This window comes from Callithrix jacchus, chromosome 5 (genome assembly GCF_049354715.1).
Source record: "Callithrix jacchus isolate 240 chromosome 5, calJac240_pri, whole genome shotgun sequence".
Classification (NCBI taxonomy): Eukaryota; Metazoa; Chordata; class Mammalia; order Primates; family Cebidae; genus Callithrix; species Callithrix jacchus.
Window position 1 is genome coordinate 69,890,552 of NC_133506.1, and position 72,089 is coordinate 69,962,640.

The 72,089-nt window shown below is 45.5% G+C and overlaps 1 long non-coding RNA gene across 1 annotated transcript; it reads left to right on the forward strand.

The window, feature by feature from the left end:
* Positions 1–3,478: 3,478 nt before the first annotated feature.
* Positions 3,479–15,965, forward strand: LOC128932084 (uncharacterized). The gene is made up of 3 exons (XR_008481460.2): positions 3,479–3,655; positions 5,526–5,668; positions 15,305–15,965. It is a non-coding gene; the product is annotated as an uncharacterized LOC128932084 (long non-coding RNA).
* The last annotated feature ends 56,124 nt before the right edge of the window (positions 15,966–72,089 follow it).

The window sequence follows — 72,089 nt, forward strand, 5'->3', positions numbered from 1 at the left end:
GATCACAATGGAATTAAATTAGACATCAATAACAGAAAGGTCTCTGAAAAGTTCCCAAATATTTGTAAACTAAAACACACTTCTAAATAACCCACAGATCAAAGAAAAAATTAAAAGAAACATTAGAAAGTGATTTGACTTGAATTAAAATAGAAATACAGCTGGGCACGGTGGCTTATGCCTATAACCCAGCACTTTGGGAGGATGAGACAGGTGGATCACTTGAAGTCAGGAGTTTGAGACCAGCCTGGTTAGCATAGTGAGACCCCATCTTTACTAAAAATACAAAAATTAGCCAGGCATGGATGGTGGGAGCCTGTAATCCCAGCTACTCAGAAGGCTGAGGCAGGAGAATCACTTGAACTCAGGAGGTGAAGGCTGCGGTTAGCTGAGATTGCACCATTGCACTTCAGGCTGGGCAAAAGAGCAAGTCTCCATCTCACTAAATTAGTAAATAAAATAGAAATACAATGCATTAAAATTTGTGAGGTATCATAAAGTAGTGGCAGTTATTAAGCAGTTATTTCACCAAGGAAGATGTACACGTGGCCAATAAGCACATGAAAAGATGCTCAATATCATTAGTCCAAGGAAATGCAAATTTAAACCACAGTGTAATGGCGCTTCGCATATACTAGGACGATTAAAATTAGAGAGACTGGGCCAGCGTGGTGGCTCATGCCTATAATCCCAGCACTTTGGGAGGCCAAGGCAGGCAGATCACCTGAGGTCAGGAGTTTGTGACCAGCCTGGCCAACGTGATCAAACCCTGTCTCTACAAAAAATACAAAAGTTAGCTGAGGCACAGTGGCAGATGCCTGTAATTCCAGCTACTCCGGAGGCTGAGGCAGGAGAATCACTTGAACCAGGGAGATGGAGGTTGCAGATTGTGCCACTGCACTCCAACCTGGGTGAGAGAGTGAGATTCCATCTCAAAAAATAAAAATAAATTAAAATTAAAGAGACTGACCATGTGTGGAGGATCCGGAACTCTCACACATAGCTGGTAGGGATGAGAAATTAATTGCGCAAACACACTTTAGAAAACATTTGTGTGGCTTCTTACAAAGTTGAAACATATACCTATGAGCTGGCTATTCTACTCCTGGATATGTACCCAAAAGGAAAAAAGGTATGTTTATATAGAGACTTGTACATGGATGTCCTTACAAGCTTCATTTGTAAGAGCCAAAAGGTAGAGCAACCCAAGCTCCATCAACAAATTGTAATACATCCATATAATGCAATACTATTTCTTTTGTTTTTGAGAGGAAGTCTCTCTCTGTAGCCCAGGCTGGAATGCAGTGGCACCATCTCTGCTCACTGCAACCTCCACTTCCTCCACTTCCCAGGTTCAAGTGATTCTCCTGACTCAGCCTCCCTAGTAGCTGGGACTACAGACACACGCCACCACACCCAGCTAATTTTTGTATTTTTAGTAGAGACGGAATGTCACCATGTTGGCCAGGATGGTCTCGATCTCATAACCTCAAGATCCACTGCCTCAGCCTCCCAAAGTCCTGGGATTATAGGAGTGAGCCACCGAGCCCAGCCTTAATGCTTTTTTTTTTTTTGAGACGGAGTTTCGCTCTTGTTACCCAGGTTAGAGTGCAATGGGGTGATCTCGGCTCACCGCAACCTCCGCCTCCTGGGTTCAGGCTATTCTCCTTCCTCAGCCTCCTGAGTAGCTGGGATGACAGGCATGTGCCACCATGCCCAGCTAATTTTTTGTATTTTTAGTAGAGACGGGGTTTCACCACGTTGACCAGGATGGTCTCGATCTCTTGACCTCATGATCCACCTGCCTCGGCCTCCCAAAGTGCTGGGATTACAGGCATGAGCCACTGTGCCTGGCCCTTAATGCTATTTAACAATAAAAAAGGGACAGGCTGCCGGGTATGGTGGTTCATGCCTGTAATCCCAGCACTTTGGGAATCCAGGGGGGATCACGAGGTCAAGAAATGGAGACCATCCTGGTCAACTTGGTGATACTTCATCTCTACTTATACTAAAAAAAAAAAAAAAAAAAAATTAGGCCTGGTGGTGGGTGCCTGTAGTCCCAGCATTTTGGGAGGTTGAGGCAGGAGGATTGCTTGAGCCTGGGAGTTCAAGTTTGCATTTATCTGTGATCACGCCACTGTGTTCAGGCCTGGGTGACAGAGCAAGACCCTGTCTCTAAAGAAAATAAGAAACAGCCAGGTGCAGTGGCTCACACCTGTAATCCCAGCACTTTGGGAGGCTGGGGTGGTGGATCATGAGGTCAGGAGATCGAGACCATCCTGGCTAACACTGTGAAACCCCATCTCTACCAAATATACAAAAAATTAGCTGGGTGTGGTGGCACATGCCTGTAGTCCCAGCTACTCAGGAGGCTGAGACAGGAGAACTGCCTGAACCCGGGAGGTGAAGGTTTCAGTGAGCCGAGATTGCGACACTGCACTGCAGCCTGGGTGACAGAGCCAGACTCAGTCTCTTAAAAAAAAGGAGACATGCAGGTGTGGTTTTAGAAAAAGGGGAACTCATACACTGTAGGTGGAAATGAAAATTAGGATACCCCAGCTCACAGGGCCGTGGGGCTCGGAGGGACCCAGGTCCCGGGCTTCACCATGGCTCAGGGCCTGTGCCCTCCTAGACGCTGGATGCGGGTCAGACACGGGCCCAGCTTTCCCAGCAAGGTTGTGGATGCTGCCACGGCCAGGACCCTACAACCACCCCCACGCAGATGACTGGAGCCCAAATGCCCACAAAGAAGTCAGGACCATAAAGCAGGGAGCTGCGCAGAAGGAGCAGGGAGGTCTGAAGGGTTCCCGGTGGGGTACGAGTCCCCGCCACTTACCGCAAAGACCTGCCTCCTCCTTCACCATCGCGTGGAAGCCAACACGGCTTCTCTGAAGAAACTCGCTCTGACCGCGCCGCTGCCTCTGCTGGCCGCCTCCCTCCGGCGGGACCGCCTGGCCGCTGCTGGCTGACTCCCTCCCACCAGGCTGCCGCCGCTCCCGGCCGACTCCCTCTGGCTGGGCCACTGCCGCTGCTGCCGGCCAACTCCCTCCAGCGGGGCCACTGGCAGTTGCTGGCCGCCTCCCTCTGGCTGGGCCGCCTGGCCGCTGCTGGCTGACTCCCTTTGACCCGGCCGCCGCCGTTGCCGCTGCTGGCCAACACCGTCCTGCCTGGCCATGGCTGCTGCTGCTGCTGGCCGACTCCCTCCTGCCGGGCCACCGCCACCGCTGCTGGCTGACACCATCCTGCCGGGCCGCGGCTGCCTCTTCTGGTCCCTCTGACTGGGCCGTGGCCTCTGCTGGCTGACTCCCGCCAGCCGCACCAACGCCTCTGCTGACTCCCTCCGGCCGCGTGGTCACTCTTCCCAGATCCTCACAGGAAGCGCAGTCTTGGCTTCCATAGGGGCACGCACGCTGGCAGCGTCACTCGCCTCAAGCTGAAGCACCACCCCCTCCTAAAGGGGCCGCAGCTCGGCCTGGCCAGAATAGCTTCCGGTTGGATGAGAACAAGTCTACCTGCTCGGAGCTCGCTTAGAGGAGGAGGAGGAGGAGGAGGAGGAGCCGCCCATTGCCCATGCTGGAGGCTGGAGTCTGCAGTATCAGCTCGCCTCCCTGTTGCGGGTAGTGGTGGTGACAGAGACTACAGTGCAGCTGGAAAGGTAAAAAGATGGTGGGATAGGTTCACCATCCTGGCCTGCACAGCCTGAGTCATGGGGGACGGCTTGGGGGTGACCTGCCGTGGGCAGTGGGCACTATCCAGGGTGTCACTGCTGTCGTTGGGGAGCCTGGTTGGGGGGGTTATTTGAGGCGCCACTGCCTGCAGAGGGTAGAGGGTTGGGGGCCCTTTCCTGGGGTGTGCTGCCCATTGCCAGGGGGTGGGGCCTGTCCCAAGCAGTACTGCCAGCAGCAGTGGGGAATTTTGTGGGCACTATCCAGGGATGTACTGCCCTAGGTGGGGGGTGAGTTAGATGAGCTATGAGGTGCTGCAATGCCCTTGTTGGAGATGGGTTGGTGGCACTATGGGGTGCAACACTGCCGGCGGTGAGGGGTGTGTTGGGGTGCTATCAGGTGTTACATTGCCCCCAGTGGGTGGGGGGTGTGATATACAGGACATCATTGCCGGTGTCTGGGAGCTGGTTGGGAGCACTATCCAAGGCTGCATTGCCTACATGGGGAGTGGGTTGGGGGCACTATCTGGGGCTTCCCTGTGGTGGAGGGGGGGTTAGGGTTACTATAGGGTGCTACACTGCTGGTGGCAGGGAGGGGGTGTTAAAGGTGCTATGGAGACTACACTGAGACAGAGGTTGGGGAGCTTGTTGGGAGAGCTACACAAGATTGGACTGCCTGTGGAGGGTGATAAAGGGTTGCTGGGGGCACTCCTGGGGCCGGATACACAGACTGAGTTGGGCGGGGAGGTGGCAGGTGGGTCGGATGTTCTCAGGGATCTGCATTGCCTGGCAAAGAGTGGGTGAGTGTGCTATTCCGGACTGCATTGGTTGTGGCAGGGGCAGGTTGGGTGCACTATCAGGGGCTACCCGAGGTATCCATGGTGGTACGTCCCAAGGTGGAGAGGGAGTTTAAAGTGCTCTCCATGGCTGCACTGGCCAAGGCAGGGAGTTGGTTGGGGGCACTATCCAGGGCCGCACTGTTCTGGATGGGGAGTGGGCTAGGGCACTCACAGTTCAAGGTTGCAGTGCTTGCAGTAGGGGGTGGCTTGGGTGCCAGATGGGGGCATCACTGCCTAAGGTGGGGGTCTGGTTGGGGACATTATCTGTGGCTACACTGCCCACCACAGGGAGCTGGTTGGGGTGCTAACCTGGGCTGTGCTGCCCATGGCAGGGGGTTGGTTTGCGGATGCCATCGAGTGCTGCAGTGTCTAAGGCAGGGGCAGGTTAGGATGGTGTGTTGGCACTGTCCTGGGCCTACAGTGCTGGTGGCAGAGGGTTAGAGCCTCTGTCAGAACCTGCACTGCCAGTGGCAGGTGATGGGGGTTTCAGTGACAGCAGTGGTCTCTCAGAGAGGATTGGTCCTCCTCTCCCTGGACTCTAAACTCTAAAGGACCATCTTCTCCTGCATGGTGGGCACATGTTTATATAAAAATCCTGATTACAGCAGGGCATCCAGACCCATCATGATTCCCAGGCTTGAGCCCTCACATTCTGGGTTGCAGAGACTGCCAAGGATGCCCAGGCATGCAGTAGCAGACACCACGGGGTGACAGGGCCCTGTGGGTGGAGGTCTCAGGAATGGGAATGAGCACATTGGTGGGGAGGGCTGGCTGGGGCTGAGTTTCTGCTGCTACTGCTTCGTGAGCACAGCCTGGGTGGTCCCAGTGGTTCCTGTGGAGCAGGAAGCCCAGGCACCATGGTGTCTCTAGTCTCCACTCCCTAGCCAGTTTGGGCCAAAAAGAGATGTTGTGGACTTTGGAGGGTGGGTGTGAGTGCCTTCACTGAAACTGGCCCGTGGCACCAAGTGGCCAGCATGACAAGGTGGGGGTCTAACGCTACCACTCTCTATGTCCTGTTCTAGGCTTTTCTGGCTTTGCCTGCCCAGCTGCTCCATGCCAGGAGAAGGAAGAGCCATCTGCTGCATGCTGGAGGCTGGAGCCTGTAACACCATGGCTCGCCTCGCTGCGGTGGGTGGCAGTGATGGAGACTGCAGAGTGCCGAGAGGTAGGAGCATGGCTGGCTGCCACTAGGGCAGGGATGGGGTGCAGAGGTGGCCAGGTGGCAGCCTCTGAGGCAGCCTAGGGCCCTTGGTCCCCTGCTGCTGGTTGCAGCAGGCAGAGATGGGGTTGCCACCACTTCTGCTGTGCCACCGCTTCTGCTGTGCAGGTGGCAGCTGCAGTTGAGCCCATGGCAGAGGGTGGCAGTGCAGGTCCCAGACCTGAGTGAGGCCTGAGGGTTGTAGAATATTCCCCTCCCACCCTGGGATCCGCTCCTCTTTGGTGGCTTCCTGAGTGCTGGGCTGTGGGTCTCTATACTGTGTGGCCACTGGAATGGGGCTGAGTGCCACTTCCCACCCTCCTGTGGCTGGGGCTTTACTGTCTCCATTAGGGCCACAGTGGCATCTGGCCCCTGGTTCTGTGCTTCTGGCCACCACGTGCATGTCCAGCATTGCCACCGCGGCTGCCGTGCACCATCTGTAAGGGGAGGCTGCAGCTAAGCCCATGGCATCAGCTATCAGGGCTAGTCCCAGAAGACCCGAGGGCCTCACTCAGGTCCAGTGGACAGCCCTCCCAGCCTAGGGCCCCTCTTTCTTGGCCAATGCACAGAGCAACGGGTGGTAGTCACTGGGTGCTCTGCAGCTGCTGGATCCTCGAGGCCAACTGGCTGGTTCCTGCTTTCCTGCAGCAGCAGAGCTGACTGCCTGCATGAGGAGCTGTGGAGGCTTCTGGCCCTGGGATCCTCACTGTGTTGGAGTGGGCAGGCAGCATCAGTGGTTGTCACTGTGGCTGCAGCATGGCCGTGTGCAAGTGGCAGCTGCAGCTGAACCCAAGGCAGAGGCTGGCCGTAGACGGCCTGAGAAATTCCCAGTGCACTGCTTAGGGTCCATCTTCCTTGTCCCTGCCCAGAGTGCGGGGTCTGGGTGCCGGGTGCTGTGCAGCCTCAAGGGTGGGGCTGAGCACTGGTTCCCATCCTCCTTCTCTTCCTTTTTGGCCCTGGCCCAGGGTGCTGTTGTGGGCACTGGTTACCCTGCAGCCACTGGGATGGTGCTGGGCGCCAGTTCCAGTCCTTCTTCTGCTGTGAGGCCTGATTTAGGTGCCACAGCAGGGTCTGGCCCTTGGGTCTGTGTTGCTGGTGGAGGCAGGCAGGATCAGGGGTTGTCACCGCTGCTGCCACATGCCATCTATAAGTAGCAGGTGCAGCAGAATGCATGGGAGGCCGCAGGGCTGGTCTCAGAGAGCCTGGGAGTCGCCCAAGGCACCTCCCCCACCCTAAGATCCATGCTTCCTTTACCCAAACCCAGAGCATGGGGTTTCCGTCCCCTTGCAGAACGCCAGTTTCTGTCCCCTTGCAGCTGCACCGCTGACCACCTAAATTAGGCGCCATGGTGACATCCGGCCCTGGGTTTTCTGCTGCTGATGGGGGAGGACAGGGCCAAGGGTTGCCACTGATGTTGACTTGCACCATTTCCAGGTGGCAGCTGTGGCTGAGCCCATGGCAGATTCTGGCAGGGCTGCTCCCTGAGGGCATGAGGATCACGGAGTGTACCGCCATCCCACCCTAGGGTCCACTTTTCCTTGGCCCTGGCCCAGAGCACAGGTTTGCAGGCACTGGGCACTGTTCAGACGCAGAGTTGTGACTGAGCACCTCCTGCCCTCCCGCACTTACGGGCTGACTGTGGCAGTATCTGGTCCTGGATTCCATGCTACTGGGGCCAGTGTCCAGGGTTGCCACTGCTGCTGCCCCATGCATGTACTGCAATATTCTGATAGCTGAGCCAGCTACTGAGTGCCTGGCAGAACTGGTCATGTAGACAGTGTGGATAGGCTACACAAGGGGAGATCGATGGCCCCAGTCAGGGCAGTTGGGATGCTGTAAGATTTCATCACACTCTTTGGAATGACATGTAAGTGAAAACTGAACGTTTTATTTCTGGAATTTTCCACCTGGTGTTTTTGGGATGTACTCAGGGAACTGAAACTGCAGAAAGCTACACTGGGTAATGGGAATGACTGTGCCTCTTAGTTTTTATATTAGTTTTCTATGGTCGCTGTAACTGATTATCACTCACTTAGCCCATTAATATAATAAAAGCTTATTTTCTTTAAATTCTGGAGGTCTGAGTTTGAAATGCATCTTACTAGGATAAAATCAGGATATTGTCAGGGCTACATTCCTTTGGAGATGCTGGGGGAGAATCTGTTTCCTTGCTTTGCCCAACTCCTATAGAGGTTGCCTGCATTCCTTAGCTCATAGCCCCTCTTCCAACTTCAAAGGCAACAGTGTAGCATCTTCAAATCTCTCTCCTGACTCTCCTACCTTCCTCTTCCATTTTTTTCCCTCTTTTCTCCAGGCTGGGGTGTAGTGGCATGATCATGGCTCACTGCAGCCTTGACCTACCTGGGCTCAAATGATCCTCCCACTTTAGCCTCCCATGTAGGTAGAAGTACAGGTGTGTGCTACCACTCCCAGTTAATTATTATTATTATCATTTTGTATGTATCATAGAGACAGGGTTTTGCCATGTTACCCAGGCTGATCTTTTTTAAATTATTTTTTAAATGTTACTTTAAGTTCTGGGGTACATGTGCAGAACATGCAGGTTTTTTATACAGGTATACATGTGCCATGGTGGTTTGCTGCAGGTGTCAACCTGTCATCTAGGTTTTAAGCCCTGCATGCTTTAGGTATTTATCATAATGCTCTCACTCCCCTTTCCCCCTACCCCGACAGGCCTTGGGGTGTAAGGTGTTCCCCTCCTTGTGGTCATGTTTTCATTGTGCAACTCCCACTTAAAATGAGAACATGCAGAGTTTGGTTTTCTGTTCCTGTGTTAGTTTGCTGAGAATAATGATTTCCAGCTTCATCCATGTCCCTGCAAAAACATGAACTCATTCTTTTTTATGGCTGCATAATATTTCCTGTTGTATATGTGCTATATTTTCTGGACGACCAAGGCTGAGAAGGCAGATTCTCACTCAGTTTCCACCTTTTCCACTGCCTTCTCTTCCCTCTGTTATCTTCTCCCTTTCTTCTGTTCTTTGGAGAAAATAGGTCCACAGCAGCCACTGAACTTTGTCTTGCTTTGTGTCCTACTCTTGGTCTCACTTCCTTTCTTTCTCTTTCCACCTTGCCTGGCTGATTTTTCATATCATCCCCTTGAGAAGACTTTTTGACGTCCTTAAAAATCTTCTTGAAAGTGAATTTCTGCTAACAGTTTAAATGGATGCCATTGTTAGCAGGGGTCTGCGATGGCCCACCCATCTCCTACACTCCTTCCCTTTGCTCTCTGGTTCCCACATTTGATTCTGTTTTCTCCCACTTCCCCGGTCTGTCGGGTAGTCCCAGCCTGCCCTGATCTCTACCACGTGAATGGAGGGAAAGCTAAGCAGTCCTTCCTGGCTTTCCAGTGAGCCAGAAGGTGGATCTTCAGACCTTCCTGCCTGTGTGGGCATCCAGAAAACTTTTGGGGTGTGTTGCTGTGGAAATAATGGAGTATTTATTGTACTACCTTCCTTAGACTTTCTGATGCAACCTGCCCTCTTTCTCGGGTTGCTGTGATGCTGCAGGGAGGTTTCTTAAATTCATCTTCTCAAAATAGCCTTCTAATCCTTTTGGAGCAGGAATTCCTTTTTAATCTCACAAGACACAAACTGTTCAAGGGAAGAATTAGCAACAAAGACAACCCAGGGGGACTGGAGAGAACTTGGAGAGCATTTAGAGAAAAGCAGGGAAATGATTGTTGGGTTGGAAAATAAGAGCATGGATAAGTGGTGAGAGGAATGGAGATTACTTAATTGGGACAGAGAGGCTGATAGGTGACCTAGTAATAGGCTTCCAGTTTGTGGAGGGTTTGCACAGGAAGACTGGCTTCCCATTACCAGGGAAGAAAAGACACTGAAAGTGGGAGGTAGGGGAGCCTGAGGCTGAGGAAGAACTTCTAATCACGGGGTCTTTTAATTATAGCAAGAGAGGATGGATCACAGCTCTTCACTGAGTAGTCTTCCCAGACAAGAGCAGCACTGGGATGGTGGTAGGGCTTTCTGTGAGTCATCCAGTGCAGAGCCTCCTGATCACTTGTCCTTAAATAGTAGCAAGATGGCTGCCTCAGCATCTCCAGGGACACGTGGTAAAAATACAATTTTCTGGGCCCTACCCAGACCTTCCAGTTTAGAATTTCTGGGAGGAAAGTCCAGGTGTCTGTATTCTTATATCCACCCCCTGGAGAAATGTAGAACTAACTCATGGAGAACCAAGAGGCCGGTGATGTGGAGAAAGAGAAAATGCCTCCCCAGATCCCTCTGATGCTCCCTGTAACATCCTGCTAGTGCTTCCACTGCCCATGAGCTGCCCCGGAGCCCAGGCCACACCTGCCCTGGTTACTCTGTCCAGCATCCCTGCTGGGCCACTTGGAATGGACCCTGGGGCATCAAAGCTGCCCTACACCTCTGAAGAACCCCTTTGTTTCTCCTTAATCACAAGGGTGCTGGGAAAAATGCTCATTCCATGTTTTTGTTCTAGACTTCACTGGCAGTCACTGAAGTCTTAGGTGGCTGTTCTGTGGAGTTTTCCAATGCCAAGGGGTCCCTCAGACACAACCACTGTCCCAAAGGGGCTAGAATGGAGCGAGCCTGGGAGTCGGTATCTCCCAGAGATGGTATCTCTCTTGAGCTTCGGCAGGCTATTTTACCACTCCCCATCACAGTTTCTTTCTCTGGAAAAGGAGGCACCCAGACTGGACAATCTCTAAGGTCCTTCCAGCTTTACCTTTCTGTCTCTTCTGGCTATTTGAAGGATTGCAATGCTTGAAAGTATAAAGTCATAGATTCAGTGTAATATTTTGCTGTGAAATATTTTAAATTCAGTGTTTTTTTCTTTATATAACCTATCTTGGGGATTTTGGGAAGGATGAGGGAAAATACACGAATACACCCAACTCCAGTGAGCTCAGCTTGTGTGTGGGCCTGCCGTTCACTGTGCGCGACCATGCACAAGCTCTCTCATCCCTTGGTGGCAACAAACCAAATTACACATGCTGTTCTTTGGCCTCAGAACAGTTTTTTGTATGTTTTAAATGTGTAGCTTGGAATCAATGAATATTGTTCATGGGAATACTGGGAAGGTTGAGGGGCTGGAATCATTATTTCCCACACTTACTTGCTTGTTCCCTGATGAATTCAAGATTGCAGTGATACTCCAAAAAAAAAAAAAGCCCCAAAGTCAATTATCAATTTGGCTTGTAAGCTTTTGGGATTAGCCACACCCTGACACTTAAAAAATACTAATGAAATGTTAGTATAAGAAAAATTGCTAGCTGCCTATCCCAGCCTTCTATCTTAGTAGCTGAACCTAATTCGAGGCACATTGCTACCTACAGTGTAATAGTAGATTTTCCAGTCTCCTGTGTGGCCAGGTAAGTTGTGGACAGTGACAGAGATAAATTACTATAAGCTATCATTTAAGGAAGTCTTTTTTTTAAAAAAAAAAGAAAGAAAATTATTCTTTTTTCCTTTCCCCCTTCCTCCTTTTATTTTTCCTTCCTTGCCTTCTTCCTCCCTCCCTTCTTCCCAGAATGCAGTTGGAATGGCTGGAGTCCCAGCAGCCACTTTAGACCATAACATGAAAATTAAGCATTGAGGATGGCAAAGCAAAAAGCTAAAAGCCTGAGACACAATGACCATAGGGCTGCCATCCCACCCCAGGACTGTCTCCCTTCAGACATTTTTTATGAGAGAAAGAAATAAAGCCACTATTATCTTTTATTTTACTTACACAGCTGAACCAAATTCTAATTAATCCATATAGGCTCATTCTGAGCAGATGATGCTCAGAGCAAGATGGAGCTCAGAGTGATTGAAGCACTGAGAAAGATAAAGTTCAGAGCAGATGGAGCTCTGAGCAGATGGAGGTCTGAGCAAGATAGAGCTCAGAGCAGATGGTGCTCTTAGCAGATTGAGCACTGAGCAAGGTAAAGCTCAGAGCAGATGGAGCTCTTAGCAGATGGAGCTCTGAGCAAGATAAAGCTCAGAGCAGATGGAGCTCTGAGCAACGTAAAGCTCAGAGCAGATGGAGCTCTGAGCAACGTAAAGCTCAGAGCAGATGGAGCTCTGAGCAACGTAAAGCTCAGAGCAGATGGAGCTCTGAGCAGATAGAGCTCTGAGCAGATAGAGCTCTGAGCAAGATAGAGCTCAGAGCAGATGGAGCTCTGAACAGATGGAGCTCAGAGAAGATGGAGCTCTGAGCAGATGGAGCTCTGAGCAAGATGAAGCTCTGAGCAAGATGGAGCTCAGAGCAGATGGAGCTCAGAGCAGATGGAGCTCGGAGCAAGTTAGAGCTCAGAGCAGATGGAGCTTGGAGCAAGTTAGAGCTCAGAGCAGATGGAGCTCGGAGCAAGTTAGAGCTCAGAGCAGATGGAGCTCGGAGCAAGTTAGAGCTCAGAGCAGATGGAGCTTGGAGCAAGTTAGAGCTCAGAGCAGATGGAGCTCGGAGCAAGTTAGAGCTCTGGGCAAGATGGAGCTCAGAGCAGATGGAGCTCTGAGCAAGATGGAGCTCAGAGCAGATGGAGCTCGGAGCAAGTTAGAGCTCAGAGCAGATGGAGCTCGGAGCAAGTTAGAGCTCTGGGCAAGATGGAGCTCAGAGCAGATGGACCTCTGAGCAAGATGGAGCTCAGAGCAGATGGAACTCTGAGCAAGACTGAGCTTAGAGCAGATGGAGCTGTGAGCAAGATAGAGCTAAAAGCAGATGGAGTTCTGAGCTAGATGGGGCTTGAAGTGATAGGAGCTCAGAACAGGCAGTGCTCAGAGCAAGATGAAGCTCAGAGTGATTGGAGCACTGAGCAAGATGAAGCTCAGAGTGCATGGAGTTCTGAGCAAGATACAGCTCAGAGCAGATGGAGCTCTGACCAATAAGGAGCTGTAAGCATGATGGAGCTTGGTGCAGATGTTGCTTGGTTTTAGGTGGAGCTCATAGCAGATGGTCCTTACAGCAGGATGGAGCTCAGAGTGTTTAGAGCTCCCAGCAAGATGGATCTTGGAGCTGAGGGAGCTTTGAGCAACATGGAACTCAGAGCAGATATTCAGAGTAAGAAGGAGTTCCAAGCAAATGGCACTCAGAGCAAGATAGATCTCAGATAAGATGTTGTTCACAGTGAGATGGAGCTATGAGCAGACGGTGCTTAGAGCAAGATGGAACTCTTGGGTAGATGGTGCTCAGAGCAAGATGACCTCAGAATGATCAGAACTCCAAGGAAAATTAAGCTCTGTACAGATGGTGCTTAAAGCAAGATACAGCTCAGAGTGATTGGAGCTCTGAGCAAGATGGCGCCAGGAGGAGATAGAACTTTGAGCAAGAAATACCTCCAAGTAAGATGGAGCTTGCAGAAGTTGTTTCCTGGTGTAAGATGGAGCTCAGAGAAAGATGGAGCTTGGAGTGATTGGAACTGTGAACATTGCTCTGAGCAGTTGGAACTCTGAGCAAGAAGGAGCTCTAAGCAAGATGGAGCTTGGAATAGACATTGCTTGGTTTTAGATGGAGCTCAGATTGGTGCTCCAAGGAAGATGGAGCTCAGAGCAGACAGAGCTCTGAACAAAAAGTAGCTCCAAGCAAAATGGAACTTGGAGCAGATGTTGCTTGTTGTAAGGTGCAGCTCAGGGCAGATGGTGCTCAGAGCAAGATGGAGCTCAGAGAACATGCTGCTCACGGTAGTAAGGTGGAGCTTTGAGCAGATGGTACTTAGAGCAAAGTGGATTTGGAAGTGACTGGGAATCTCAGCAAGGTGGACCTACGAGAAGATGGAGCTCTGAGCAGAGAGTGCTCAGAGCAAGATGGAGTTTAGAGTGACTGGAGCTCTGAGAAAGATGTAGTGAAGTAAATGCAACTCCAAGTAGCTGAAAGTCTGAGCAGATGGTGTTCAGAGCAAAATGGAGCTCAGAGTGATGGGAGCTGTAAGCAAGATGAGCTCAGAGCAGATGGAGCTTCAAGCAGATGGTGCTCAGAGCAAGATGGAGCTTGGAGTAATTGGAGTTTCAAACCAGATGGAGCTCAGAACAGATAGACCTCTGAGCAACAAGGAGCTCCAAGCAAGATGGAGCTTGGAGCAGATGTTGCTGGTGTAAGATGGACCTCAGAGAAGATAGTGTTTAGAGTAAGAGGCAGCTCAAAGTGATTGGCACTCTGAACAATTGGAACTCTGAGCAAGATGCAGCTTGGAGTAGCTAGAGCTCTGAGCAAAAATGAGATCTAAGCAAGATGGAGTTTGAAGGAGAAGTTGCTAGGTTTTGGAGCTCAGAGCAAAATGGCGCCCAAAGTGATTACAGCTCCAAGCAAGGTGAATCTCAGAGCACATGTTGCTCAGAGTAAGATGAGCTCCAACCAGATGGTGCTCAGAGCAAAGTGGAGCTGGGAGTGATTGGATCTTCCAGCACAATGGAGAATAGAGTGATTAGAGCTCCCAGCAAGATGGAGCTTAGAATAAATGGATCTCTGACTAGATGAAGCTCCGAGTAAGATAAATACTATGCAGATGGTGTTTAGAGAAAGATAGTGCTTGGAGTGATTGGAGCTCTGAGCAAGATGGAGCTTGGAGCATGTGGAGCTTGGAATAAATAGAGCTTGAGGCAAGAAGGACCTCCAAGCAAGATGGAACTTGAAGCAGATGTTGCTCGGTGTAAAATGGAGCTCAGAAAAGATGATGCTCACAGCAAGATTGAGCTCAGAGTGATTGGCACTCCAAACGTTGCTCTGAGCCATTGGAATTTGGAGTAGATCATGCTTAGAGCAAGATGGTGCTCAGAGTGATTGGACCTCTGAGCAAGCTGGAGCTTGGAGAAGATGGAGCTCAGAAAAGATGATGCTTAGAGTAAGATGGAGCTCCGAGCAGATGATGCTCAGAGCAAAATGGAGCTCAGAGTGATTGGAGCTCCAAGCCAGCTGGAGCTCAGAGCAGATGGACTTGGAAAAGGAACACATCATTTGTGGTATATTTCATTCATTCATGGTAAACTTTTTAAACAGCACACACATTATTTAGACATCATTTGGGAAAAAAATAAACACTCAGCATTTATCTTTTGCAGTCTTACAGAAGGAAATTCTAGCAGATTTTACTACCAAACTTCTAGTGACAGAACAGACTAGATGTTTATTGACCACATATACTATGATGCCAGTCCTAGAATCACCTTGCAATGGGAAGTTTAATGACAGTTTAGGTCTCAACAGAATACATAATCCAAGAGAAGACTTAAGGGTTCCTACATCAAGCTCATTGTCTTCAAATATCAGAATGGAGAGCTACTTGTCAAAGGTTAGTTACAGTATCTCTTTTCTTTAGTTTTCAGATTTCTAACATAGTTCTTGTATTTTTCTGTTAACAGATCAGAGCAGGTCCAGGAGTACATTAGAGATCTTACAGACTAGGCCTCTCATCTTTGGTAAAGGTATATTAAGAGTTGGCTCTGCTGGGGTGTCACCTGGTCTTCATTCTCATAGCTCTTCCCTTTCCTGGGACCCCTGGCCTCTATCTTCCTTCTCCTTTTTGAGCCTTGCTCTCTGAATCTTCTCAGTTTATTTTCTCCCACCTAGAAACCATCAGACTTCAAATGGTCTTCTGATGGGGATATCAACCTCTTTCTCTCCCTCCAGGACAACCAAGTCCCTATATGTCTCCTCTGGACAGCACGGGTGAAACCTTCTAAGAGGCAATCATCAAAACCTCCTCACCATGACAGCAAGCAAGGAGGAAGGACCCTAAAGACCGTTGATGCCCCTTTTCAGCAGGAAGTAGCTACAGAGAATGATATCTGCCCCATGTCCCAAAAGATTTCTGGGTCTCAACCACTTGAGGGAGAATGTAAGAGGAGTAGACAGTCAGACATGAGCAGGCACAAGGAGGCGGTATCCATGTTGGAGAGAAACCCCCAGAACACCTCTTTGGATGCTCAGTACTCCAGCTTCAAACTGTCAGAATGTTGTTAACTAGATCATGATAAGGAAAAAAGGCAAAGGGGAATTCCTGAGAGCCGAGCAGGCACAATGAGTACAAAATTGACTGCTATACCTTCCCAGGGTGGTGGTAATATGCAGTGCCACCATTAGGTAGGATTCGTGTTGATTAATGTTTCCCATGCATGTGTATTAAGCACGGTAAGGGAGGATCCCCCGAACTTTGGTGAGAACTGGGCAAAGAAATAACTGAGGCAACAGAAGATAACAATGCAGAATGTCGTAAGGATGTTTCCAGCAGGGTCAGCCCCCTCCTCTCTTGGAGTGTGTTTGTACTTTTCCAATAAAACTTTTCTTTATTTACAAATTGGTCTTTTATGTAAATTCTTTCTTCCACGAAGACAACCAAGGATCACCCAGGTAACATCTTCAGTGATTTAACTCATACTAAGAGTCTATTTCTGGGGATCTCAAAGTGAATCCAATAATGACAAGGAGTATCAATTACAGAGTTGGTAAGGAAAAAAATAGTTCAATTATGCTTGACTTATTAAGAAACTTATCTAGAGTTTGACTGTTTTCACAGTCACAAAAGCCAGGTGCAGTAATGCACAGCTGTAGTCCCAGCTACTCCAGAGGCTGACGCAGAAAGATTATTTAAGCCCAGGAGTTCAAGGATGTACTGTGAAATGATGGTGCCAGTGAACAGCCACTGTACCCTATCACTGCAGCCTAGGCAAGAGCATGACTCTGTCTCTTGAAAATATTGTCAATTATAAAACGTTTGTTTTAACAAAAATAATTACATTGTCACTTTTTCGTCTCATTGTTATTTAAGAAATTCAGTCAATGCACTTTAACTTACAGTTTTGATGATGTTTTTATGATCTCCTTAATGCCCAGAAAAGTAGCATAGCCCATGTGAAATGAGGTCTCAAACTTCTTTCTTTACCTGGGTTCATGTACTAGCCCATCATAAAAAAGCAAATCTAATATTTTTAGGAACGGATTGCAGCAGATAACTTAGAACAAATTAAATGTTTGTTCTGATACATAAATTACTCCCTGCTAGGTGATAGAAAATATCTTTGTGTAAACTGCTTTGTGTTATTTCTCTACAAAAATGATGTGATGAGAGTCTCATTGCTCTAGTGTCATGAAATTTTGCCACTGGGTGAAAAAAAAAATTGAAAACTTCTGTAAATTCAGCATGATGAAAAGGTTTTTGCCAGCAAAATCAGGTCGTATGTCATTTTACAAGATGACAATGAAGAGTATACAAATGAAGATTTATAGTTTGCCAGGTCGTGTTAGGCTTAATACATGATTCAGAATTATTCTGTTGAGATAGAAAGGTGTGATTCCATAAGCACTGCAGGGTGCCTTGAAAGAATTTTAATATGGTTGCTGTCTACTAAATTCTTAAGTTACAGAAAGAAGATGCTTTTTAGAGTTGTTAGTAAGTGTAAATAGATTTTAAACAGTGATGAACTTTCTGGATGCTTCTTTCATGTTGGATTTTAATATTTTATTTTCAAGCAGAAGCCATTTTTTCATTCGTCGATGAGCTAAAGGATAGCATAACAACAAGCACTCAATGAAGATATCCAGAGAGTAGTGCATTGATATTATATCTATCCAATGCTATTAGACTGCTTCTTGTAAATGGCATTTGTCATGGCCACCAGAACCAGAAAGATAGAAGAAAAAGCTATTTTCCACCAAAGATTGGCAAAGCTCTGGAGAGGGGAGTGGATACATATGTAAAGGTCATCTACAGAAAACCACTGTGGAGTGTAAAGTGTGTGGGTCCTTTACAGACAAATATGGTTCCATACTATGAAGACCAGAACAGATTGTGTTTGTGTAAACATAATATAATGATAACTTGCTTCTAGAAAACATGGAAACAAATTTCACAATTCAGGTGCTTTGAAAACCTGGTGAATTGCCTCCACACAGATAGTTCTAGGCAACATATTTGAAATAGCTAAATATTTGCCTTATGACTTTAAGCATGTTGGGTTTCAGAAATGAAAAACAAGTCAATATTCTGAGTGAGAGTAGGTGATACAATGAAAATTGAAACCAACTAGTTTTATCATGTTTTCTTCTTGTGGAGAATTCAAAAACTAAAGAGATCCCAGGCACATTTTAATAACAAAGTGTCATGAAAAATTTTTCTGCTTCTTTTGGCCTTGAAGACCAAAATGATTATTTTGTGACAGCTGTCACTTAAAGAACAGTAAGATACTTGGAATACATCTATGCAGGATTTGTCATCTCTGGCGTGACTGGAGCCTTTTTGATGAAAGTGCCTTGCATCACATTTCAGATGTTAGATATAAGTGATACAATCCCACAGAACATGACAGATTTAGCAGAATCCATTATTAAATGTAAAGAGAAGTATGACCCAGGATTCTATATTGATCGTCAGGGAACAATATTCATTTCTGTAATCAGGCATACTTCCTTTGACAAAGTTTATGATAGCAAACCTCACAAGGGCAACTGGAACTCTGCTGTGTTCACCCCTCACACCTCAGACCACTATAGTGTAGTAAAGGTGACAGCCGAGATAGACAAAAACACTTTTTGATGACCAATCTTTGGAACTTAAGACTGAAAATGTACATTTCCTCAGATTATTTTTCTTTTAGCAACTCCAGGTGTAATTTTGACAGTACTTTGTATTGGGCTGGTGACTCAATGGGGAAACAAACTACTGACACTGGACATTGCCACGTTTTTCTGCATGGCATTATCATCTTAACTAGAGACATTCTGTGCTTTCACAGCATGATATTTCTAGTATTTAGAAATGGACCTTATGCATCATATACTTTATAAGAGTTTAGAAAGCTCTCACCTAGGTATTACCAAATGCCAAACATCTCTCTGTGTATGCCATGTTTTCTCACAGCCAGAATTCATTCTGGGTGATATGCTGATCTTGGCCGCTAAGGAAGTGATGTGGAGGTGCCAGGCATCTCTCACTCTCTGTGAGTCTATGGCAAAAAGGAGAACACTGAAAGGCACTAAGTTTACTGCCACCTTTAAAGGAACTTGTCAAAGAAACACTCTAATTCTCCCCATCTGAATGTTGTAGTCCTATGTGGCCAACACCAACCTGGGTTTTTACAGCAATTACTGCATAATGATCACAATCACATTCAAGTTCACATTCTAAATCATAGGTCCTACAGAAACTGATAATGTCCTATAGACCTTTCAGAAGCTAAAATCAATTAGTTTAAAAAATAATTTTAATTTGGCTTGCTCACTTCTTCAACAGAATGCACTGGTGAGTCCTGCTCTGTCCTTGTATTTTATATGTGTGGCTATCCCTCTTGCTGTGTTGGAAGTCAATGTTCCAGAATGTCAACTTCTACAAACACCTATGTATAGAGCAAAGAGAAAACTCTTCAAGTCAAAAGAGTGTATGTTGTTTCATCTGAATCTCTAGGCCTCGGATTTGGAACTCTGTTTACTACACAGAAAGATGGTTATTTTTTATATTTTATTCTTAATTTTGTGGGGACATACTATTTATGGCATACATGACATGTTTTGATATGGAGGCATGCAATATGAAAAAAGCACATCATAGGAAATGGGGTATCCATCCCCTCAATCATTCTTTAAGTTACACAAATTCCAATTATACTCTTTTTTTTTTAAAATTTTTTATTGGATTATAGGTTTTGGGGTACATGAGCAGAGCATGCAAGACAGTTGCGTAGGTACACACATGGCAGTGTGCTTTGCTTTTCTTCTCCCCTTCACCCACATTTGGCATTTCTCCCCAGGCTATCCCTCCCCACCTCCCCCTCCCACTGGCCCTCCCATTTTCCCCCCAATAGACCCCAGTGTTTAGTACTCCCCTTTCTGTGTCCATGTGTTCTCATTTTTCATCACCCACCTATGAGTGAGAATATGCGGTGTTTCATTTTCTGTTCTTGTGTCAGTTTGCTGAGGATGATGTTTTCCAGATTCATCCATGTCCCTACAAACGACACGAACTCATCATTTCTGATTGCTGCATAATATTCCATGGTGTATATGTGCCACATTTTTCCAATCCAGTCTATTATCAATGGGCATTTGGGTTGATTCCAGGTCTTTGCTATTGTAAACAGTGCTGCAATGAACATTCGTGTACATGTGTCCTTATAGTAGAACGATTTATAGTCTTTTGGATATATACCCAATAATGGGATTGCTGGGTCAAATGGAATTTCTATTTCTAAGGCCTTGAGGAATCGCCACACTGTCTTCCACACTGGTTGAACTAATTTACACTCCCACCAACAGTGTAAAAGTGTTCCTTTTTCTCCACATCCTCTCCAGCATCTGTTGTCTCCAGATTTTTTAATGATCGCCATTCTAACTGGCGTGAGATGGTATCTCAATGTGGTTTTGATTTGCATCTCTCTGATGACCAGTGACGATGAGCATTTTTTCATATGATTGTTGGCCTCATATATGTCTTCTTTCGTAAAGTATCTGTTCATATCCTTTGCCCACTTTTGAATGGGCTTGTTTGTTTTTTTCCTGTAAATCTGCTTGAGTTGTTTGTAAATTCTGGATATCAGCCCTTTGTCAGATGGGTAGACTGCGAAAATTTTTTCCCATTCTGTTGGTTGCCGATCCACTCTAGTGACTGTTTCTTTTGCCGTGCAGAAGCTGTGGAGTTTCATTAGGTCCCATTTGTCTATTTTGGCTTTTGTTGCCAATGCTCTTGGTGTTTTGTTCATGAAGTCCTTGCCTACTCCTATGTCCTGGATAGTTTTGCCTAGATTTCCTTCTAGGGTTTTTATCGTGCCAGGTCTTATGTTTAAGTCTTGAATCCATCTGGAGTTAATTTTAGTGTAAGGTGTCAGGAAGGGGTCCAGTTTCTGCTTTCTGAACATGGCTAGCCAGTTTTCCCAACACCATTTGTTAAACATGGAATCCTTTCCCCATTGCTTGTTTTTGTCAGGTTTATCAAAGATTGTATAGTTGTATGTATGTTGTGTTGCCTCCAGTGCCTCTGTTTTGTTCCATTGGTCTATATCTCTGTTTTGGTACCAGTACCATGCTGTTTTGATTACTGTAGCCTTGTAGTCTAGTTTGAAATCCGGTAGTGTGATGCCCCCCGCTGTGTTCTTTTTGCTTAGAATTGACTTGGCTATGCGGGCTCTCTTTTGGTTCCATATGAAGTTCATGGTGGTTTTTTCCAGTTCTGTGAAGAAAGTCGATGGTAGCTTGATGGGGATAGCGTTGATTCTGTAAATTACTTTGGGCAGTATAGCCATTTTCATGATATTAATTCTTCCTAACCATGAACATGGAATGTTTCTCCATCTGTTTGTGTCCTCTCTGATTTCGTTGAGCAGTGGTTTGTAGTTCTCCTTGAAGAGGTCCCTTACGTTCCTTGTGAGTTGTATTCCAAGGTATTTTATTCTTTTTGTAGCAATTGCGAATGGCAGTTCGCTCTTGATTTGGCTTTCTTTAAGTCTGTTATTGGTGTAGACGAATGCTTGTGATTTTTGCACATTGATTTTATATCCTGAGACTTTGCTGAAGTTGTTTATCAGTTTCAGGAGTTTTTGGGCTGAGGCGATGGGGTCTTCTAGGTATACTATCATGTCGTCTGCAAATAGAGACAATTTGGCTTCCACCTTTCCTATTTGAATACCCTTTATTTCTTTTTCTTGCCTGATTGCTCTGGCTAGAACTTCCAGTACTATATTGAATAGGAGTGGTGAGAGAGGGCATCCTTGTCTAGTACCAGATTTCAAAGGGAATGCTTCCAGTTTTTGCCCATTCAGTATGATATTGGCTGTTGGTTTGTCATAAATAGCTTTTATTACTTTGAGATACGTTCCATCGATACCGAGTTTATTGAGGGTTTTTAGCATAAAGGGATGTTGAATTTTGTCAAATGCCTTCTCTGCGTCAATTGAGATAATCATGTGGTTTTTGTTTTTGGTTCTGTTTATGTGGTGAATTACGTTGATAGACTTGCGTATGTTGAACCAGCCTTGCATCCCCGGGATGAATCCTACTTGATCATGATGAATAAGTTTGTTGATTTGCTGTTGCAATCGGCTTGCCAATATTTTATTGAAGATTTTTGCATCTATGTTCATCATGGATATTGGCCTGAAGTTTTCTTTTCTCGTTGGGTCTCTGCCGGGTTTTGGTATCAGGATGATGTTGGTCTCATAAAATGATTTAGGAAGGATTCCCTCTTTTTGGATTGTTTGAAATAGTTTTAGAAGGAATGGTACCAGCTCCTCCTTGTGTGTCTGGTAGAATTCGGCTGTGAACCCATCTGGACCTGGGCTTTTTTTGTGAGGTAGGCTCTTAATTGCTGCCTCAACTTCAGACCTTGTTATTGGTCTATTCATAGTTTCAGCTTCCTCCTGGTTTAGGCTTGGGAGGACACAGGAGTCCAGGAATTTATCCATTTCTTCCAGGTTTACTAGTTTATGTGCATAGAGTGGTTTGTAATATTATTTGATGATGGTTTGAATTTCTGTGGAATCTGTGGTGATTTCCCCTTTATCATTTTTTATTGCATCTATTTGGTTGTTCTCTCTTTTCTTTTTAATCAATCTGGCTAGTGGTCTGTCTATTTTGTTGATCTTTTAAAAAAACCAGCTCTTGGATTTATTGATTTTTTGAAGGGTTTTTCTTGTCTCAATCTCCTTCAGCTCAGCTCTGATCTTAGTAATTTCTTGTCTTCTGCTGGGTTTTGAGTTTTTTTGATCTTGTTCCTCTAGCTCTTTCAATTTTGACGATAGGGTGTCAATTTTGGATCTCTCCATTCTCCTCATATGGGCACTTATTGCTATATACTTTCCTCTAGAGACTGCTTTAAATGTGTCCCAGAGGTTCTGGCACGTTGTGTCTTCGTTCTCATTGGTTTCGAAGAACTTCTTTATTTCTGCCTTCATTTCGTTGTTTACCCAGTCAACATTCAAGAGCCAGTTGTTCAGTTTCCATGAAGCTGTGCGGTTCTGGGTCGGTTTCTGAATTCTGAGTTCTAACTTGATTGCACTATGGTCTGAGAGGCTGTTTGTTATGATTTCAGTTGTTTTGCGTTTGTTGAGCAGTGCTTTACTTCCAATTATGTGGTCAATTTTAGAGTAGGTGTGATGTGGTGCTGAGAAGAATGTGTATTCTGTGGATTTGGGGTGGAGAGTTCTGTAAATGTCCACCAGGTTTGCTTGCTCCAGGTCTGAGTTCAAGCCCTGGGTATCCTTGTTGATTTTCTGTCTGGTTGATCTGTCTAGTATTGACAGTGGAGTGTTAAAGTCTCCCACTATTATTGTGTGGGAGTCTAAGTCCTTCTGTAAGTCATTAAGAACTTGCCTTATGTATCTGGGTGCTCCTGTGTTGGGTCCATATATGTTTAGGATCGTTAGCTCTTCTTGTTGTATCGATCCTTTTACCATTATGTAATGGCCTTCTTTGTCTCTTTTGATCTTTGTTGCTTTAAAGTCTATTTTATCAGAGATGAGAATTGCAACTCCTGCTTTTTTTTGCTTTCCATTAGCTTGGTAAATCTTCCTCCATCCCTATATTTTGAGCCTTTGTGTATCCTTGCATGTGAGATGGGTTTCCTGGATACAGCACACTGATGGGTTTTGGCTTTTTATCCAATTTGCCAGTCTGTGTCTTTTGATTGGTGCATTTAGTCCATTTACATTTAGGGTTAATATTGTTATGTGTGAATTTGATACTGCCATTTTGATGCTAAGTGGCTGTTTTGCCTGTTAGTTGTTGTAGATTCTTCATTATGTTGAAGCTCTTTAGCATTCAGTGTGATTTTTGGAATGGCTGGTACTGATTGATCCTTTCTATGTGTAGTGCCTCTTTTAGGAGCTCTTGTAAAGCAGGCCTGGTGGTGACAAAATCTCTTAGTACTTGCTTGTTCGCAAAGGATTTTATTCTTCCTTCACTTCTGAAGCTCAGTTTCGCTGGATATGAAATTCTGGGTTGAAAGTTCTTTTCTTTAAGAATGTTGAATATTGGCCCCCACTCTCTTCTGGCTTGTAGTGTTTCTGCCGAGAGATCTGCTGTGAGTCTGATGGGCTTCCCTTTGTGGGTGACCCGACCTTTCTCTCTGGCTGCCCTTAATATTCTCTCCTTTATTTCAACCCTGTTGAATCTGACGATTATGTACCTTGGGGTTGCTCTTCTTGCGGAATATCTTTGTGGTGTTCTCTGTATTTCCTGCAATTGAGTGTTGGCTTGTCTTGCTAGGTGGGGGAAATTTTCCTGGATGATGTCCTAAGAGTATTTTCCAGCTTGGATTCATTCTCTTCGTTTCCTTCTGGTACACCTATCAAACGTAGGTTAGGTCTTTTCACATAGTCCCACATTTCTTGGAGACTTTGTTCATTCCTTTTTGAGCTTTTTTCTCTGATCTTGGTTTCCCATTTTATTTCATTGAGTTGGTCTTCGACTTCAGATATTCTTTCTTCTGCTTGGTCAATTCGGCTATTGAAACTTGCGTTTGCTTCGCGAAGTTCTCGTATTGTGTTTTTCAGCTCCTTTAATTCATTCATATTCCTCTCTAAGGTATCCATTCTTGTTATCATTTCCTCGAATCTTTTTTCAAATCTTTTTTCAAGGTTCTTAGTTTCTTTGCATTGATTTAATACATAATCTTTTAGCTCACAAAAGTTTCTCATTATCCATCTTCTGAAGTCTAATTCCGTCATTTCGTCACAGTCATTCTCCGTCCAGCTTTGTTCCCTTGCTGGTGAGGAGTTTTGGTCCTTTCTAGGAGGCGAGGTGTTCTGGTTTCGGGTGTTTTCCTCCTTTTTGCGCTGGTTTCTTCCCATCTTTGTGGATTTGTCCGCTGGTCGTCTGCGTAGTTGCTGACTTTTCGTTTGGGTCTCTGAGTGGACACCCAGAATGTTGATGATGAAGTATTTCTGTTGCTTGGTTTTCCTTCTACCAGTCTAGCCCCTTCGCTGTACGACTGTTGAGGTCCGCTCCAGACCCTGCTTGTCTGGGGTGCACCTCTAGTAGCTGTGGCACAGCGAGGGATGCTACCAGTTTCTTTTTCTGCTCTCTTTGTCCCAGGATGATACCTGCCTAATGACAGTTTTTTGGATATAGAGGGGTCAGGGAGCTGCTTGAGGAGACAGTTTGTACTTTATAGGGGTTTAATTGCTGAGCTGTGCACTCTGTTGTTCATTCAGGGCTGTTAGGCTGCTATGTTTGATTCTGCTGCAACACAGCTCATTAAACAACCCTTTTTTTTTTCTCAAATGCTCTGTGTTGAGGGGTTTGGGCTTTATTTTTGGATGTCCGATCAGGTGTCCTGCCCAGCTCGAAGGCAGACTAGCCACTGTTTGTCTGCCGAGGCTCCGCCCTGCTGTTGTGTGATTCGCGCTGTTCCTGCCGGCTCTGCTGTGGTCTCCGCCACGCCCTGCGGTGGAGTCTCTTCGTTGTAGCGTGTTGCCTCAGCAACGGCAGGCTGCGTCAGCAGTGGGCGTGTATCTCAGTAGGGACAGGTTGCCTCGGCAACGGCTGGCTGCGTCAGCAGTGGGCGTGTATCTCAGTTGGGGCGGGTTGCCTCGGCAACGGCTGGCTGCCTCAGCAGTGGGCGTGTATATCAGTTGGGGCAGGTTGCCTCCGTAGTGGTGGACGCCCCTCCCCCACAGAGCGTCTCGGACCGTCTGCCCGGGATAGTTTGAAATCGCGGTTTTGTTCGTCCCACTGGGTATCCCAAACGATCTGTCCCTGCAATCCCCTGGGCTGGGCTACTGTGCAAGTCTCGTTCAGTCTCAAGTCCAGCCCTCTCAAGTCTCAGGTTGCTGGTTCAACAAGGCACCCGGACAAGCGCGCCCTATGGGGATTGCTGGGTAGGGCCGGCTGCCGCCGCCCCGGCTGCCGGCTTCGCCAGGCAGACCTACTGCCTGGCGTCCCGTGTCTTTTTATACTTGGGAGTTTCCCCGTTCTGTGGGCAACAAAGATCAGTCTGGAAATGCAGCACTGACTCACCGTTTGCGGATTCAACGTGGGCTCCAATCCTGGGTTGTTCTCACAGCGCCATCTTGAGTCCCCTCCTCGCCAATTATACTCTTTATGTTATTTTCAAATATATTATTAAGTTTTTATTGATTATGGTCACCAGGGTTTTATTATTTCTATTTTCTGTATCCACTAATAATTCCCACCTGCCACTCACTCTCTCACTACCCTTCCCAGCCTCTGGCTATCATCCTTCCACTGTCTATGTCCATGAGTTTAATTGTTTTGATTCTTAGATCCCAGAAATAAGTGAGAACATGGGACATTTGATCATAAAACCTTTGCTATGGCCTATGCCCAGAATACTATATTCTGGGCTTTTGTCTGCAGTTTTTTAGTTTTAAGTTTTACATTTAGGTCTTTAATCCATATTAAGTTGATTTTTTAATGTGTTAGAAGTTGTACAATTTCAAATTTCTGAATATAGCTAACCAGTTATCATGGTACCATTTATTGAATAGGAATCCATTCCCCATTGCTTCTAATTATAGACTTTGTCAAAGATCAGATGGTTGTAAGAATGCAGCCTACAACCTTCTCTAACCTGTTCCATTGGTTTCGTTTAATTATTTTTTGTGTCAGAACTATGATGTTTTGGTAACTATAACCTTGAAGTAAAGTTTTTGAACCCTTAAAATCTGAGACAGGTCTCAGTTAATTTAGAAAGTTTACTTTGCCAAGGTTGAGTATGCACACCTGTGACACAGCCCCAGGAGGTCCAAATGACTTGCGGCCAAGGTGGCAAGGGCACAGCTTGGTTTTAATATATTAGGGAGACATAAGACATAATTAAATATGTGTGTAAGATTTACATTGGCTTAGTCTGAAATGATGGGATAATTCGAGGTGAAGGTGGGAAAACTTGAAGTGGAGAGGAGGCTTCCAGGTTATAGGTAGACAAGAGAGAAATGATTGCATTCATTTTTCTGATTGGTCTTTCCAAATAAGGCAATCAGATATAAATTTATCTCAGCACAGGGATGACTCTGAATAGAATGGAAGGCAGGTTTGCCCTAAGCAGTTTCCAGCTTGACTTTTTAGCTCAATAATTTTGGTCCCCTAGATTTATCTTTTTTTCACATTTTTCCCTCTTTCTTTTAAAAAAATCTATGGGAAATTCTCACATTTCAGGATGGCTGAATAGGAACAGATCTGGTTTGCAGTTCCCTGTAAGATCAATGGAAAAGGTGGGTGATTTCTGCATTTCCAACTGAGGTACCAAGTTCATCTCTTTGGGACTGGTTGGAGAGTGGGTGCAGCCCACAAAGGGCAAGCCAAAGCAAAGTTGGGAAATCACCTCCCCCGGGAAGCACAAGTAGTACAAGGATTTCTCTCCCCAAGCCAGAGAAGCCATGAGAGACTGTACCAGGAAGAATGGTGCATTCCAGTCCAGATACTATGGTTTTCCCATGGTCTTCACAACCAGAATATTAGGAGATTCCCTCCGGTGACTATGCTACCAGGGCCCTGGGTTTCAAGCACAAAACTAAGGAGCCATTTGAGCAGACATGGAGCTAATGGCAGGAGCTTTTTTTTTTCACACCCCAGGCACATCTGGAAGGCCTGTGAGACAGAACCCTTCACTCCCCTGGAAGGAGGGCTGAAGACAGGGAGCCAAGTGGTCTGGCTCAGCAGGTCCCACCTTCACAGAGCACAGCAAGCTAAGGTCCACTGTCCTGAAATTCTAGCTCATACCAGCACAGCAGTATGAGGTCAATCTGGGATGATAGAGTTTGGTGAAGGTAGGGGTATCCATCATTGCTGAGGCTGGACTAGGCATTTTTTTTCCCTCACAGTGTGACCAAAGTTTCCAGGAAGTTCAAACTGTGTGGGTCCCACTGCATCTCAGAAAGGCTTCTGTGGCCAGATTAGATTCCTCCTCTCCAGGCAGGGCATCTCTGAAAAAGACAGCAGTCCTAGTCAGGAACTTATAAAGAATACCATCTCCCAGGGAAAGAGTACCTGGGATAAGGGGAAACTGTGGACATAGCTTCAGCAAATTTAAAGATCTCTGCCTGAAAGCTCTGAAAGTAGCAGCAGATCTCCCAGCACAGTGTTCAAGCTCTGATAAGGGACAGACTGCCTCACCAATTGGACCCCTGAATCTTGTGTATCCTGACTTGGAGACACTAACAGTAGGGGCTGACAGATATCTCATAATGATCTCTGGCTGGCATCTGGTGGGTGCACCTCTGGAACAAATCTTCCAGAGGAAGGAACAGGCAGCAAGCAATTTTTGCTGTTCTACAGCCTCTGTTCATGATACCAAAGCAAATGGGATCTAGGGTGGACCTCCAGCAGAGCTGGAACAGATGGGCCTGACTGTTAGAAAAAAAACTAACAGAAAGGAATAATATAAACATCAACAAAAAGGATGTCCACTCAGAGAACCCATCCAAAGGTAACCAATGTCAGAGACTCCCACGATGATTGGGGGAACCCAGAGCAAAAAGGCTGAAAATTCCAAAACCCAAAACACCTCTTCTCCCTCAAAAGATCACAGTTTTTCACCAGAAAGGGAACAAAACTGGATGGATAATGAATTTGAAAACTGACAGAAGTAGGCTTTAGAAGTGGATAATAACAAACTCATCTGAGATAAAGGATCATGTTCTAACCCAATAGAAAAATGCTAAGAACCTTGAAAAAAGGCTGGATGAATTGCTGACTAGAATAACCAGTTTAGAGAAGTACATAAATGACCTGATAGAGCTGTAAAACACAGCATGAGAACTTCATGAAGCATACACAAGTATGAATAGCCAAATAGATCAAGCATAAGAATGGATATCAGAGACTGAAGATCAACTCAATGAAATAAAGTGAGAAAACAAGATTAGAGAAAAGTCAAAAGAAAGCCTCCAAAAAAGAATTGGAGAAAAAGGAAAAGAAGCAAACAAAGCCTCCAAGGAATATGGAACTACATGAAAAGACCAAATCTACATTTGATTGGTGTACCTGATAGTGATGGGGAGAATGGAACCAAGTTTGAAAACTCTCTTCAGGATCTTATCCAGGAGAACTCCCCCAACCTAGCAAGGCAGCCCAATATTCGCATTCAGGAAACACAGAGAACACCACAAAGATATTCCTCAAGAAGAGCAACCCCAAGACACAAAATTATCCGATTCACCAAGGTTGAAATGAAGGAAAAAATGCTAAGGGCAGCAAGAGAGAAACATTGGGTCCCCCACAAAGGGAAGCTTATAAGACTAACAGCAGATATCTTTGCAGAAACCCTACCAGCAAGAACAGGGTGCAGGCCAATAGTCAACATTCCTAAAAGAATTTTCAACCCAGAATTTCATATCCAGTCAAACTAAGCTTCACAAGGAGAAATAAAATCCTTTACATACAAGCAAATGCTGAGAGGCTTTGTCACCACCAGGCCTGACTTACAAGAGCTCCTGCAGGAAGCCCTAAACAAGGGAAGGAACAACTGATCTCAGCCATTGCAAAAACATACCAAATTGTAAAGGACATTGATGATATGAAGAAACTGCATCAACTAATGAGAAAAATAACCAGCTAGCATCATAATAACAGGATCAAATTCACACATTGTTATATTACTCTTAAATGTAAATGGCCAATTAAAAAGCACAGACTGGCAAATTAAATAGAGTCAAGACCCATTGGTGTGCTGTATTCAGCAGACGCATCTAGTGCAAAAACACACATAGGCTCAAAATAAAGGGATGGAGGAATATTTACCAAGCAAATGGAAAGGAAAAAAGAAAAAACCACACGGGTTGCAACCCTAGTCACTCATAAAATAGACTTTAAAACAACAAATCCCAAAAAAGAAGAAGAAGAGCTTAACATAATAATACAAGGATCAATGCAACAGGAAATAACTATCCTAAATATATATGCACCCAATACAGGAGCACACAGATTTATAAAGCAAGTTCTTTGAGACCTACAAAGATACTTAGACTCCCACAAAATAACAGTGGGAGACTTTAATAGCCCACTGTCAACATTAGATAGATCAATGAGACAGAAAATTTAAAAGGACCTCCAGTACTTGAACTCAGTTCTGGACCAAGTGGACCTAACAGACATCTACAGAACTCTCCATCCCAAATCCACAGAATATAAATTCTTCTCAGCACCACATCGCACTTATTCTAAAATTGATGATGTAATTGCAAGTAAAACACTCCTCAGCAAATGCAAAAGAATGGAAATTATAACAGTCAGACCACAGTGAAATTAAATTAGGATTAAGAAACTCACTCAAAACTGCGTAACTACATGGAAATTGAAAAAATTAAGGCAGAAATAAAGATGTTCTCTGAAACCAATGAGAACAAAGATAATATACCAGAATGTCTGGGACACTTTTAAAGCAGTGCATAGAGGGAAATTTATAGCACTAAATGCCTACAAGAGAAATCAGGAAAGATCTAAAATTGACACCCTAACATCATAATTGAAAAAACTGAGAAACAAGAACAAATAAATTCAAACACTAGCAGAAAACAAGAAATAACTAAGAATCAGAATGGAGCTAAAGGAGATAGAGGGGGAAAAAAACTTCAAAAATCAATGAATCCAGGAGCTGGCTTCTGGAAAAGATCAACAAAGCAGAAAAAAAGAGAAGAATCAAATAGACACAATAAAAAATGATAAATGGGATATCACCATCAATCCCACAGAAAATACAAACTACCATCAGAGAATACAATAAACACCTCTATGCAAATACAGTAGAATATCTAGTAGAAATGGATAAATTCCTGGATGCAGGAGAAGGCAAATAACTGCTAGGTTTTGTATTTGATTTTTGAGCAACTGTTTTGCACATTTCCCCACTTGTTAGTTCAATAATTGCTTAAGATGGAAAAAGTGTTATATATTTTCATTTGTGAGGTTTTTTCCCAAGGACCTTGGGTATGGAAGAATGTCAAAGTAATCAAAAGAAAAAAAGAAGATAGAATAAGGCTATTGTCTTTGATTAAGACTCAAAGTAATGTGATGCAACTGTTGCTAAAAGATATATGGTGCCTGGGATTAATTAACAGATGTATAAAGTCTAGAACCTAGGAGAAGATATTACTGCTCAGACCACATCTGGACTATTGTGCTCAATTCTCAGCCTGAGACTACTCCAAATTAACTACTATTTAGGGAAGAGCAAAAGGGGTGGTAATAAAATATAAAATTATTTTACATGAGAAACAATCAAAGAATGAAAAGTATTTCTCATTGAGAGATAAAATTCTAGCAGAAGATGGAAAGTCACTTGGAGGGGAATCTGCAAAGGCTTTACAATAGCTTTTTTATCTTCTTCACTTAATAATAATATTGCCAATATCAGTGGTAACAGTAGTAATGATAGCTGTTACCTGTGCCCCTAAGTTTACAACCCTTTTATAAATATCATCTCATTTGATCTACCCAACAGCTTGAGAAGAAATTATCATGAACTATGTTTCACATATGAACAAATGAATTCAAGATGACTCAGTTACATGCTCAGGAAATACAGATAATAAGGGATTCCCAGTTTATTGAGCCCCAAATCATGATGGGTACCTGGACCATATTATCTAAAGTCTTCTTTTCAATATTTAGTTTTTATGATTTTAATAAACATTAAATCTGACGATTATGTGCCTTGGGTGTGCTCTTCTTGAGCAATATCTTTGTAGTATTCCCGGTATTTCCTGGATTTAAATATTGGCCTGCCTTGCTAGGTTGGGGAAGTTCTCCTGGATAGTATCCTGAAGAGTGTTTTCCAGTTTGGATTCACTCTCCCCATCATATTCAGGTACACTGATAAAGTGCAGATTAAGATTTTTCACATAATCCCATTTTCTTGGAGGCTTTGTTCATTTTTTTTTCAATTAATTGTACTTTGAGTTCTGCGGTACATGTGCACATCCTGTATCCCGCATACATTCACACATGCCATGATGGTTTTCTGTTGCATAGGCACATACATGCCATGGTGGTTTTCTGTCTCCTTCCTACCCTTCACTGTCACCTACATCAGGCATTTCTCCCAGTGTTATCCCTCTCCATCCTCCTTGCCTCCCTTCTGTCCCTCCCCTTTCCTCCCCTCCCCCACCTACCCAGTGAGTGTTGTTCTCTTCCCTATGCCCAAGTATTCTCATTGTTCACCACCTGCCTATGAGTGAAAACATGCAATGTTTGATTTTCTGTTCTTGTGTCACTTTCCTGAGAATAATGGTTTCTAGATTCATCCATATTTCTACAAAGGACACAAGCTCATCATTTTTTATGGCTGCATAGTATTTCGTGGTGCATATGTGCCACATTTTTTTGTTCAGTCTATCATTGATGGGAATTTGAGTTGGTTCCAGGTCTTTTCTATCATAAACAGCACCACAATGAACATAAATGTGCATGTGTCTTTATATTAGCGCAATTTATAATCCTTTGGGTAAATACCCAGTAATGGTATTGCGGGGTCAAATGGAATTTCTATTTTCTAGATCCTTGAAGAATTGACGTTGTCTTCCACAATGGTTGAACTAATTTCTTTTCACTCTTTTTTTCTTTAATCTTGCCTTCTTGTTTTATTTCATTGAGTTGATCTTCAATCTCTGATATCCTTTCTTCTGCTTGATTTATCCAACTATTGAAACTTTTGAATGTTTCAAGAAGTTCTCTTGCTGTTTATCAGCTCCGTCATATAGTTTATGTTCTTCTCTAAGTTGGTTATTCCAGTTAGCATTTCATCTAAGATTTTTTTCAAGGTTTTTAATTTCTTTGCATTGGGTTAGAACATGTTCCTTTAGGTCAGAGAAGTTTGTGATTACCCACCTTCTGAAGCCTGCTTCTGTCAATTCATCAAACTCGTTCTCCATCCAGTTTTGTTTCCTTGCTGGTGAGAAGCTGATTCCTTGAAGGAGGAGAGGCATTCTGATCTTTGATGATTTCATCCTTTTTGTGCTGGTTCTTCCATTTTTTTTGTGTGGATTTGTCTGCTTTTGATCTTTGAAGTTAGTGATTTCAAATGGGATCTCTGAGTGAATGTTCTTTCTGTTGATGTTGAAGCTATTTCTTTTTTGTTTTTTCATTTTCCTTCTAACATGCTCCTCTGCTGTATGAGGTGTTTTGTTTTGTTTTGTTGTTTGTTTTTGGTTACACAAGAGGCAGGGAGCCTCTTGAGGAGCCAGTCTGTCCCTTGTCTTCCTGCAGAGGTACTGCTGGGCTACCTCAGACTTGGCTCAGCTGCTGTGTAGGCTTCCTCTGGCTTTCATTTACACAGGCACAGGTGAGATTAGAACCCCCTTTGCCATGGTGGATGTCCTTTCCCCTACTGAGCTTGATTCCCAGGTCAAGCTGGAACTGATGTGCTGGCCGTGAAACTCTCAAGTAAGAGGGCTTCAATATACTGGTCTTTATGGGGGTGGGACCTGCCAAGCCATGTCAACTGTCTCCCTGCTTTTAGCTCTCCTTCTATCTCGGAGGTGGGTAGTTCTGTTCTGCTGGCACTCTTGCCATTAGTCAAAGCCTCTGCCCTGTTTTGTGCCAACAACTCATGGCACCTGGCCGGCCATAGCTGTAACTAAGATCTGTGTTAGTAACTTGGGGTGCTTCTCAGCTCAGTGGCATTCTCCTGGACTGTGGTTTGCAATGGCCATGGAAGAAGCACAGTAGCTGAACCAGGGTGCCAAGAAGTTAAAGATCTTCCAGTCAGTTGCACTTCCCAGGTGGGGCAGCAACCCACCCTGCCTTGTTTTGCCCTCCTAGGGCACTCCCACTGAAATGAACCTGGTGCCTCAGTTGGAAATGTGGAGATCACTCACCTTCTCTATCTCTCTCACTGGAAACTGGGCTCCGGAACTGTTCCTGTTCGGTCATCCATATACAGTTTTAATATGCATAATACAAATGGAACACCTGTAAGAGTGATCTAACATTCCTAATAGAAGTGTAACACTCATAAATGCAAAAAAACCACTCATAACACTAATGTACTACTCACAATACAAATATAACAATCATACTACTTATCTAACACCCATAATAGAACTGTGACACTCACAATACAAATATACAATACTCAACATTAATAAAACATTGGTAACACTGTTGTAACATCTGTAATGCTGTCCTGATACCTGTAATTCAACTGTAATACTCATAATACCAATATATCATCTACAATACAATTGTAAAAACTGTAATACTGATGGAACAACTGTAATACTTATCTAACACCTGTAATACTAACATAACACTCATAATAGTAATATAGCATTTGTAATACAAACAAATATATAACACATATAATTACTGATATAACACATATAATTACGGATGTAATACCTGTCATGCATATGTAACACCTGTAATACCGACATAACATTTCTACTCTTGCCAGGGCACTTGGTTTTACAGATTCCACTGAGCTGAATTTGGGTTGAATTTGGCCTCTATAATGAAATTTGATGTTGCTGTCTCTGCTTTAGTGACATGATATTAACCTTGTCGTTTTTAATTAAAAGGTAGTTTGCTTCCCAGTAGTTTTATACTTCTAGAAAACTTGCAATAGCATTTAGCATATCTTTCCTTTCTCCTAAATTACCCATTAATTATTGATGTGCAAGATTTGAAGCTTCATGAAAAATCACCCAGTGTGTTTTACCAAGAGCAGGAATACTGTCCCAGGTTACCACCAGATATCTACCAAAACAGGAAACATACAATTTTTTACATGGAAGTACCAACCATAGACCTATTTCATTGCAACACCTGCCCCAGCTGGGAGAAAAATGTTTCTTTTCATGTGAGCCCAATTTTTCTTTTCTGAAACTCTTCCTGAGACTCATTCTCAGTTTTCACAGCCTTGACAGATATAAAGAGCAATGATAACTACAAGCCGTGTCTATCTAGAACACTTTTTCTGAACAGATGCAGACCTTACATTCCTGGCTGTGACACATTGGCATGGTGCTCTTCTCTCCACAGTGCAGCCCACCTGGAAGAGTGCAGATCCATCCTGCCACCACTGGTGATCTCACTTGGTAATAGCACAATATTCATATACAAACACAAATTTTATCTTGTCACTCTCCTGATTTAATTTTGCCAGTGGTTTCCCACTAACCTAAGAAAAGGACTGCAGAACTCACCAAGTACTTCTGCCTGTTCCCCTCTCACATTTAGTTTACTCAACTAAGCTCTGGGATGTGTCTGGAATTTTATGTGCATTTCCTCAACCCATTCATCCAGTGCCACCCTTATCTGATTTTCTAAGGCTTTTCCAGCTAAATCCTTAAAGTCACAGTAGTTGTAATATCTAACTGTAGAAAAGTTAATTATATTGTGTGTCTAAAAGTTTATTATGTAGTATGTCTAAATAAATGATTATGTAAGGTTGTTTTCTTTTCCATCCAATTCTGTGAAGACAGTCATTGGTGGCTTGATGGGGATAGATTTGAATATATAAATTACTTGGGGAAGTATGGCCATTTTCACAATATTGATGCTTCCTAACTAAGAGCATGGAATGATTTGTGTATGTTTGTGTCCTCTCTTATTTCCTGCACATCACTTTTTAGTTATATTCCTAGGTATTTTTTTCTCTTTGTAACAATTGTGAATGGGAGTTGACTCATGATTTGGCTGTTTGTCTATTATTGGTGTATAAGAATGCTTGCAATTTTTGCACATTGATTTTGTATCCTGAGACTTTGCTAAAGTTGCTTGTCAGCTTAAGGATACTTTGGGCTGAGATAATAGGGTTTTCTAAACATACAAGTATGTTATCTGAAAGCAGGGACAATTTGATGTCCACTCTTCCTATTTAAATTCTCTTTATTAATTTCCCTTGACTGACGGCCCTAGCCAGAACTCCCCATACTATGTTGAATAGTGGGTGAGAGAGGACATCCTTGTCTTCTGCCAGTTTTCAACAAAAATGCCTCCAGTTTTTGTCCATTGAGTATGATATTGGCTGTGGGTTTGTCAAAATAGCTCTTATTATTTTGAAATATCTATATCATTGATAACTATTTTATTGAGAGTTTTTACCATGAAAGACTGTTGAATTTTATCAAAGGTATGCTCTGCATCTATTGAGATAATCATGTGGTTTTTGTATTTGGTTCTGTTTATGCGATGGATTATATTTATAGATATGTGTATGCTGAACAAGCCTTGCATTACTGGGATGAAGCCAAGTTGATAGTGATAAACTTTTTGATGTGCTATTGAATGCAGTTTTCCAGTATTTTATTGAAGATTCATGCATCAATGTTCATAATGGATATTGGCCTGAAATTTTCTTTTTTAGTTGAGTCTGTGCCAGGATTTGGTATCAGAATGATGATGGTCTCATAAAATGAGTTAGGGAGAATTCCCTCTTTTTGTATTGTTTGGAGTAGCTTTAGAATGAATGGAACCAGCTCCTTTTTGTACATCTAGTAGAATTTGGCTGTGAACCCATCTGGACCTGGGCTTTTTTTAGTCGGTAAGCTATTGATGGCTGCCTCAACTTCATCCCTTGTTATTGGCCTATTCAGGGTTTCAGCTTCTTCCCGGTTTAGTCTTGGGAGACTGCAAGTGTCCAGGAATTTATCCATTTCATCTAGATTTACTGGTTTGTGTGCACAGAGTTGTTTGTAGTAATATCTGATGGTAGTTTGTATTTCTGTGGAATTGGTGATGATATCCCTTTTAACATTTTTCATTGCATGTATTTGGATCGCCTCTCTTTTCCTTTTTATTAGTTTGGCTAGTGGTCTATTTTTTATTTTTTAACTTTTCAAAAATCCAGAGCATGGATTCAATGATATTTTGAATTTCTTTTGTCCCTATCTCCTTCAGTTCTGCTTTGATCTCCGTTATTTCTTGCCTTCTGCTAGCTTTTAAATTTGTTTGATCTTGCTTCTCTCGTTTTTTTAATCAGGATGTTAGGGTGTCAATTTTACATCTTTCCTCACTTCTCTCAGGAGCACTTAGTGTTATAAATTTCCCTCTAAGAAGGACTCAAGATGGCGCTGTGAGAACAACCCAGGATTGAAGCTCACGGTCAATGCGTGGAGAGGGTGAGTCAGGGCCACATTTCCAGACGGATCTTTGTTGCCCACAGAACGGGGAAATTCCTAGGTATAAAAGAGATGCGGGATGCCAGGAAGAGGTTTTGACTGGTGCAGCCAGCAGCCGGTGCGGCGGCAGCCCACGCTGTAGCAGCGTTACAACTCCACACAAATTGCACTGGTCCGGGTGCCCTGTTGAACCGGCAACCTGAGACTTGAGAGGGCTGAACTTGAGAATGAACGGGACTTGGACAGTGAGCCAGCCCAAAAGACTCCAGGGACACAGCATTTGGAATAGCGCAGTGGGACAAACAAAACGGCGATTCCAAATGCTCCCAGTGGAGAGGTTCCCTGAGACCGCAGCTCCGTGGAGGAGGGGCATCCACCATTACCGAGGCAAACCGCCCCTACTGAGGTACATGCCCATTGCTGACGCAGCCTGCCGTTGCCGAGGCAACCCGCTACAACAGAGAGACTCCGCCACAGGGCATAGCCCGTGGCAGCAGAATGAAGACCGCAGGAGAAGGGCAGAGCCTGCAGCAACAGGGAGAACCTCACACCAGCAGGGCGGAGCCTCAGCAGGCAAATAGTGACTAGACTACCTCCTAGCTGGGCAGGACAGCACAACGGACACTCACGAGGAAAGCCCCAACCCCGCCATACAGAGCATCTGAGAAAAAAACGGTTTTCTTATGAGTTATGTTGCAGCAGAATTAAACATAGCAGCCTAACAGTCCTGAATAAATAACAGAGCTCACAGCTCAGCAATTGAGCTCCTATAAAGTACAGACTGTCTCCTCAAGCAGCTCCCTGACCCCTCTATATCCAAAAGATTGACATTTGGCAGGCATCATTCTGAGACAAAGATAGCAGAAAAAGAAACTGGTAGCATCCCTTACTGTTCCGCAGCTGCTATAGGTGCACCCCAGACAAGCAGGGCCTGGAGTGGACCTCAGCAGTGACACAGTGAAGGGGCTAGACTGGTAGAAGGAAAACCAAGTAACAGAAATACTTCATCATCAACAATCTGGGTGTCCACTCAGAGACCCAATCGAAAAGTCAGCAACTACACAGACGACAGGTGGATAAATCCACAAAGATGGGAAGAAACCAGCGGAAAAAGGAGAAAAACACCCAAAACCAGAACACCTCACCTCCTAGAAAGGACCAAAACTCCTCACCAGCAAGGGAACAAAGCTGGACGGAGAATGACTGTGACGAAATGACGGAATGAGACTTAAGAAGGTGGACAATGAGAAACTTTTGTGAGCTAAAAGAACATGTTTTCAATCAATGCAAAGAAACTAAGAACCTTGAAAAAAGATATGAAAAAAGATTCGAGGAAATGATAACAAGAATGGATAACTTAGAGAGGAATATGAATGAATTAAAGGAGCTGAAAAACACAATACGAGAACTTCGCAAAGCATGCACAAATTTCAACAGCCGAATTGACCAAGCAGAAGAAAGAATATCAGAAGTCGAAGATCAACTCAGTGAAATAAAACGAGAAACCAAGATCAGAGAAAAAAGCACAAAAAGGAATGAACAAAGTCTCCAAGAAATGTGGGACTATGTGAAGAGACCTAACCTACGTTTGATAGGTGTACCAGAATGTGACGAAGAGAATGAATCCAAGCTGGAAAATACTCTTCAGGACATTTTCCAGGAAAATTTCCCCCACCTAGCAAGACAGGCCAACACTCAATTGCAGGAAATACAGAGAACACCATAAAGATATTCCGCAAGGAGAGCAACCCCAAGGCGCATAATCGTCAGATTCAACAAGGTTGAAATAAAGGAAAAAATACTAAGGGCAGCCAGAGAGAAAGGTCGGGTCACCCACAAAGGGAAGCCCATCAGACTCACAGCAGATCTCTCAGCAGAAACACTACAAGCCAGAAGAGAGTGGGGGCCAATATTCAACATCCTTAAAGAAAAGAACTTTCAACCCAGAATTTCATATCCAGCCAAACTGAGCTTCAGAAGTGAAGGAAGAATAAAATCCTTTGTGAACAAGCAAGTACTCAGAGATTTTGTCACCACCAGGCGTGCTTTACAAGAGCTCCTGAAAGAGGCACTACACATAGAAAGGAACAACCAGTACCAGCCATTCCAAAGTCACACTAAATGCTAAAGAGCATCAACATAATGAAGAATCTACAACAACTAATGGGCAAAACAGCCAGCTAGTATCAAAATGGCAGTATCAAATTCACACATAACAATATTAACCCTAAATGTAAATGAACTAAATGCACCAATCAAAATACACAGACTGGCAAATTGGATAAAAATCCAAAATCCATCAGTGTTCTGTATCCAGAAAACCCATCTCACATGCAAGAATACACAAAGGCTCAAAATAAAGGGATGGAGGAAGATTTACCAAGCAAATGGAGAGCAAAAAAAAGCAGGAGTTGCAATTCTCATCTCTGATAAAATAGACTTTAAAGCAACAAAGATCAAAAGAGACAAAAAAGGCCATTACATAATGGTAAAAGGATCGATACAACAAGAAGAGCTAACGATCCTAAACATATATGGACCCAATACAGGAGCACTCAGATACATAAGGCAAGTTCTTGATGACTTACAAAGAGATTTAGACTCCCACACAATAATAGTGAGAGACTTTAACACTCAGTGTCAATATTAGACAGATCAACCAGACAAAAAATCAACAAGGATATCCAGGGCTTGAACTCAGACCTGGAGCAAGCAAACCTGATAGACATTTACAGAACTCTCCACCCCAAATCCACAAAATATACATTCTTCTCAGCACCACCTCACACCTACTCTAAAATTGACCACATAATTGGAAGTAAAGCATTGCTCAGCAAATGCAAAACAACTGAAATCATAACAAACAGCCTCTCAGACCATAGTGCAATCAAGTTAGAACTCAGAATTCAGAAACCGACCCAGAACCGCACAGCCTCATGGAAACAGAACGACTGGCTCTTGAATGTTGACTGGGTAAACAATGAAATGAAGGAAGAAATAAAGAAGTTCTTCAAAACCAATGAGAACGAAGACACAACATGCCAGAATCTCTGGGACGCATTTAAAGCAGTCTCTAGAGAAAAATATATAGCAATAAGTGCCCATATGAGGAGAATGGAGAGATCCAAAATTGACACCCTATCGTCAAAATTGAAAGAGCTAGAGGAGCAATATAAAAAAAAACTCAAAACCCAGCAGAATACAAGAAATAACTAAGATCAGAGCTGAACTGAAGGAGACAGAGACACGAAAAACCCTTCAAAAAATCAATAAATCCAAGAGCTGGTTTTTTTAAAAGATCAACAAAATAGACAGACCACTAGCCAGATTGATTAAAAAGAAAAGAGAGAACAACCAAATAGATGCAATAAAAAATGATAAAGGGGAAATCACCACAGATTCCACAGAAATTCAAACCATCATCAGAGAATATTACAAACAACTCTATGCACATAAACTAGTAAACCTGGAAGAAACGGATAAATTCCTGGACTCCTGTGTCCTCCCAAGCCTAAACCAGGAGGAAGCTGAAACTATGAATAGACCAATAACAAGGTCAGAAGTTGAGGCAGCAATTAAGAGCCTACCACACAAAAAAAGCCCAGGTCTAGATGGGTTCACAGCCGAATTCTACAAGACACACAAAGAGGAGCTGGTACCATTCCTTCTGAAACTATTCCAAATAATCCAAAAAGAAGGAATCCTTCCCGAATCATTTTATGAGACCAATATCATCCTGATACCAAAACCCGGCGGAGACCCAACAAGAAAAGAAAACTTCAGGCCAATATCCATGATGAACAAAGATGCAAAAATCTTCAATAAAATATTGGCAAGCCGATTGCAACAGCAAATCAACAAACTTATTCATCATGATCAAGTAGGATTCATCCTGGGGATGCAAGGCTGGTTCAACATACGCAAGTCTATCAACGTAATTCACCACATAAACAGAACCAAAAACAAAAACCACATGATTATCTCAATTGATGCAGAGAAGGCATTTGACAAAATTCAACAGCCCTTTATGCTAAAAGCCCTCAGTAAACTCGGTATCGATGGAACGTATCTCAAAGTAATAAAAGTTATTTATGACAAACCAACAGCCAATATCATACTGAACGGGCAAAAACTGGAAGCATTCCCTTTGAAATCTGGCACTAGACAAGGATGCCCTCTTTCACCACTCCTATTCAATATAGTTCTGGAAGTTCTAGCCATAGCAATCAGGCAAGAAAAAGAAATAAAGGGTATTCAAATAGGAAAGGTGGAAGCCAAATTGTCTCTATTTGCAGACGACATGATAGTATACCTAGAAGACCCCATCGCCTCAGCCCAAAAACTCCTGAAACTGATAGGCAACTTCAGCAAAGTCTCAGGATATAAAATCAATGTACAAAAATCACAAGCATTCGTCTACACCAATAACAGACTTAAAGAGAGCCAAATCAAGAATGAACTGCCATTCACAATTGCTACAAAAAGAATAAAATACCTTGGAATACAACTTACAAGGAACGTAAGGGACCTCTTCAAGGAAAACTACAAATCGCTGCTCAACGAAATCAGAGAGGACACAAACAGATGGAGAAACATTCCATGTTCATGGTTAGGAAGAATTAATATTGTAAAAATGGCTATACTGCCCAAAGTAATTTACAGAATCAACGATATATCCATCAAGCTACCATCGACTTTCTTCACAGAACTGGAAAAAACCACCATGAACTTCATATGGAACCAAAAGGGAGCCCGGATAGCCAAGTCAATTATAAGCAAAAAGAACACAGCGGGGGGGCATCACACTACCGGATTTCAAACTATACTACAAGGCTACAGTAATCAAAACAGCTTGGTACTGGTACCAAAACAGAGATATAGACCAATGGAACAGAACAGAGGCATCGGAGGCAACAAAACATATCTACAACCATACAATCTTTGATAAACCTGACAAAAACAAGCAATGGGGAAAGATTCCCTGTTCAACAAATGATGTTGGGAAAACTGGCTAGCCATGTGCAGAAAGCAGAAACTGGACCTCTTCCTGACACCTTACACCAAAATTAACTCCAGATGGATTAAAGACTTAAACATAAGACCTGGCACCATAAAAATCCTAGAGGAAAATCTAGGCAAAACCATCCAGGACATAGGAATAGGCAAGGACTTCATGAACAAAACACCAAAAGCATTGGCAACAAAGGCCAAAATAGACAAATGGGGCCTAATGAAACTCCACAGCTTCTTCACGGCAAAAGAAACAGTTACTAGAGTGAATCGGCAACCAACAGAATGGGAAATAATTTTTGCAGTCTACCCATCTGACAAAGGGCTGATATCCAGAATTTACCAAGAACTCAAACAGATTTACAGGAAAAAAACAAACAAGCCCATTCAAAATTGGGCAAAGGATATGAACAGACACTTTATGAAAGAAGACATATATGAGGCCAACAATCATATGAAAAAATGCTCATCGTCACTGGTCATCAGAGAGATGCAAATCAAAACCACATTGAGATACGATCTCACGCCAGTTAGAATGGCGATCATTAAAAAATCTGGAGACAACAGATGCTGGAGAGGATGTGGAGAAAAAGGAACACTTTTACACTGTTGGTGGGAGTGTAAATTAGTTCAACCATTGTGGAAGACAGTGTGGCGATTCCTCAAGGCCTTAGAAATAGAAATTCCATTTGACCCAGCTATCCCATTACTGGGTATATATCCAAAGGACTATAAATCATTCTACTATAAGGACACATGCACACGAATGTTCATTGCAGCACTGTTTACAATAGCAAAGACCTGTAATCAACCCAAATGCCCATTGATGATAGACTGGATTGGGAAAATGTGGCACATATACACCATGGAATATTATGCAGCAATCAGAAATGATGAGTTCGTGTCGTTTGTAGGGACATGGATGAATCTGGAGAACATCATCCTCAGCAAACTGACACAAGAACAGAAGATGAAACACCGCATATTCTCACTCATAGGTGGGTGATGAAAAATGAGAACACATGGACATAGGGAGAGGAGTACTAAACACTGGGGTCTATTGGGGGGAAAAGGGGAGGGCCAGCAGGAGGGGGAGGTGGGGAGGGATAGCCTGGGGAGAAATGCCAAATGTGGGTGAAGGGGAGAAAGGAAGCAAAACACACTGCCATGTGTGTACCTATGCAACTGTCTTGCATATTCTGCACATGTACCCCCAAACCTAAAATGCAATAAAAAATTTTTAAAAAATTTCCCTCTAGACGGTGCTTTAGATGTGTCCCAGAGATTCTGGTATATTGTGTCTTTGTTATCATTGATTTTGAAGAACATCTTTATTTCTGCCTTCATTTTGTTATTTTTCCAGAATGCATTCAGGAGCAGGGTGTTTAGTTTCCATGTAGGTGTGTGGTTTTGAGTGAGTTTCTTAATCCTGAATTCTAATTTGATTGCACTGTGATCTGAGAAACTATCTGTTATGGTTTCTGGGGTTTTTTTTTAATTGTTGTTGGTTGGTTTGTTTTTGCATTTGCTGAGGAGTGTTTTATTTCCAGTTATGTGGTCAGCTTTGGAATAAGCGTGATGTGGTGCTGAGAAGAATGTATATTCTGTGGTTTTGGGGTGGAGAGTTCTGTAGATGTCTATTAGATCTACTTGGTCCAGATCAGAGTTGAAGTCCTGGATATCCTTGTTAATTTTCTGTCATGTTGATCTGTCTAGTATTGACAGTGGGGTGTGGAAATCTCCCACTATTATTGTGTGGAAGTCTAAGTCTTTTTGTAGGTCATTAAGAGCTTGCTTTATATATCTGGGTGCTCCTGTATTGGGTGCATAAATATTTAGGATAGTTAGCTCTTCTTGTTGCATTAATACCTTTACCATTATGTAATGTCATTCTTTGTCTATTTTGATCTTTGTTGGTTTAAAGTTCATTTTATCAGAGACTAGGATTGCAACCCCTGCTTTTTTGTTCTCTATTTGTTTGGTAAATATTCCCCCAACCCTTTATCTATACCTTTGTATGTGAGATGGGTCTCCTGAATACAGCACACCAATGAGTCTTAACTTTTTATCCAATTTGTCAGTCTGTGTCTTTTGATTGGAGTATTTAGCCCATTTACAACTAACAGGAAAAATAACCAGCTAGCATCAAAATGGCAGAACTAAATTCATACAGCACAATATTTTTTGAATATATATATATTTTTATTGTATTTTAGGTTTTGGGGTACATGTGAAGAACATGCAAGATTGTTGCATAGGTACACACGTGTCAGTGTGATTTGCTGCCTTCCTCCCCTTCACCTATATCTGACATTTCTCCCCATGCTATCTCTCCCCAACTCCCCACCCCCTGCTGTCCCGCCCCTATTTCCCCCCAACAGACCCCAGTGTGTAGTGGTCCCCTCCCTGTGTCCATGTGTTCTCACTGTTTAACACCTGCCTATGAGTGAGAAAATGTGGTGTTTGATTTTGTGTTCTTGTGTCAGTTTGCTGAGAATGATGGTTTCCAGGTTAATCCATGTCCCTTCAAAGGACATGAACTCATCGTTTTTGATGGCTGCATAGTATTCCATGGTGTATATGTGCCACATTTTCCCCGTCCAGTCTATTGTCAATGGGCATTTGGGTTGTCTCCAGATTTTTTTTTTTTTAGAAAAAAACACAGAGCTTTATTATTCTCAACATCAGTGGCAGCTACAAAGAGAATAAAATACCTAGGAATACAACTAACAAGGAACATAAAGGACCTCTTCAAGGAGAACTACAAACCACTGCTCAACAAAATAAGAGAGGACACAAACAGATGGAGAAACATTTCATGTTCATGGTTAGGAAGAATCAATATCGTGAAAATGGCCATACTGCCCAAAGTAATTTACAGATTCAATACTATCCCCATCAAGCTACCAATGACCTTCTTCACAGAACTGGAAAAAACCACCTTAAACTTCATATGGAACCAAAAGAGAGCCTGCATAGCCAAGTCAATTCCAAGCAAAAAGAAGAAAGCGGGAGGCATCACACTACCAGACTTCAAACTATACTACAAGGCTACAGTAATCAAAACAGCATGGTACTGGTACCAAAACAGAGATATAGACCAATGGAACAGAACGGAGGCCTCAGAGGCAACACAGCATATCTACAACCATTCAGTCTTTGACAAACCTGACAAAAACAAGCAATGGGAAAAGGGTTCCCTGTTTAATAAATGATGTTGGGAAAACTGGCTAGCCATGTGCAGAAAGCAGAAACTGGACCGCTTCCTGACACCCTACACTAAAATTAACTCCAGATGGATTAAAGACTTAAACATAAGACCTGGCACCATAAAAACCCTAGAAGGAAATCTAGGCAAAACCATTCAGGACCAGCAGGAGGGGGAGGTGGGGAGGGATACCCTGGGGAGAAATGCCAAATGTGGGTGAAGGGGAGGAAGGCAGCAAATCACACTGCCATGTGTGTATCTATGCAACAATCTTGCACGTTCTCCACATGTACCCCAAAACCTAAAATACAATTTAAAAAATAGAAAAAAAACCCCTGAAGCCACAGAGGTAAGAATGTCTGAACCTCAGACAAAGTAAATGTCCTTAACAGTGGCGGAGAAATGGCCAATAAGCACATGAAATGGTGTCTAATGATTAGTCATCAGAGAAATATAAATTTGAGCCATCATGAGAGACTGCCTCTCATCCACTAGAGTGGCAAAAATTAAAAAGACTGACAATACTAAATATTTGGGATGGTGTAGAAGAACTGGATGCATCATACATTACTGATGGGAATGGGAAATAGTACAACCACCATGGAAAATAGCTTAGCAGTTTCCTATAAGGCTGAACACATACCTCATCTGTGACCCAGGAATTCTGCTCCTAGGGATTTACTCAAGATAAAGAAAAACAGATCTCCATACAAGGACTTGTACAAGATGTTCAAAACCTGTATTCATAATAGTAAAAACTGGAAACAATCCAAATGCCTGTCAACTAGAGAATGGATAAGCAAGCCACGGCATTTCATGCAATGAAATATGGCTGCACAACAGAAAAGAATAAACAATGGAGAGATAAAGCAACATATATGACTCTATTATATTTATCAAGCAACAGAAGCCAGATATTAGAGGTGCATAGGACATAATTGCATTTACATAAATTTCAAGAATAGGCAAAAATATGGTGATAGAAATCAGAGCAGAGGTTTCTGCCTCTGGTCAGGGTGTTGACTAGAAAGGATCATGAAAGGCCGGGCACAGCCAGAAGTGGTGGCTTATGCCTGTAAGCCCAGGACTTTAGGAGGCCAACGCAGGCAGATCACAAGATCAGAAGTTCAAGACCATCCTGGCCAAAATAGTGAAACCCCATCTCTACTAAAAATAAAAAAAATTAGCCAGGCATGGTGGTGCTGAGGCAAGAGAATTGCTTGAATCCAGGAGGTGGAGGTTGTGGTGAGCCGAGATCACACCACTGCACTCCGGCCTGGGCAACAGAGTGAAAGACTCCATGTAAAAAAAAAAAAAGAAAGGTCCAGGAAATAACTTCTAAGGTGATGGAAAAGTTCTGTATTTTGGTTGAGTTGTTGGCATACACAGCTGTTCACATTTGCTAAAATCCATCAAACTGTGTATTTAAGATCTGTTCATCTTACTTCATTTGACTTGTTCTTTGATAAAATCCGTTAATTACAAACAACAATAAACAAACAAAAGTTGCCAGAGGGAAAAACAGCAGCAATTAGGTGGACCCAGTGAAAATATCCTTCAAGATTCCGGGGAAAGAAGGGCGTTTTAAGACAAACAAAACCACTCTCTCATCAACAGACTTCCCTTTTAGAAGGTAAAACTAGAGAAAAATAATTCCAGATGAAAGGTAGATGCAGGAAGGAGTGAAAAAGAACAAAAATGTTGCATAGAAGAAAGAGCTTGATCAAATAATTCTAAAGTTTGGCCGGATGAGGTGGCTCATGCCTGTAATCCCAGCACTTTGGGAGGCCGAGGAGGGTGGATCACCTGAGGTCAGGAGTTTGAGGCCAACCTGACCAACATGGAGAAACCCCATCTCTACTAAAAACAAAATTAGCCAGGTGTGGTTGTGTATGTCCGTAGTCCTAGTTACTCAGTATGCTGAGGCAGGAGAATTGCTTGAACCTGGGAGGCAGAGGTTGCAGTGAGTCAACATCCTGTCATTGTACTCCAGCCTGGGCAAAAGAGCGAAACTCCATCTCAAAATCATAATAACAATAATAATTCTAAAGTTTTTGTGGAAAATCAACAGGAAGTGAAAAACTCTGTAAAAGTCTTAGAACACACATGAATCACATCATCCATCAGCTCAGTCCTCACCTCCAACCAACCCACAACAGAAGATGTTGTATGCTTCTATCTTTACATTTTTATTGATTTTGGTTATTGGAGGCAGGAGGATTGCTTGAGCCCGAGAGTTCAAGACCAGCCTGGGTAACATGGCAAAATCTTGACTCAAAAAAAAAAACACCAAAAAAACCCCAAAAAAACTAGGTGGGTGTGGTGGTCCCGGCTGAGGTGGATGAATCGCTTGAGCCCACAGTGAGCCGAGATCATGCCACTGTACTCCAGCCTGGGCAACAGAGTAAGACCCTGTCTCAAGAAAAGAAAAGAAAAGATTGAGTTGTTCTCCTCAGAACCTGGCACATACAGGTGCTCAAGAGACATTTGGTTGGGGCATGGAGTGGGGGCTATGGCTGTCTTTGCAGATGTCGACTTTAACCCTGAAAGATCACTTTGCTCTGTGACAAGTTCCTCATTTATGATGCAGCGTTCAAATGTGATTTCCTTTTGGAACATTAACATGGCTTCTAGTGCCAGGTGACCTTGACTCAGAATTCCTAGAACACGGCACACTCATAAACTCACCTGGGCTGTTTGTGTTCTCCTCTGACCGCACCAAGTTCATATGTTGAAATCCTGGGCCAGGTGCAGTGGCTCATGCCTGTAATCCCACTGCTTTGGGAGGCAGAGGGAGGTAGGATCACTTGAGCCCAGGAGTTTCAGACCAGCCCGAGCAACAGAGTGAAATCCCACCTGTACAAAAATAAGAAAATTACCTGGGTGTGGTGGTGTGTGCCTATTGGGAGGCTGAGGCAGGAGTATCGCTTGAGCCCAGGAGTTGGAGGCTGCAGTGAGCTATGATCACACCACTGCACTCCTGCCTGGGCAACAGAAAGTGAGACCATATCACAAAAAGAAAAGGAAAAGAAAAAGAAAAAAAGGCCAGGTGCAGTGGCTCATGCCTGTAATTCTACCACTTTGAGAGGCTGAGGCGGGTGGATTGCCTGAAATGAGCAGTTCAAGACCAGCCTGGGCAAAATGGTGAAATCCTGTCTCTATTAAAATACAAAAAACATTAGCCAGGCATGGTGGTGTGTGCCTATGTGTCTGTGGTCTCAGCTGCTTGGGAGGCTGAGGCAGGAGAATAGCTAGAACATGGGAGGCAGAGGTTGCAGTGAGCTGAGATTGAGTCACTGCACTCCAGTCTGGGCAACAGAGTGAGACTCTGTCACACAAAAAAAAAAAAAGAAAAAGAAAAAGAAAAGAACCTCAACTTGCTGCTTTTGAAACCGCAGCCACATGTTTTTTTCCTAATCAGAACTAAAGTGAAAGATTAAAACAATCTCTGTTTTGTTTGTCTTGGAGCAAGAAATATAAGCTCTATGTTTCTGGCGTGCTGCAGACAAGAGCACCCACGGCAGCCTGAAGTGTGTGTGGGTCATGTGTGTGACAGAGCACAGGAGGCCTGTGAGGAGACCCCAACAGGGAGGACGTTCTCGGGCCAGAGATGTGGTTGTGAGTATGTCCCCTGACTTCCCTGAGCCTCTACTTTCTCAGCTGCAAAATTCAGAACCAGAGAGCGGGTTCCCCCGTGCTCCATGACACTCTCAGGGCTCTGTGTGGAGGCTGAGACACCCTGGCTTTGCAGGAGGATCGTTCTTGGCCTTGGGGTACAGTCTGGCTTCTTGGCCAGATTCTGTTTGTGTGTGTGTGTGCATATAACACATATATAATATATGTAAAATATATACACACATACGTATATATATATTTGAGGAAAAAATCTCACTCTGTCATCAAGCTGGAGTGCAGTGGCTGGATCTCGGCTCACTGCAACCTCTGCCTCCTGGGTTCAAGCAATTCTCCTGCCTCAGCCTCCTTGGACTACAGGCACATGACACCATGCCCAGCTACTGTTTTGTATTTTTAGTAGAAACAGAGTTTCACCATGTTGGCCAAGATGGTCTCCATCTACTGACTTCATGATCCACCCGCATCAGCCTCCCAAAGTGCTGGGATTACAGGCATGAGCAAATGTGCCTGGCTGTATGTGTCTATTTTATAACATATATAATTCAAAAATTATACATATAATAAAATATATATACATACATATTTCCAGAGACAGGTTCTCACTCTGTTGCCCAGGCCGGAGTGCAGTGGTTCAATCATAGCTCACTGCAGCCTCCAACTCTTGGGGCTCAAGCAATCCTCCTGCCTGGGCCTCCCAAGTCCTGGGACTACAGGTGCATGCCACTACTGAGTGCATGCCTGGCTGATCTTTTATTTCTTTGTAGAGATGAAGTCTCTACAGCTACCTTTCAGGCTGGTGTCAAACTCCTGGCCTCAAGTGATCCTACTGCCTCAGCCTCCCAAATTATTGGGACTACAAGTGTGAGCCATGGCACGTGGCTCATAATAAAATAAATATGGTATAGACTATAAAATAGCTTCATAATATATAAATGTAATCAACCTGTAATACACAGAGCATGCTCAAAGTAGACAGGTCTGATGGGGCAAGAAGCTGGAGGCACGAAAGTGGCCCTGGAGGGGGGCTGTGGTGTTAGGCATGGACCTGGTTACAGTGACCACGGGGCTGATGAGAAACTACCACAGTTCTTGGGGAAGAGACACAGAATTTCATAAGAACATAATGCATGCACGTTTGGAGGCCAAGGTGGGTGGATCACCTGAGTTCAGGAGTTTAAGACCAGCCTGGCCAACAAGTAAAATCCCATCTCTACCAAAAATACAAAAATCAGCTGGGCGTGGTGACGCATGCCTGTAGTCCCAGTTACTCAGGAGGTTGAGGTGGGAGAATTGCTTGAACCTGGAAGGTGGGGGCTGCAGTAAGCCATGATTGCACCACTGCCCTCCAACCTGGCAACAGAGCAAGACTTTGTCTCAAACAAAACAAAACAAAATGAATGGAAAGGAGAATAGCTATGGTGGCTGTGGAGGCACTGAGGCCATGGATGGTAAACCGATATCTTCTGATGATGATGGCTTTATTTTTTGCTTTCTTTTGTTTTTTGAGATAGAGTCTTGCTTTGTCACCCAGGCTGGAGTGCAATGGCACCATTTCCATTGACAGCAACCTCCACCTCCATGGTTCAAGCGATTCTCCTGCCTCAGCCTCCCAAGTAGCTGGGACTACAGGCGTGTGCCACCACATCCAGCTAATTTTTTTGTAGTTTTAGTAGAGACGGTGTTTCACTGTGTTAGCCAGGATGATCTCGAGCTCCTGATGACCTCAGATGATCCACCCACTTCGGCCTCCTAGTGTTGGGATTACAGGCATAAGCCTCTGCACCAGGCCTGTGCTCTAAGACTGATTCTTGCCAGGACTCTTAGCATGACGGCATGCCCAGCCTGCGCAGATGGTAGGTGCATGGGACCCTGATCAGGGGTGGGTGGGCTGAATCCAGGTGTCCTGGGCTGCAAAGCCAAGAAGCAGACAGCAGGCCTGGGGTGGCTGGAGACTTCTCGGGGACCCCAGGGTGTGCTGAGGCTGGAGTATCCCGAGGAGCTCAATCCTGCCTGGCGAGTCTCTGCTGAACAGACAGTGAGCCCCATTGGGCAGCAAGACAGCCCGGCTTCCCCCTCCCACTGAGACCCACCACAGCAAACCCAGCTCCTTTTTTAGGCCTGTGATGCCATGACCACTCTCAGAGGTCTTTTCCAGATGCACAGAAAGCCCAGACGGCGTGACCCAAAGAGGTTGGTGGTGGCTCTGAATTCCAAGCATAGTTCTCATAGTTGGGAAAGTGCCACTCCCAGCTTGGTACACTGACTGGGAGCCACCACTGGGGCCATCTTCTCACCAGCCAGAAGAGAGCCTGCAACTGGTGGAGGCTTCTGAGACTTGGCCAGGCTGCCTGCATAAAATGGCAGAAATGTCAAGAACACACCTGACCAGGCAGAGACAGGGACTTTACCGAGTGGCTCCTGGGCCTGGTGGCCAGAGAGGAAAGGGGCAGGAGTTTCTGAGAGTCCCTCCTACATCAGCAGGGAGGGTCCTGCATCCCCCAGACTCTGTTAAAAGAGGCTGATCAGGTTGGGCATGGTGGCCCAGGCCTGTAATCCCAGCACTTTGGGAGCCTGAGTCAGGAGAATTGCTTCAGGGCAGTTTGAGGACAGGATTTCAAGGCCAGCCTGGGCAACACAGTGAGACTCGGTCTCTAAAATAAGAAAAATAAAAATAAACCTTCAATGGCCAGACGTTGTGGCTGATGCCTTTAATCCCAGCACTTTGAGAGGCTGAGGCAGGCAGACTACGAGGTCAAGCGATCAAGACCATCCTGGCCAACATGGTGAAACCCCATCTATATTAAAAATACAAAAATTACTCAGGCATGGTGGTGTGCACCTGTAGTCCCAGCAACTCAGGAGGCTGAGGCCGGAGAATCATTTGAACCCGGAAATTGGAGGTTGCAGTGAGCCAAGATCCTGCCACTGCACTCCAGCCTTGTGACAGAGTGAGACTCCTGTCTAAAATAAGAAAAAAGAAAGAAAGAAAGAAAGAAAACCTAAAAATATTAGCTGGATGTAGTGGCACACGCCTGTCATCTCAGCTACTCTGAGAGGCTGAGGAAGGAGGATCACTTGAGGCCAGAAGTTTGAGGTTATACTGAACTAGGATTGCACCACTGCACTCCAGCCTGGGTGACAAAGTGAGACTGCCTCACAAAATAAAAATAAAGATAAAATAAAAGAGGCTGATCAGGGCTAAGGGCTGAGGTGAAAAGAAAATGTGCTTCTGCACCCAGCACTGTCAGGGCTCCTGTCTGAAGCTGGCTGTCTGAAGCAAAGAGCTCAGGTGCACAGTGGGCCTTGGTAAGACTCATGGGAGGAAGCTCCATTTTTTATTTTTTTGACATGGATTCTTGCTGGGTCGCCCAGGCTGGAGTGCAATGGCACGATCTCGGCTCGCTGCAACCTCCACCTCCCAGGTTCAAGCGATTCTTCTGCCTCAGCCTCCTGAGTAGCTGGGATTACAGGTGCCCACCACCACGCCAAGCTAATTTTTAATACTTTTTAGTAGAGATGGAGTTTCACCGTGTTGTCCAGGCTATCTTGAACTCCTGGTCTGAAGCAATCCACCACACTGGACTTCCGAAGTGCTTTGATTACAGGTGTGAGTCACTGCACCTGGCCTTGGGCTTTTAATTTGTGAATGTTTACTACTGACAGCCAGCATGGAAAGGGGGGCCTTGCCCTATGACTGCAAAGAGGTGAATTCTGGAAGAACCTGAATGAGCTTAGACAACAGCTGGAAGCTTCAGGACAGATAGCAGGTGGGCTGCATTTCAATTTCAGCCTGGGGAGGCCCTGGGCAGAGGAACCCATCATGCTGTGATGTCCAAGCTCAGGCATGAGCATTGCTTTAAGCCACTGCATGTGTGTTAGTTGGTTTTGAAGCATAAGTAGTTGATATACAAGGCCAGGATGGGACTGGTTGGGGTTTCTAGGCTGGAGGGTCCCCCAGTGAGCAGGCATGGGTCCCCAGCCCAGGACAGGTTCAGCTCCCATCCCCTATTCGCTGCTGCTGGGTGTTAGACGCTGGATGGACCATGCTCCACATACCATCTCTGTTGTTTTCCTTTTTCTCTTCTTTCTCTTTCTTTTCTGTTTTTTGAGATGGAGTTTGCTCTTGTTGCCCAGGCCAAGTGCAATGGCATGATCTCGGCTCACTGCAACCTCCGCCTCCCAGGTTCAAGCAATTCTCCTGCCTCAGCCTCCCGAGTAGCTGGGATTACAGGCGTGCACCACCACGTCTGGCTAATTTTTTTGTATTTTTAGTAGAGATGGGGTTTCTCCATGTTGGTCAGGCTGGTCTCAAACTCCTGACCTCAGGTGATCTGCCAACTTCAGCCTCCCACAGTGCTGGGATTACAGGTGTGAGCCACCGCGCCTGGCTTCCTTTTCTTGAGATTGAGTTTCACTCTGTTGCCCAGGCTGGAGTGCAGTGACACGAACTGGGCTCACTGCAGGGTCTGCCTCCCAGGTTCAAGTGATTTTCCTGCTTCAGCCTCCCGAGTAGCTGGGATTACAGGCGTGCACCACCACACCAGGCTAAGTTTTCATTTTTTGGTAGACACAGGGTTTCACCATGTTGGCCAGGTTGGTCTCGAACTCCTGACCTCAAGTAATCTACCCACCTTAGCTTCCCAAAGTGCTGGGATTCCAGGTGTGAGCCACCGTACCCAGCCTTCCTTTTGTTTTTTTTTTTTGAGACAGGGTCTTGCTCTGTCACCCAGGCTGGAGTGCAGTAGTGCAATCACAGCTCACTGCAACATGGACCTCCTGGCCTCAAGAGAGCCTCCTACCTCAGCCTCCTGAGTAGCTGGGACTACAAGTGTGCACCACCACACTCAGTTAATTTTTTATTATTTATTTATATATTTTTTGAGACCAAATTTTGCTCTTATTACCCAGGCTGGAGTGCCTGGCATAATCTCAGTTCACTATAACCTCCGCCTCCTGGGTTCAAGTGATTCTTCTGTCTCAGCCTCCTGAGTAGCCGAGATTACAGGCATCTGCCACCATGTCTGGCTAGTTGTGTAGTTTTTACTAGAGATGGGGTTTCTCCATGTTGGTCAGGCTTGTCTCGAAATCCCAACAATCTCAGGTGATCCGCCGGCCTCAGCCTCCCAAAGTGCTGGGATTACAGGCGTGAGTCACTGCACCTGGCCCTGGCTAATTTTTAATAGTTTTTCATTTAGAGCTGGGACCTCACTATATTGCCCAGGCTGGTCTCAAACTCCCGGGCTCAAGTGATCCCTCTGCCTCAGCTTCCCAGAGTGTGAGGATCCTGGGCATGCACCCTGTGCCCAGCCTGTGATTTTGCTCTTACCAGCCCTGAGATGATGAGAGTGCAGCACTAAGACCCCTGCAGACTCGGGTGGCTTCTCCATGATGCAAGCAAACCGTCCCCACCGCTGCTTTGTGTAAACCACCTCCTAAGAGGCACTCTTTTCTCCTGGGGGCAATTGTCCCCTCGTCCCACCAAACCTCTGCCTGCCACAAAGAGGGAAGAAAATAAACCCCAAACAACAAAACCTCCAACCAGATTTTGCAAGAGGGGGAAACAAAGCTTGGAGTGGAAATGTCAGGTCGTCCCATGAGGGGTGTCTGCTTCTGAGAACACGGTGTTCAGAGACAAGGACAGACAGGCTGTTATGTTTAGAGAGGAAAGGATCCAAACTCAAACAAAATGGAAAGTATTTTGGGAGAGAAGAGAAGGCTTCAAGACACTAGAGCAAGCTGCCTCTGGCCAGCAGCTAGTGGGGGCTGGGTTTGCAGAGCTGTGCCTCTGGACACCTGCATCAATGAGCACATCTGAACATCCAGTGTGGGCATGAGGGTCTCAGTCATGTGCAGCCCTGGGAGCCATGAGAACATCAGGGCACCTCACACAAGCCCCTAAAAACAAGTGTGCAGTGGTGTGATCCTGACCCACTGCGACCTCCACCTCCCAGGCTCAAGTGATTGTTCTGCCTCAGCCTCCCCAGTAGCTGGGATGCAGATGTCCCCCTCCCCACCACACCTGGATAATTTTTGTATTTTTAGTAGAGATGGGGTTTCATCCTGTTGGGCACACTTATCTCAAACTCCTGACCTCAGGTTTTCAGCCCACCTCAGCCTCCCAAAGTGCAGGGATTACAGGCATGAGCCACCATACTGGGCCAACTGTGGCTCTTAAGAGGGGTAATTCAGCCCCACCAGGAAGCCCTGAGCGATGCCTGGGACATCTGTGGTTGTGGGGATTTGGGGAGCTGCTGGCATGGAGTGGGTGGAGGCCAGGGATACTGCTCAGCAGCCTGCAGTGCCCAGGACAGCCCCACCCCAGAGAACAATCTGGCCCTCATGTCTACAGTGCCTAGAGAACCCTGGCTTAGACTCTGTGCAGAAAGGTACACCCACAGGCCAGGCATGGTGGCTCACGCCTATAATCCCAGCACTCTGGGAGACCGAGGCATGTGGATCACTCGACATCAGGAGTTCAAGACCAGCCTGGCCAATATGGTGAAACCCTGTCTCTACTAAAAGTACCAGAAAACTAGCCAAATATGGTGGCAGGCACCTGTAATCCCAGCTACTCAGGAGGCTGAGGCAGGCGAATTGCTTGAACCCAGCAGGTGTAAGTTGCAGTGAGCCAAGATCACACCACTGCACTCCAGCCTGGATGACAGAGCAAGACTCTGCCTCAAAAACAAAACAAACAAAGGTGCACACAGCTTCGAGAGCAGACGCAGGGCATCAGGGTGAGAAGCCACAGGGCGAGGCTCAGGCCTTGGTGTGTCCCCTGGCAGCTCCAATGCAGACACCCCCATGCCCCACCCTCTGGCCCTGAGAAGGCTCACACGTCATCCTCACTAGGACACCAAAGAAGGGACCCACGCAGAGCCCCCGGGTACAAGATTGACATGGAAACTTCCATACAAGAGACATGTCGGAGAGTGGCCACACTTTCTGCCTGCTCCACAGAGGGCCTGGGAGGGCAGCTGTGTGTGGTGCCTTCCGTGCCAGCTCTGACTGTTGGTAACTCTGTGATCTCGAGGCAGGGCCATGGGGCCCAGGGCTGCAGTGCAGGGGGGCTCTGCCACATGGAAAGGAGGGCTGTCCCCTGGCTGAAAAACAGCATCTCATGACTGTCCGTGTCAGCACAGGCCCTTTGCTCCAGGCTAAATGGGTTCCTGGGGCAGCTATTTTTAGAAGGGGCTAAAAAGAGGGAATGAATGAGGAGCCCATGAGAAAGTGAAAAATAGACCAGCAGGGCAGGTCCCACCGCTGCCTTTGGCTGGAGCTCAGAGCCCAAGAATGAGCTGGCTTGTTCAAAGAGGCTGCGATGACAGAGGATGACACACACAGTGACGGGAGCAGGAGAAAAGAAAAGCTTCTCTCTGTCCATCCATTGGTGGGGTCGGTGAAGGCAGGGGATGATCATGGTCATGTGAGGGTTTGCAAACCCAGAAACTGGAGCCAGGCCAGGACACTGAGCCCTGTGAGCTTCCTGGCCAAGGAAATGTCACCTGGGTTTCCTGGCCAAAGAAATGTTGTCAACCTTGCCCCAGCCCAGGGCAAGGGGCAGCGCCAGCCTCATGACAATGGCACTTGGGAGCTGAAGGGCAGGAGGGTTGGGAAGAGACCAGAGGGCAGTACCAGGCCTTCCCACCCAGGTACAGGTGTTGTTTCTCCACCCAGCTCCCCCAGCAAACTCCTACACATCCTGCAAAGCCCCTTCCGAAAGCATCCAATTGCAACCATCCACGCACAGCCAGACTGCACTAAAATCCCTTCCCAGCACACCTGCAGCTCCCTGGACATTCTTTGTGCCTGTGACATTGAGGCTGCTGCACGCAGGACACACACGTTTCTCATCTCACAGCTCTTGGCTCAGAGTCCAACATGGCCTCGCTGGGTGTGGGCAGGGCTGGTCCTGCCTAGAGGCTCCAAGGGAGAATCCCTTTCCTGCCTGAGGTCTAGAGGCATCTGTATCCCTTGGCTCTGGGCCCTTCTTCCCCCGCTTCACAGCCAAGGCACAGCCTCTTCCAGTCTCTCTCTGTGATTCTCACCCTCCTGCCTCCTCTTGTGAGGATGCTGTGAGGTCACTGCACACCCTGGATCATGCAGGTTGGTGCTTTCCTGACTCAGGGTCCTTCACTCAGTTCCACCTGAAGACTCCCTTGTTCCACATGGGGTGACACAGCCCCAGCTCCCAGGGATTAGGAAGTGGATGTCTTTGGAACCATTGTTCTGCCAACCCTGGGCATATCCCAGACGCTGGGTAACAAAGAGGCCACTTGGAGGGAAGGGGCTGGAGGCAATGGGGCAGGGAGGTCACCAAGGGTGTTACTTCCCAGAACCCACTCTGTCCCCAGGGTGGATCTCCCTCCCAGCATAGGGGCTCCCGGACCGAGGCAGCCCTTGGAGGCAGAGTGCTTGGCCCCACCCCCATCCAAAGCACGTGCTGCTCCTGGGCACAGGCAATCATGGCCAGTTGCGCCCACCCCTCTGGGCTCTGCAGCAGGGGGCAGCCTGTCCAGGCACACACATTGCTGAAGGTGAACCCCAGGCTTGGGCTTCTCTGCTGTGGCCCGTGGGGTCCAGGTCACATGATGAGAATGGCTGGATGTCACCAGCATCGTGGGTGACATCTCCAGGGCCACCCCACTCCAGCCCTGGTGTTGTGAGAAAGTCCTGGAAAACTGGCCAAGTGCAGTGGCTCACGCCTATAGTCCCAGCACTTTGGGAGGCCAATCGTGAGGTCGGGAGATCAAGGCCATCTGGTTCCCACAGTGAAACCCTGTCTCCACCGAAAATACCAAAAATTAGTGGGGCATGGTGGCATGGGGCTATAATTCCAGCTACTTGGGAGTCTGAGGCAGGAGAATCACTTGAACCCGGGAGGCAGAGGTTGTAGTGAGCCCAGATTGTGCCATCGCACTCCAGCCTGGCAACAGAGCAAGACAAGAAAGGAACGAAAGAAAAAGAAGAAAGAAGGAAGGAGGGAAGGAAGGAAGGAAGGAAGGAAGGGAGGGAGGGAGGGAGGGAGGGAGGGAGGGAAGGAAAAAGAGAGAAAGAAAGAAGAGGAAAGAAAAGAAAGGAAAGAAAAGAGAGAGGCAGGCAGGAAGGAAGGAAGAAAGAAAAGAAAGAAAGAAAGAGAGAGAGAGAAAGAGAAAAAGAAAGAAAAGAGTGTGAGCCAGGCATGGTAGTGGGTGGATCACGAGGTCAAGAGATCGAGACCATCCTGATCAACATGGTGAAATCCCGTCTCTACTAAAAATACAAAAATTAGCTGGGCATGTCGGCGCGTGCCTGTAATCCTAGCTACTCAGGAGGCTGAGGCAGGAGAATTGCTTGAACCCAGGAGGCAGAGGTTGCAGTGAGCTGAGATAGCACCATTGCACTCCAGCCTGGGTAAAAAGAGCGAAACTCCATCTCAAAAAACATAAAAGAAAGAAGAAAAAGAAAGTTCCAGAAAACCACAAGCCCAGGGAGGTGATTTATGAGGGCTAGGTATCATTAGGGATGTTTTCACGTCAAAAAATCTAGCCAGCTGCAGTGGCTCACACCTGTAATCCCGGCACTGTGGGAGGCTGAGGTGTGTGGATCATTTGAGGTCAGGAGTTCAAGACAAGCCTGGCCAACATGGTGAAACCCCATCTCCACCAAAAATACAAAAATTATCCAGGAGTGGTGGTGCAAGGTTCCTGTAATCCCAGCTACTGGGAGGCTGAGGCAGGAAAATTATTTGACTCCAGGAGGCTGAGGCTGCAGTGAGCTGAGATCATGACACTGCACTCAAGCCTGAGTGATGGAGTGAGACTCTATCTCAAAAAAAGAAAAGAAAAAAGGCCAGGCACAGTGGCTCACGCCTATAATTGCAGCACTTTGGGAGACTGAGGTGTATGGATCGCTTGAGGTCAGGGGTTCAAGACCTGCCTGGTCAACATGGTGAAACCCTGTCTCCACTAAAAATACAAAAATTAGCCAGGCATGGTGGTGGCAGGTTCCTGTAATCCCAGCTACTGGGAGGCTGGGGCAGGAGAATCTTTTGACTCCAGGAGGCAGATGTTGCAGTGAGCTGAGATCATGCCGCTGCACTCAAGCTTGAGTGACAGAGTGAGACCTGATCTCAAAAAAAAAAAAAAACCCAATAGCAAATAACAAGATGAATTTAGTTTTAGAGACTTGCTGGTGTGAAGAGCTAGTCTCATCTGGGGAGGACCGTGACCACCTCCCAGGGGACACTGGGTGATGTCTGGGGACATTTGTGTTTGTTATGACTTGAGGGCATGGGGTCGGTGAAGGGATATTGCTCAGTGCCCTGCAGTGCCCAGGACAGCCAGCACAGTGGTTCACGCCTGCAGTCCCAGCACTTTGGGAGGCCGAGGCAGACAAATTATTTGAGGTCAGGGGTTCGAGACCAGCATGGTCAACATGGTGAAACCCTTTCTCCAGTAAAAGTACAAAAATTAGCCATGTGTGATGGCACTCATATGAAATTCCAGATACTTGGGAGACTGAGGCAGAAGAATCACTTGAACCCAGGAGGCGGAGGTTGCAGTGAGCAGAGAGGGGGCAACTGCACTCTAGCCTGGGTGACAGAAGGAGACTCCATTTCAAAATAAATTAAAAAAAATGATGACCCCTGCTCAAGGATAGTCTTACCCTAATGTCAGTGGTGCTGAGACTGAGAGACCCTGGTCTAAGGGACGTTCTGGCCAGGAGCAAGCTTTCTCGTGAAATGTGCACGTTGCTTGCATCCTGACAGGTTCAAGTGACAAAGCTGGGCAAACTGGGGCCAACAGAGGGCGGCCTGGAACCCTGTTCCCACCACACATCTTGAATCCTCAATGCCAAGGCAGCTCCAAACCTGAGGGGCACCAGGGGGACATGAGGTCTGGACATCAAGGTTGGCAGGAAAGTGTCAGGACCCCTGGAGGGAACCCTGACTCTGGCACTGCACTGCTATGTCTGGCTCAACGCCTGATGCTCAAACACGGCAAAGGGCAAGAAAGCAAGTTTCCTTTTCTTTCTTTCTTTCTTTCTTTCTTTCTTTCTTTCTTTCTTTCTTTCTTTCTTTCTTTCTTTCTTTCTTTCTTTCTTTTTTTGAGATGGAGTCTCCCTCTTATTGCCCAGGCTGGAGCGCAATGGCAGGATCTAGTCTCACTGCAACCTCTGCCTCCCAGGTTCAACCAATTCTCTTGCCTCAGCCTCCTGAGTAGCTGGGAGTACAGGCATGTGCTACCACACCCAGCTAATTTTGCATTTTTAGTAGAGACAGGGTTCCTCCATGTTGGTCAGGCTGGTCTTGAACTCCCAACCTCAGGTGATCTGCCTCCCTTGGCCTCCCAAAGTGCTGGGATTACAGGCATGAGCCACTATGCCTGGCCTAAGAAATCACATTTCAGTCCAGGATGTACCCATTAGCAAAAATGGCAGCCGGCGGTGGGGGGCGCACAGAAGCGGAGGAGGAAGGGGAGGGAGGGCTTCAGTGGCGCTGTGTTTTCCTCTTTCTTTCTTTCTTTCTTTCTTTCTTTCTTTCTTTCTTTCTTTCTTTCTTTCTTTCTTTCTTTCTTCTTTCTTTCTTTCTTTCTCCTTCCTTCCTTCCTTCCTTCCTTCCTTCCTTCCTTCCTTCCTTCCTTCCTTCCTTCCTTCCTTGCTCTTTCTTCTTTCTTTCTTTCCTCTCTCTCTCTCTCTTTCTTTCTTTCTTTTTTTGGACCTGTAGTCCCATCTACTTGGGAGGCTGAAGCATGAGAATTGCTTGAACCCAAGAGGCAGAGGTTGCAATGAGCCAAGATGGTGCCACTGGACTCCAGCTTGGGTGACAGAGCATGACTCTGTCTCCAAACAAACAAAAACAAGAAGGAGATATTTAGAGGCTCAGAGGAGAAGACATGCCTTGTGGAGCTGGAGGCAGAGAATGGAGTGAAGCGGCCACAAGCCAAACACTCCTGGAGCCCCCAGAACTGGGAGAGGCAGGAAGGGCCCTCACTCTGGAGTCTCTGGAGGGAGCCCAGCCCTGCAGACACCTTGATCTCAGACTTCTGGCCTCCAGAGCTGGGAGAGGAAATACATCTGTTATTTTAAGCCCTGCAATCCAAAGTAATTTGCATGGCAATTTAGGAAATAAATACATTAAACAAAAATGAATTGGCTGGGTATGTGGCTCACACCTGTAATCCCAGCACTTTGGGAGGCTGAGATGGACAGATCACCTGAGGTGAGGAGTTTGAGACCAGCCTGATCAACATGGTGAAACCCCATCTCTACTAAAAGTATAAAAATTAGCTGAGCATGGTGGTGGCTGTCTATAATGGCAGCTACTCGGGAGGCTGAGGCAAGAGAATGGCTTGAACCAGGGAGGCAGAATTGTAGTGAACCGAGATCACACAATTGCACTCCAGCCTGGGCAACAAGAGTGAAACTCTGATCGTGGTGGCTCACACCTGTAATCCCAGCACTTTGGGAGGCTGAGGCAGGTGGATCATGAAGTCAGGAGTTTAAGACCAGCCTGGTCAAGGTAATGAAACCACCTCTCAAAAAAAAAAAAAAAAAGAAAGAAACCCAGGCCATATATGATGGCTCATACCTGTAATCCCAGCACTTTGGGAAGCTGAGGCAGGAGGGCCCCTTGAAATTAGGAGATTGATTCCACCCTGGTCAACATAGTGAAACCCTGTCTCAACATGAAATGAAATAAATACAATAAAATATCAGCCGAGCTTTTGTGACTCCGTCTCAAACAAAACAAAAATAAATAGGTAAATAATAGCTGAAAACAACAATTTAAAAATTAAAAGATCAAATTCTGCCCTTATGGAGCTTTCTGTGCAGAGTGTGAGGGGAAAGGAAGCATTCTATTCATTTATTTATATATATATATTTTTATTTTAAGGAGGAATTCTTTTTTCTTTTTGAGATGTAATCTCACACTGTTGCCCAGGCTGGAGTGCAGTGGCACAGTCTTGGCTCACTGCAACCTCTGCCTCCCATCTTCAAGTGATTCTCCTGCCTCAGCTTCCCAAGTAGCTGGAATTGCAGGTGCCTGCCACCATGCCCAGCTAATTTTTTGTATTTTTAGTAGAGATGGGGTTTCACTATGTTGGCCAAGCTGGTCTCAAACTCCTGATCTCGTGATCCACCGGCCTCAGCCTCCCAAAATGCTGGGATTACAGTTGTGAACCACCACACCTGGCCCAAGGAGGGATTCTTAAGACCCACAAATAGCCAATTAGCTTGCCTGTCACAGGTGGTAGATCATGAGCACACTCTTCTATAAATGATCAGAGAGTAGACACTTTGAATCTGGAGGCCAGAAGGTCTCTGCGTACACCGTTTACTTCTGCCCAAGTAGCTAGAAAGTGGCTGTTGGTGGTGGGCACCTGTAATCCCAGCTACTTGGGAGGCTGAGACAGGAGAATCGCTTGAACCTGGGAGATGGAGGTGGCAGTGAGCCGAAATCACAGCACTGCACTCCAGCCAGCCTAGGCGACAGAGCAAGACTCCATCTCAAAAAAAAAAAGGTCTTGGCTGCCTCATGGAGAGTTTCAGCCCCTTACTGGGGCCCAAGGAAGTCTCAATGGTGAGAGGGATCTGTTCAGGGTGGAGGGACACCCACAGCATCTCATTATGACATCTACCATTCCCCATCCATAGAAACTACTACTTTATGAACACATTGGTGGAAGAATAAATTGAAGCAAGTGAATGGTATTCTTCTAATTTTAAAGGAAATTGAAGGCTGGGTGAAGTGGCTCGTGCCTAATTCCAGCACTTTGGAAGACTGAGTCAGGTGGATCACAAGGTCAGGAGTTCAAGACCAGCCTGGCCAACATGGTGAAACCCCATCTCTACTAAAAAATACAAATATTAGCTGGGCATGGTGGTGGGTGCCTGTAATCCCAGCTACTCAGGAGGTTGGGGAAGGAGAATCACTTGAACCCAGGAGGCAGAGGTTGCAGTGAGCTGAGATCACACCACTGCACTCCAGGCTGGGTAACAGAGTGAGACTCCGTCTCAAATAATAATAATAATAAAATAAATAAATTGAGGCTGGGCATAGTGGTTCATGCCTGTAATCCCAGTGCTTTGGGAAGACCAAGGTGGGAGAATCCCTTGAGTCCAGGAAAGTGAGACCAGCCTGGACATAGCAAGATCTCAACTCTGCAAAAATATGTAAAAATTAGCCGAGTGTTGTGGTACATGGCTGTGATCCCAGCTACTTGGGAGGCTGAGTGGGAGGATCACTTGAGCCCAGGAAGGTCCAGGCTGCAGTAAGCTGTGATTGTGCCACTGCACTCAGCCTGGGTGACAGAGAAAGACCCTATCTCTTAAATAAATAAATAAATAAAAAATAAATGGGACATTTGGACCCAGAGGCACACGGGACGGAGAATGCTGTGCAGACAAAAGGTCGGGGTGACAAGGCAAAGATTGGAGGTGTCACTTCTATAAGCCAGGAAAGGACAAGGATCGCTGGCCACCACCAGGAGCTGGGAGTGGCCTCGGAAGAACCCAGCTCTGCCTCCACCTTGACCTTGGACATCCAGCCTCCAGAACTGAGAGAGAATGAACCTGTGGTGTTTAAACAGCTGCGTCTGTGAACTCTGTAAGAACAGCCCCACAGGGCCAGGCATGGTGGTTCATGCCTGTAATCCCAGCACTTTGGGAAGCCGAGGTGGAGGGATCGTGAGGTCAGGAGTTCAAGACCAGCAAGCACACATACACACACATGCACAGAGAGAAACTGTCTGGCCCACATGGCCAACATGGTGAAACCCTGTCTCTATTAAAAATACAAAATGAATGAACCAGGCATGGTAACAGGTACATGTAGTACCAGCTACATGGGAGGCTGAGGCAGGAGAATTGCTTGAACCCTGGAGGTGGAGGTTGCAGTGAGCCAAAATTGTGCCATTGCACTCCAGCCTGGGCGACAGAGCATGAATGCATCTCAAAAAAAAAAAAAAGGACAGCCTCATGAAACTCACACAAAGCCCCAGGAGGCAGATCAGTCTGGCTCTGGGGGAAGGGTCTGAGATAGTAGATCAGAATTTGGGCCAAGGCGATGGTGGGGGGTATACCTCCTTCCTCTCCCAACTCCCACCACTAAAGGACTGGTAGCAGTTGTAAGGCCAGGGTCAGCAACATTTTCCTATAAAGGGGCAGAGAGCAAACTTCTCTGGCTTTGGGGACCAGATAGTCTCTATTGCAACTGCTCAACTAAGCTGCAGAGGCAGGAGAGATGCTGTGGACAATTTGTCAATGAGCAGGCATAGTGGGTGCCAATAAAACTTAATTTACAAAACACACTGTTGCTGTGCATGGTGGCTTATGCCTGTAATCCCAGCATTTTGGAAGGCCAAGGCAGTCAGACCAACATGGTGAAACCCCGTGTCTACTAAAAATACAAAAAAATTAACCTGATGTGGTGGTGTTTGCCTGTAATCCCAGCTACTCGGGAGGCTGAGGCAGGAGAATCCCTTGAACCCGAGAGTCAGAGGTTGTAGTGAGCCGAGATTGCACTACTGCACTCCAGCCTGGGTGACAGAATAGGACTCTGTCTCCATTTTAAAAACAAAAAGCCCCACAAGGCCAGGAGCAGTGACTCATGCCTGTAATCCCAGCACTCTGGGAGGCTGAGACAGGTGGATTGCCTGAGCTCAGGAGTTCAAGACTAGCCTGGGCAACATGGTGAAACCATGTCTCTAATAAATACAAAAAAGAAAAAAATTAGCCAGGAGTGGTGGTGTGTGCCTGTAGTCCCAGTTACTCAGGAGGCTGAGGAAGGAGAATTGCTTGAACCCGGGAGGCAGGGGTTGCAGTGAGCCAAGACTGCACCACTGCACTCCAGCATGGATGACAGAGTGAGACTCCATCTCAAAAAACGCACAAACACACACACAAACAAAAACAAAGAAAACTCAACAAAAACAACAACAAACAAGAAAACACTGTCCACCATGGGCCCTAGCTGGCTGACCCCTGTTCTAGAAGCTCCTTACCTTCAAGTTATTGGTTTGGCTGTAATTGTTTCTGTAGTGATGCTTCCAAAATACACCTTTTCCATCTGCAGATTTATTTCTTCTTTGTTGTTCATTTTTATTTTATTTATTTATTTTTTTGAGACCCGGTCTCATGCTGTCACCCAGGCTGGAGTGCTGTGGTACAATCATAGTTCATTGCAGCCTGGACCTCCCAGGCTCAAGCAACCCTCCTGCCTCAGCCTCCTGAGTAGCTGGGACTACAGGTACACACTACCACATCAGCCAGTTTTTTTGCATTGTTTCTAGAGATGGGATTTTGCCATGTTACCCAGGCTGGTCTTGAACTCCTGAGCTCAAGTGATCCTCCCACCTCGACCTCCCAAAGTGCTGGGATTGTAGGCATGAATCACCATGCCGGGCCAGTGTCCTCTGTCATATCCTATGTAGGCACTGGCTCTGAGGCTTCTGTGCTACAGCAGTGGAGCTGAGTGCTTGAGACAGAGACTGTATGGCCCACAGAACCAAACACAGTGACTCTCTGGCCCTTTACAGGAGAAGCTCGCTGCCTTGTGGTTTAGGATGAGGCACAGGTGACCTAAAAGGTCATAAGTCTCCTGTTCAGAGCATGAGACTCCAGTGGGGGACAGGGCAATGTCAGCTGGTCAATGGGGAAGTCACCCATCTGTTCCTGGGCAGGACACACTCAGGTGTGGAAGGGAGAGAAGCGTGTTGCCATTCAGCAGGAACTCAGGAAGTAGGGCGTTCACAAAGCCTTCCCGGAAAAGGCACCTCACTATGCACACCAGCCACACAAAGAGGGATTTGCATGCATGTGAGCACACATACAAACACACATGGACATATACACACATACAGACACAAACATGTACACATACATATACTCACAAATATATACACAAATACACACAAACACATGAGTACATATACACATATAGGCACACATACACACACATATACACATATATATACACATATACAAACATATACACAAGTGCATATGTACACACATACACATATACACACAAATATATATACACACACGTACATGTGCACATATACACACATACATAGACACACATATACACACAATACATACACATATACACACATACACACAAATATATATTCATATACACACATACACATGTATGCACACACACAAAGGTGAGGTGGTTCACACCTGCAATCCCAGTATTTTGGGAGGTCAAGGCGGGAGGATCTTTTGAGCTCAGGAGTTCAAGACAAGCCCAGGCAACATGGCAAAATCCCATCTCTACAAAAAAATGCAAAAAATTAGCTAGTGTGGTAGTGTGCACTTGTAGTCCCAGCTATTAAGGAGGCTGGGGCAGGAGGGTCCCTAAAGCCTGGGAGGGTGAGGCTGCAGTGAGCTGAGATCTCACCACTGCACTCCAGCCTAGGCAACAGAGCAAGACTCTACCTCAGAAAAAAAAAAGTGTATATATATATATATATATATATATATACATATATATGTATATATATATGTATATATATATGTATATTTATTTATTTATTTATTTATATGTATATATGGAGAGAGAAAACAAAGAAGAAATATATAGGCATATGCATACATGCACACATATACACATACACGCATATATGCACATATACATACATACACATACACACCTATACACACATATGCACACTTATATACATGTGTACACCCTTATACACACATATATACATACACACATATACACAGAGATATATACATACATACACATGTATACACATATATACATACACATGAACGCACATATATACATATACACATATACACACAATGTATATACACACACATACACACATATACATACACACATGCATACACATATATCCAGAAATATATATATACATATACAAATACGACAAAGCCCACACACACATACACTCATGTGCTCATGTGCACACACATATCTACACATATACATACATATCCAAATATACAAATACACACAAATATACACATACAGATATATGCACAAAACACATATACACACATACATATTTGCATACATGCACACAAGCACACACACATATACACACAGGCACGTGCTCACACACACACACACACACACACACACAAACTCAGCAATGGAAGAGGCCCCAGCATGAGGCGCTGCTGGGGTCCAGTTCCACAAAGGATACAGAGTAGCTGCTGGAGCAGAAACGTCCACAAAACAGATGGTCATCATCTCCATTCTTAAACAAAATGTGCAAAAAATGATCCTTTCCTGATATTATACTAAATAGAGTTCTCTTAGCACTGTGGACACTGTGGCCAGACCATTCTCTGGGGTGGGACTGTCCTGGGCACTGTAGGGTGCTGAATAGCCTCCCTGGCCCCCACCCACTCCATGCCAGGTACAGCCCCCATTGTGACAACCACAGATGCCCCCAGACATCACAGACCCCCCAGCCATGACAACCACAAATGTTACCTGGTGTTCCCTGGGGAGCAGAATCAGCCCCAGCTGGGAACCACCACAGGAGAACAATGACAACAAAAACAAATGCAAAACAAAGGCTGCTAGATCCTAACAGCACAGGATTAAGCAAGGTCAGTGACACAGGCCGATGTTTCTGCCTCCAGATCACACACTGAAATGTGACCTCCAGTGTTGGAGGTGAGGCTCGGTGGGCGGCATTCAGGTTGTGGGGTGGCTCCCTCATGAATGGCTTGGTGCTCTGTCCCTCGGGAATGAGTGAGCTCCTGCTCTGCTAGTTCACAAACAACCTGGTAGTTAAGAAGAGCCTGGCACCTTCTCCCTCCTTTCTTTCACTTCCTCTCTTGCCCTATGAGATGCCTGCTCCCCCTTCACCTTTGGCCATGAGTGGAAGCCTCTTGAAGCCTCATCAGAAGCCTAGCAGATGCTGGTGCCATACTTGCATGGTCTGCAGAACAGTGATCCAGATAAACCTCTTTTTTTGGGGTGGGGGACGGAGTTTCACTCTTGTTGCCCAGGCTGGAGTGCAGTGATGCACTCAGCTCACCACAACCTCTGCCTTCCAGGTTCAAGTGATTCTTCTGTCTCAGTCTCCTGAGTGAGTAGCTGGGATTACAGGTATGCACCACCACATCCGGCTAATTTTGTATTTTTAGTAGAGATGGGGTTTCTTCATGTTGGCCAGGCTGGTCTCAAATTCCCAATCTCAGGTGATCTGCCCACCTAGGCCTCCCAAAGTGCGGGGATTACAGGCATGAGCCATGGTGCCTGGCAAACCTCTTTATAAATGACTCAGCCTCAGATCTATTCCATCATAGCAACACAAAACAGACTATGGAAGTCAGGCATGGGGAGACAGGCACAGCTCGAACTGGGCCTCGGGTCAGGAAGGAAACTTCCCTTCCCAGCCACACGTGGGATGGGTCTTGTGTGCATGGGGGAAGTGGCACCTGCAAACCTCAGCTCTTCCATCTGTAAAATGGGGATCTCCACACCCACTTAGCTGAGAACTCATGGGAGCAAAGGAGAAGTTAAATCCCTAAGGAAGCAGCTCCACAATGGGTCCAAGGAGGAGCTTGAGAGAGAGACAGCCCAGGGGCCAAGTCTCAGCCATGAGCAGAAGGTGCTGGAAGGTTTCCCAGAGGCAGACTGCCCTCCTCCTGCAGTGGAAAGATGGTAAAGGACGTGAGCCCACAATTCACACAAGGAAACAAAACCCCAAACCTGGCCAGGCTCAGTGACTCACGCCTGTAATCCCAGCACTTTGGGTGGCCAAGGCGGGTGGATCACAAGGTCAGGAGTTTGAGACCAGCCTGACCAACATGGTGAAACCCCATCTCTACTAAACATACAAAAATTAGCTGAATGTGGTGGCACATGCCTGTAATCCCAGCTACTCAGGAGGTTGAGGCAGGAGAATTGCTTGAACCTGGGAGTCAGAAGTTGCAGTGAGCCAAGATCACGCCATTGCACTCCAGCCTGGGTGACAGAGTGAGACTCTTTGAGCCCCTGCTATCAATTCTGTGGGGTCTCTATCCAGGAGCGGGGTTGCTGGGCTCTATGCTAATTCCATGTTTACCCACATGAGGAGCTGCCAGGCTGGGTCTTGTTTCATTCTCACAGGGTGTGCACAAGGGTCTGTTTCTCCACCTCCTTTCCTGCTCTTGTGCAAAACCCCACTTGCTATCTGAGCCTCAGGGTCCTGTCTATGAAATGGGCTTGTGGTTCCTCCAAGGCTGCTGGAAGGGCCTGTGAAAGGCTGTCAGCTCCAGCTGCTGCCTGGCTATGGGGCATAATGGTTATCTCTGAGCTGTCAGGGAACCGGGGAAGAAAGGCTGGCTGAAGTCTCTCCCTCCCTCCCTCCCTCCCTCCCTCCCTCCCTCCCTCCCTCCCTCCCTCCCTTCCTTCCTTCCTTCCTTCCTCTCTCTCTCTCTTTCTCTTTCTTTTGATGAAGTCTTGCTCTTGGTGCCCAGTATGGAGCTCAGTGGTGCAATTTTGGCTCTCCCTGGTTTCAAGCAATTCTCTTGCCTCCCAAGTAGCTGGGATTACAGACATGCACCACCACTCCCGGCTAATTTTGTATCTTTAGCAGAGATGAGGTTTCTCCATGTTGGCCAGGCTGGTCTCAAACTGCCGACCTCAGATGATCTACCTGCCTCAACCTCCCAAAGTACTGGGATTACAGGCATGAGCCACCATGCCCAGATGCCAAGAGTCTCCTTTCTTTCTTTCTTTCTTTCTTTCTTTCTTTCTTTCTTTCTTTCTTTCTTTCTTTCTTTCTTTCTTTCTTTCTTTCTTTCTTTCTTTCTTTCTCCTTTCTTTCTTTTCTTCTTTCCTTCTTCTTTGTTTCCCTTCCTTCCTTTCTCTCTCTCTCTCTTTCTTTCTTTCTCTTTCTGACAGGGTCTTGCTCTGTTGCCCCAGCTGGAGTGCAGTGGTGCCATCATACCTCACTGCAGCCTTGACCTCCTGGGCTCAAGCAATCCTCCCACCTCAGCCTCTGGAGTACCTAGGATCACAGGTTCACACCACCACATCCAGCTGATTTTTGAATTTTTTGTAGAGACAGGATTTGCTATTGTCAGGAACTCCTGGATTTAAGCAATCCTCCTGCCTTGTCCTCCCAAAGTGCTGGGATTATGGGTGTGAGCCACAGCTCCCAGTTCTTGTCCTTTGGAACTGATCTAGAAGGCTTCTGAGAAGTGCATAAAGCAGAATGGGTGCTTTCTCAGGGCATATGCACACGCAGACACACACAGGCATACGTAGGCACACGCAGGCAGACACAGACACACACACCAGTACACACAGACACACAGACACACACTGAACCAGACACACAGACACACACAGGCACACACTGAACCAGACACACAAACACACACGCTCAGACACATGCTGCACCACACTTGCTCCCAGAGCAGGAGTTATGAGGCTGGCAGGCTCCAAGACCCACAGCAGCAAGGCTGCCTTGATGACAGCAGGCATGCAGCCTGGTGCCCTGGGGGACCGCAGCAAAAACAAACACGCGGGGTTGATTCCAGAGAAACCCTACGACTCAGGCCTGCATGCGGTGTGCTGGAATCTGCCCTGGGCGGGGCTGTCCCACTCCCTCCCAGAGTCCACCATGGCCCCTGGATGTTTGCTGAGCCCAGGGAGGTCAGGGCCGGCCACTGGGCGGGAACAGGACGGACAGCAGCTGCCGGTCGCCTTCACACATCTGGGAAACCAGGAACCCTGGGACTAATTTGGTCTTTTTTTTTTTTTGAGATGGAGTCTTGCTCTGTCTCCCAGGCTGGAGTGCAGTGGTGCAATCTCGGCTCACTGCAACCTCTGCCTCCTGGGTTCAAGCGATTCCCCTGCCTCAGCTCCTGAGTAGCTGGGGTTATAGGCAAACACCACCACACCCAGCTAATTTTTTTTGTATTTTAGTGGAGATGGGCTTTCACCAGGTTGGCCAGGCTGGTCTCAATCCCCTTACCTCATGATCCACCACCTCAGTCTCCCAAAGTGCTGGGATTACAAGTGTGAGCCACCATGCCTGGCTGGTCTTTTTTATTTATTTATTTATTTATTATTTATTTTTTATTGGATTTTAGGTTTTGGGGTACATGAGCAGAGCATGCAAGACAGTTGCGTAGGTACACACATGGCAGTGTGCTTTGCTTTTCTTCTCCCCTTCACCCACATTTGGCATTTCTCCCCAGGCTATCCCTCCCCACCTCCCCCTCCCACTGGCCCTCCCCTTTTCCCCCCCATAGACCCCAGTGTTTAGTACTCCCCTTTCTGTGTCCATGTGTTCTCATTTTTCATCACCCACCTATGAGTGAGAACATACGGTGTTTCATTTTCTGTTCTTGTGTCAGTTTGCTGAGGATGATGTTCTCCAGATTCATCCATGTCCCTACAAACGACACAAACTCATCATTTCTGATTGCTGCATAATATTCCATGGTGTATATGTGCCACATTTTTCCAATCCAGTCTATTATCAATGGGCATTTGGGTTGATTCCAGGTCTTTGCTATTGTAAACAGTGCTGCAATGAACATTCGTGTACATGTGTCCTTATAGTAGAACGATTTATAGTCTTTTGGATATATACCCAGTAATGGGATTGCTGGGTCAAATGGAATTTCTATTTCTAAGGCCTTGAGGAATCGCCACACTGTCTTCCACAATGGTTGAACTAATTTACACTCCCACCAACAGTGTAAAAGTGTTCCTTTTTCTCCACATCCTCTCCAGCATCTGTTGTCTCCAGATTTTTTAATGATCGCCATTCTAACTGGCGTGAGATCGTATCTCAATGTGGTTTTGATTTGCATCTCTCTGATGACCAGTGACGATGAGCATTTTTTCATATGATTGTTGGCCTCATATATGTCTTCTTTTATAAAGTATCTGTTCATATCCTTTGCCCACTTTTGAATGGGCTTGTTTGTTTTTTTCCTGTAAATCTGTTTGAGTTCTTGGTAAATTCTGGATATCAGCCCTTTGTCAGATGGGTAGACTGCAAAAATTTTTTCCCATTCTGTTGGTTGCCGATCCACTCTACTGACTGTTTCTTTTGCCGTACAGAAGCTGTGGGGTTTCATTAGGTCCCATTTGTCTATTTTGGCTTTTGTTGCCAATGCTTTTGGTGTTTTGTTCATGAAGTCCTTGCCTACTCCTATGTCCTGGATGGTTTTGCTTAGATTTCCTTCTAGGGTTTTTATGGTGCCAGGTCTTATGTTTAAGTCTTTAATCCATCTGGAGTTAATTTTAATGTAAGGTGTCAGGAAGGGGTCCAGTTTCTGCTTTCTGCACATGGCTAGCCAGTTTTCCCAACACCATTTGTTAAACAGGGAATCATTTCCCCATTGCTTGTTTTTGTCAGGTTTATCAAAGATTGTATAGTTCTATGTATGTTGTGTTGCCTCCGGTGCCTCTGTTTTGTTCCATTGGTCTATATCTCTGTTTTGGTACCAGTACCATGCTGTTTTGATTACTGTAGCCTTATAGTCTAGTTTGAAATCCAGTAGTGTGATGCCCCCCGCTGTGTTCTTTTTGCTTAGAATTGACTTGGCTATGCGGGCTCTCTTTTGGTTCCATATG